This window comes from Cyprinus carpio, chromosome B1 (genome assembly GCF_018340385.1).
Source record: "Cyprinus carpio isolate SPL01 chromosome B1, ASM1834038v1, whole genome shotgun sequence".
Classification (NCBI taxonomy): domain Eukaryota; kingdom Metazoa; phylum Chordata; class Actinopteri; order Cypriniformes; family Cyprinidae; genus Cyprinus; species Cyprinus carpio.
Window position 1 is genome coordinate 36,432,512 of NC_056597.1, and position 72,089 is coordinate 36,504,600.

The following is a 72,089-nucleotide window of genomic DNA, read 5'->3' on the forward strand; positions in this document are numbered from 1 at the left end:
TGGAAGTTGGAATTAATTGGATTCTTGCTACCCATTTCATCCTCTCTTTGCGTCATCAGATTGCGGGTAGGATCCTCGTTTTCTTCTGTCTCCAACCACCTCTTCCTCCGACGTGATCACTGAGCCGTATGAGAGACACACAGAAAACAGTTACATTGAGGCATTTCAAAGTGAAGGGCCATTCAGAGAGAGGACCGATGGTACCCAAACCCCAAGCCTCTGTTCTGCATCCTCTGGTTGAGATCCTTCCTGTGATGCTGCGGGTGGAGGTGGGTGGTGTTGTGTCGGATGGGTGCGTGGCCAAGAGGTGGTCCATGGGGGACCCATTCTAGGACCCTCACAGACTGGCCCCAAAGAATGGCCTGAAACCCCCGACACCTCCCTGTACTAATGGGGGAGCTGGACCACGTGGGAACTGACCAATCTGAAGAGCGTAGCACAAGATAGTAGAAAAAAAAAAATTTTTTTTTTGATTTTTATTAGGACATGATGGAAGCTCTAGATCCACTCTATTAAAATTGTGTATACTAATACTACTATATCATTTTAACTCAACTGAGAGTTGAGCAGTTGGGGCTCTCTGTATCTGAGACAGAACAGGACCAACACCAGCAGGGAACTGGAGGATGAGACAACGGTGAGTTCTGAGAGAGCAAAAAAAGGGTTTATCATAATTTGACATTTCAATACTGTTCAAAACCTTCAAAATAAATATGATACCAGATAGTTTTCCTCACCAAAAGCCATTTAGACATTAGATGTCCCCTAAAGAGAGCCTCCTCAGCACGAGCAAACAGGCATCGAAGCGTGGAAAATTGTTTGTCTTTTTTTCACTGTATTATAGCGCCACTGTCAGGCTGTTGGAGGTTGAGTGATTCTGAACTGATCTGGGACTAAATACAGCGATGCTGAGGAGGTTGTTGGGGACAGACGCTCAGGGAAGGGAGGTGGGTAGCGCAGTGGGCACAGAGGCCTCTCACGTGAATGGCTGCAGAAGGGTGATTAGTTCTGAAGAAAAAAGAAAACATACAGTCAATGAACTACTTTTAGCTGATCTAAATCAATGCATCATCCAGAAATATTACAATGCAAACATATCAACACCCTTGGGTTAATTTAGAAAAAATACTATGTTTTAATTACACCTTACTTCACGCATTAAATAAAAAGGTTGGCTAAGGAGACTTGTCATAGCACTTTCTATATTATTGCTCTTTGTTGGTTCTGATTGCTTCTGTTGTTCCTCATTTGTAAGTCGCCTTGGATAAAAGCTTTCTGCTAAAGACTTAATGTAAATATTTGAGTACATAAAGACTGACATCTCACCTGGTGATTGTGGACTTGACTCCATGGGCTGTTTTGGAGGTGTTCCAATAGGTACAGCCCTTACAGGTGGACTCTCCATCACCAGTAGGCACGCAGCACGCGAGGAGGTAGGCGTGCAACACCTTGTCGGCCAAATCTCCGCCTTCTTCTCTGCTGAGTTCAGTGAGGCCGATTCGGAAAGCCCACCTCTTTGATAATCGATCATAAGCGTTGTTGGTCCTGAGCAGTTCATGCGAGAAGTTTAGCAGAACAGCACAGAAAGAAAATCAAGCAAGGATGGAGAAAGCTTTTTAATATACACAAATGTGTTTACCTCTTTTTGAGTGACTAGTCCCGAACACAAAAAACACACAGAAAAAAAAAAAAAAAAAAAAAAAAAAAAAAAAAAAAAAAAAAAAAAAACAAAAAAAAAAACAGGAATGATAGCCATACCTGTTGCCGAAAAATACTGTGAGAGGATTATCGATGGCAGGCGAAAAGAAAAAGGGAAACAGTGGTTCATTTATTCTGAATAGTTCGAGCAGTAAGGTAAATCACACAGAGACAAATCCCATAGTGGGTTTTGTTGACGTATCATAAAATAAAGCCAAGCATGCTTTGTTTAGCATGTTTAAACGCTATTTTATCCATTTTAGTTTATGATTCTATGCACACATAGTAAATGTACTATGCTTCTACAATTTAAATAAGACATTCCTTTCATTTTAATTAAAAATAATTAATAATTATAAATATTTTATATTGATACTAAAAAATTGTTATTAAAACTAAAAAAAAAATTCAATTAAAATTATTATTACTAAACTTACTACTGTCATTTTTAATGTAAAAAAAGTATCTAAGGCCTGCAATTTACATCTGCAGGTCTTGATGACCAAATCCGATGTTTTGACAATCACGATTTGTTTTTTTTTGACGAACCTGCTTACATCTCTTTAAAAGTGAACCGGCCCCCCCCGTTATCCGATTTTTTTGCATTTTACACGATACACTGCTTGAAACCTTCACAAACGTAGACGGTCTGACCCGGAAAAAGGAAGTAAAACATCACGAAAGAAATGGATGTGGCTGCAGATGCAAATAAAATTAGTACAGTGTTTTTGCTGGACACAATATGTTGAAAAGTCAACAAAAAATCAGCAAAACAAATTGGTCTCGTACGGCGGAGAAAAAAGCGCCTTAAACCGTGGCCCTCCCATATCTCGTCGAAATGTTTTTCATAACCCGGATTTATTTCTGTAACAACCCTTGCATCACTGGCTCCTTCGCCCCAAAGACTAAAAGACATGAAACCTCCCGCATTGCTCCACTGTAGTGGTATCCTTACGTCCTCACATAGCTCCTATAATAAAGTCCATGTGATCCTCAGTTCCACCTGAGTTTGAATGTCACTTTTTAAGACGTGCGACCTCGCATTTTATGGGGAATATCCGATTTGTCTGCTTACATGTTGTCACACGCAAAAAGCACGTATCCGAGTCAGATCCGATCTTATTAACCCATATGAAATGAGGCCTGCAATCCGATCTGAGGAAACTCGGAATCCAGGCGGTTTTTTCCTGCGTTACCCGCTTCACGGGTCATATCCGATCTGTGCCACATGAGAGGAAAAATGGGAATCGTGTTAGTACCTTCACGATTGGGTCACTTGAACCATGCAGTGTAAATGGGGCCTAAGTAAACCATTTCATATCATGAGCTACTTATGTAAAACAGTACTGTACAAACATACTTCACTTTGAAATAGAGAATATATTTAATTAAATCACAGTCTTTGCAATTCAATAATTAGACTCTTTTTGCTTTATTTTAATTAATTGTGCTGCCATATTTTACATGTGGCAAAGACGTAACATATTGCAACACCCTTAAATACCTTGTTTGTGTAAAGATACCGCCTGACAGGTCCAACAAGCTTGACGATGGCATTTGCTCAGTTTTACAAATAGAGTTTACAACTCTAATCATTCATAGATGGTTATCATATGATGTAGAGACAACTCACACAAACCGTGCCGAGGGATCCGGTCCCTCTGCGGCATGAGCTGCTGCTGATTGTTGGTACTTTTGCATCAGAGAAGGACTGTCCAGCTAACGCCGAGGGCTGAGGGAGCCTGATCCGGACAGCATCGGAGGAAAGGTGAGATCTGTCAGACATGGCAGTGCCCACTCCAGCAAGTTAGCAGGCTCACGAACCCAAGAGTGAGCGAGACCGTCAGTGATTCCGCCAGTTCACCCCCACCCCACGTTAATTTGTTGTCAGGGTCAAGCCGTGGAGGCAAGAGGAGGGTTTAGGGATGGCTGAAAGGAGTGGGGCATGCCGGACCAGCGCAGAAGGCCGAGGTCACACGGAGGAGGCGTCGCCCTTCTCCATGCACTCCGTCTTCGTACCTGCTCATCAAGCTCTGCGAGGGGATGCTTCCTACTGACAATCATCATCTAGAGAGGAAAAAAACATTAGGAGCTTATGTTAACAATCTGATTATGACCAAAGTAACTCAGATGTTTAGTACCATGTATGAGACATGAAATAATAGTCAGAAAGCTTTTTTTTTTGTTTTTTTTTTTTTTTTTATGAGACATTACGCTTTGGACAAAATATATGCACCTTTTTAACTGTTCATTGCTCATCTAATATGACTAGTTATGCACCGTGGCAGATATTTTAGCGGACGGCCAGATTATTTTTAAGTTTTTTTTTAAAGACTCGGCATAGCGGGAAAGAGCAGTGAACAGTAGGGCTTGCACGATTAGGACAAAATAATTTTCGATTACTATTCCCTTGAAATTGCGAGTATTCAATTACGAACTATCACAATTTTACATTGGAGATTTTTAGACTATTGTGTGTATTATAATTGTTCTACTAACACTAAAGGTAAAAACAATGGAAAACAAAAACCTGACGATAATCGTAGAAGGAAAGACAAAAACACAATCGTAATCACTAAGAAATAACAATAGTGGACTTTCGAACGATTACTGCCGCTTTGAACGATTACGTTATTGTGGAATCTCTAATTTGTAATCGCGCTTAGAAATTCGATGTAATTGTGCAGCCCTACTGAAAAGGGCAGATACCGATGGTTTATAAATAACTGCTTGGTAACCACAATGAGTTTGCACGATCCAACATTTTTCTCTGGACAAAAAATAAGTAACTTAGTTATGAATGTACTAATAAAGATGCGTACGTACAGCCTACTAATTTAGGCTGTTTCTTCCCTCTCAAAACATTTAAAGAGTAGTGGTATTTTTTTTCTTCTTCTTATCCATTCCTGGCAGACATTTTGGTGTTAAATGTAAACTTGGTCAAAATCTAGCGAAAGATGATGCTGTATTGGCTGTTGGGGACTAAGTTGCAAGACAGTGCCTACCAGATCAAGACCCTAGTTGTTTTTATTCTCTTTTTTACAGAAAAACGGCTGTACTTTATTATTATATTATGAAACATAAAAGTTAAAACAAAGTAATTAACCAGTATTTTTTTTCTACTCAAAACAGTTTTCAAGAACATTCATAGTTGTAAAAGCTTAATACAGAGGTGCAATACACCATAAACGTTCAAAGACCCAATTTTGAAAAAGGTAGAAAATGTTATAACAGCTTAAAAAAATTCAGATCCAGGGTGTTAAGGATTGCCAAAAAAAAATAAATAATAAAAGCTACCGAGGGCCCCTGCACGAAAGAAAGTTGGGCATCATTTGAAATGGCCAATTCTGTCATCTTCTTTCTCTATCCACCCCTTTCCCTCCTCCAGGGTGCTGCAGTCCTACTCAAAGACTGCAATAATAAACCCCGAAGCAATAAAGTATAAAATATATACAGTTTCAACATGGACTAAAGTAGGGGGTATCTAACTTTAAGGACGGTCTTATGGAAATATGATGCTGTAGCCCCATCCAAAAGAGGTAAAAGTACTGTCCTTGTGCTCAACAAAAACCTAACATGATCAGTGGTCGAGAGACACTATAATCTTAGATTTATTTTAGGTCTTTTAACTAAACAGATGCATTACTCCGAGAAGCAGTTTATACCTGTTCCCAATACGGATGTTGTGCAAAACTGTTTACGTGCAGAATCCCTTTATGTTCCAGAAAACTGCAGTTAAAAAAAAACAAAAAAAAAAAACATTAAAATCGTACGAACACCTTCGCTCCTGAAGACCTAATTCTCAGAGTGACGAAATAAATGAAAAAAAAGCTTTGAAATTAAAATGATCCCAGACTTTGTTACATTGCTCCTAGTTAATTGACGAACTAGCACGGGCCTCGCTAACATGCTAACACAAGCCCCAAGTTTCAATAAAACACACACTTGGACCACACTAAACTCAACAAACAGCGGTGTATCGCTAGAGGCCATTTAGCTGTTATGAACATTTCATGACGCTGTCACATTCTTGTTCTTATCTGCACCAGAAGGGAAACCGACGGTTAGGCTCACAAACAACTGTAAGCTCGCTAACTGTAGTGTCGAAAAAAAACAAAAGCCGCAAGTTTTCCACCAAAGGGTTAATCTTCTAAACAGCGCTTGTTCAGATTAAATCTCTTCAATGAGAGCGTTTTTTCGACTTAACAATTGGGAAAAGAAGAGACAACATTTACCTGGAAATTAGGACACAGGTGTCTGGTTTAAAAAACGGTCTCGCTTGATTCTGCTGCGCGAGGAGCGCCCTGCAGACAGCCACGCGGTGCCTGTAAACAACACTACACCTGCTGTACCATCATTTATGTGTTGTAACATATCCCGGTTCCGTTTGTGTGTATTTGCGAATCCTGGTAAACATGCCTAAAAGAAAACAATAAAAAAAATTATATGGATATAGGAAATTGATTGTGTTGAATTATGAGATTAACTCCCGTAGGAAAAGACGTCCTGTTCACATGCACTGTGTTTAGTGACTCAGTAAATACACCATTGTGGGTATGTTGCGAAGAGAAACTGGGAAAAATAATTAAGAAAATAAAAAAGCGTAAATGGTATAGAACAGGTCATTCTTCCACAGTACTTTACACGGTCATGTGGATATTATGGGATATTAATACTGCAATTTCTTCCTCAGCACACTGGTAACTGAGAGCTCAGGGGGAAAGTTGTCACAAGCCTTTATGTTAGTTACTACAAAGATTTGTGTCAAACGTGCTGGTTTCTTTGGAATGGTTTTGAACACAAAAACGATAAATTTTTGTGAAGTGTGGTTTGATCTAAAAACATATTTGTATGTATTTTATTATTTTATATTTTTTTGTAGTAGCTAGGAAAACAAGTGACCACACATATAATGCATTCAACAAGGAATCGCACCTATTGGGACAGTTTAACTATATAATACTAATGCACATTAGAAACAAATGTAAAAACATGTAAATTTTTTCATCAGAAACACTATTTAAAATAATTAATAATCCCAATCAAAAAACAGTTTAAAAAACTGTTTAATTTGTATTATATAATTTACAATGCAGTTTGATTTATTTTAAAAAAAAAAAATTGTTGTTTTTTGTTTAAAAAATTGGGTTTCATAAAATAATTTTGTCAACAGAAAAAGGGGGATATTTCTAAAAAAAAATTCCCTCCCCAAGATTTTTTTTTGTTTTTAAAAAAAAAAAAAAAAAAAAAAAAAAAAAAATTATATATATATCATAAAATTATAGAAGCCCAAAAAAATTTTGGGGCAATATTGATTTTTCTTTTTAAATTTCCCAAAAAAATTAACGAAAAAAACCCTTTAAAATAAAAAAAATTTTTTTTTAAAAAATAAAATTAAAAAGGGGGGCCTTTAGGCTACCTAATAAAATTTTTATTTAAAATTTTTTTTTTTTTGTAAAAATTAATTTTTTTAATTAAAATCAAAAACCCAGTTTAAATCAAACAATGCTATTGGGGCAATTTTTAATTTTTTAAAAAATTTTCACATAAAAAAAGGGGGCCAAACGGGGAACAGATTTTCTTTTCAGCACACACAAAAAAAATTTGAAAACCATTACATTTTAAAACTGTATTCTTTTAAATTTAGTTATTAGAATTTTTGGAAAATATTTTTTTAAAAACAAAAAAAGGGTTTTTTTTTTTTTTACGGAATAAGTTCAGTCCTTTAATTTTGGGCAACGTAAAAAAATTTTCTCTTCCCAAAAATGAAACGGAATTCCCCAAAAATTTTTTTTAAATAAATAGATTTAAAAACCTTTTTTGGTTTTTGGTTGTGTTTTTGTAAATGCATGGCCCCAAAAAAAAATTTTTGGGCACGCTTGTTTTTTCTTTTTCTTTTTGGCAGAAAAAAAAAAATTTAAAAAAAAAAATGACCAGCAAAGACAACATTTACATAAAATAAAGACAAAAAAAAATTTTTTTAAAACAATATAATTATACAATAAATTTTGTTTAAAGAAAAAAAACTTTATTACCTTTTGGGTTTCTTACAAGAAAGGGTAAATTTTAGATTTTTCAAGTTCTACCCAACACTTTATGAAAAAAAAAAATAAAATATTTTATTTAAAAAAATTAGGAATGAAAAACTGAAGTATAAAAAATAAAGGGCCCCATACTGATTTCCCTTTCCCACTTTTGTAAGTAAGAATGACACCCACCCCGCTGAAATCTCGCGATATTTTTTGGGGCCGGGCCCCCGTTTGCGGGAACAGTGTAAACAAAAACCGGGGGCCCGTGAATGAGGGCTGGTGAGTTTGGGCTCAAAGGGGGGCAATTTTTTGGGAAATTTCCCCCAATCAAACCTATATCCCTTTTTTGGGCTTTCCGGGCCTGTTTTAAACGGTTTTTATTGGTACAAAAGAGAAAAAACGGTTTAGCCCCCACATAATGCCCCCAAACAGAAAGCAGCAGGGGGCCGAGCAGCAGGGGGAAGACCCGAGCCAACCCCCCCCCGGCCGGTCCGGCTGATGGGGATGCCTCTTTCCCATTTTTCCCACTTATAATCACTCCCCATTTCACCGGCATTTTTAAAAACAGACGGTGGAGCGGGAAAACCAGGGGACCCCAACCATCCATCTTGGTCTAAAGGCCCGCTGAAAGTTTTTGTTACATGTTTTTTTGGGCCCTCCAAAATAGATTACCCGACGGCAAACCTTTTTCACACCTAAAAACCATCTGACCTTTTTACTCGGGGAGGGAGTTGGGACAGAGGGGCGGTTTAATGTGTTGTTACCGTCAAAAAAAAACATCAATGGTGTTTTTTTGGTTATTCTGTAACGTTACTTTTAAAAAAGCGCTATTTTAAATTAATTAACCATCTTCGCTTTAGAGTCAGGCAGGTACATTTTTAGGGCCCTTGCTGCAGTTATCCAGGGGGCACTCCCCCCCTTCTTATTGGAACTTGTTAAAAATAAAATTTCCCTTTTCGTGTGTAGTGTACCCCTAAAGGGGGAAAATTCCCCCCAAACGGTCGACGAGATGCCCCCAAAAGTCACCGCACAATGAAAATTTTATTAGACGTAGTATTTTTAATGCTTATTTACTTTTTCGTTTAGGGGTTTTTTAAAAAACCCTTTTTCCCCCCCCCAAAAAACCCGGGGTTTTAAACTTTTTTTACCTAAGGGGTTCGAAAGTTTGAGGTCTTTGTATACCCTTAAAAAGAATCGCCTTTTTAAAAGTATGTTTATCTTATACGGTGACGAAATTGGGCCCTCGGGGGCGACCCCAGTATTGCCCAATCAAAGGGTTTTATGAGGGGAAATACCCCTAATGTTTAAAAAAAAAAAAAAAAAAAAAAATATATATAATATATAAATTTTTTTTTTTTTTTTTTTTTTTTTTATGGAGAATATGTACATTTTGGGAGACCCTTATTGTGAATGGTTAAAATGCATATATTTTTTTTTTTTTAAAAATGTGCCCTTTTTTTTTTTTTCCTTTTAAATCATAAATGTTTGTAAATTTGGGAAATTGAAAATATCAAAATATGTACAAAAGACTTTTCTTTGGGAAATCAAATGTAAAAAGTGTTCTTGCTTTTCAGCTTAAATTCCATTATTGATTTCTTTAAAGGGAAAAGGAATGCTTCAAAAAGCGGTAAAAAGATGAAGCATGGTAAAAGAAATGGTAGTGAACGCCCCCCCGTAAATCCCCCTCCCTCGAAAAAGGGAAAAGGACCAGCCGGGTGGATATGAAAAAAAAAGTGGAAAGGGCATTTACCCCTTTCCGAAAAAAAAAAAAAGTTTTTGGGGTAAAAAATCCCTATGAGGGTTTATACAAAAAATTCGATCCTTTTTTTAGATTTACGTTGTGTGTATTTTTGGGACTTCTACGCTTTGTTTCAACGGGAAAAAAAAAACCGGACCAAAAGTTTTTAGTACCTCCTGAAGCAACGAAGTGTTTGCTCATTTCCCCCAAACCCACTCCCAAAGCCCCCAAAACTTACCCTAAAGATAAGCCTGGCCGCCATCGCAAAAAAAAAGATGAAAACCCGAACCTCTCTCTGCGGGGGATGAGTTTGCCCCCGGGTCCAGCAGAAGCAAAATTTTCCCATCTTTTTCCCCTCCATAAAGTCATGTGCCATTGAAAACAGATTTTTAAACAACTTCATAGTTTTTAAAGTCAATTTTTCCTGGAGCAAAAAAAGGGGGTTTTCAATTTGGGGGAAACCCTTTTTTAAAATTAAATTTTTAATGCGGGTTTCAGCAAAAATATTATGCTGTTTTTCTTATACTCAGTTTTGTATTTTAAGATTTTTTTATGTAATTTTTCTTTGTAAATTTTTTTGTATAATATTTTTTTGAATTAGTTTGTAAAAAAAGTCCATTAATAATTAAAGGGAAATTTTTTTTCCAATTTGTTTCATCCCTGCAAATGACCAAACAAAACGGGGGTTTTTTTTTTTTTAAAAGCAGTATAAATTGGGAAAAAGCAAAATTTGATTTTTTCCCCATAAATCAGGGAGCCCTAAGTACTGCCTTTTTATCTGTTTAAAATTTTGTTCTTTTTTATAAAAACCCCCACCCTTTGGACTGAGCGGAGGGGACGGGGGAGCTGCTGAATGAGAACCCCAAGGGCCCCCAGCCTTTTTCCACGTTTGGGGGATTCGCCTTCCCGTGAGTTAAACGCACATTTAAAAACCCCTCTCTTTTATAAAAACTTAGAACGGTGTTTTTAAAAAATGAGGGAAAAGGCCTTTTGGGAGGTTTAAGGAAAAACTTATTTGGGCCAAGACCCTTTTTTTTAACAGATGTAAAAAAAGGCAACCCGGGGACTACCCAAATCCTGGACCGGAACCCGGCTCTTTCTCTTTTTTAGAACGAATCAACGGGATCCCTTTCTGATGAAAGGTTTACTCCACCCATCGTTTTACGTCCTTTTTTAGTTTTAAAAAGAAAAAGTTTAAAACGGTTGCATGTTTAAATGGTGGGTTTTGCACGTTTAAATGGTTTTATTTTCCCAAGGGGGTGGAAACCCTTTTGGAAAATCCCTATCCATTTTTTTTTTTCTTTTTTTTTTTTAAATTAAAATTTTTTTCAGGGCCCCCAAAATTTTTTTTAACTGTCCCCTTACAAAGGCTCCAAATTCTTTCGTCTTTTTGGCCCAAACAGGGGCTTTGGAAAAAACTCAAACCATTCTCTGCTGGGTACTGAAGCATTTTAGAAAACATTCCTGGACCCAATGGTTTTGGTGCCCAAATCCACCCTGTTTTAACTGGGGTGAAAAGAGGTTTTAAGCGTTTTGGGGTTTTCCCCCCTAAAGAGCGGGCTGCCTCATCGGGGCCGGGATTTAAAGAGTAAACAGGGAGGGGTTTTCCCCGTGATCGTATTGTTTTTTAGAGTTTTAAAAAATTTATAAAAGTCCCATCTAAAAAATTCTGGTTTTCAGACGGCTTTTGTCCGTGGGCCCGCTTTCTGGCCCGGCGGGGTTGGGGTGGGTGCGTTTTTCCCCATGAGGGTTACATCGAAGGCCGGGGGTTTTAAAAAAACAATGGGGAAAATTTGGTTTTTGATGAGGCTCAAAAGGTCAAAAAGGGGAAAAACAAAGGTTTTTTCAGTTGCTCCCTCTTCCCTCCCAGCAAGTTTGATTGATTTTCGAGTCCCTGGTTTTTCCCTTTTGTCTAAAAGTAAACTGGTAAAGTTTTTTCTCTCAAATTTTAGAGATTGTGAGAGTTTTAAAACCACAAATCGATTGCTGCTGGCTGGAACCCCATACTAAACAAATTTTTACGACTTTTTCCTGCTTAACTTCCCCGCTGCCTGACGTTTCAATTTCCCCAGAGGGGCCAATTCTTTCTTGCATATTTCCACAAGAAACCCGGCAAAAAACAGTTGTGAAGGGTGTAATCTTTTTTTAAAATTTCCTGTAATGAATGCCTTTTTTTGTTCCCCTTTTTTGCAGGATTTTTATTCCGGGGTTTGGGCACCAAACCCGTTTTGGGGGACACAAAACGGGTTTGGGAAAAACTGCAAATTTTGAGGAAAATTGTCCTTGGAAATACTATGTAAACATTCAAAATTTTAATCAAGTGGGGTCATGAAAACCTTTGGTTTAAAAAGTTAAATTGGGTTTAAAAAAATTATATATTTTGGAAATGTACGTATATTTTTGGTTTGGGAAAAAAAAGCCCTATGGGCTAATTTTTCTTAATTTGAATGCAATATTAAAGCAAAAATTTTTAAATTTTTTTTTTTAAGGGATTTAAAATTTTAAAGGGAATTTTTTTTATTTTTGCTTAAAACTGGTATTTTAAAAAAATGAGAATTTTAAAAAATTTTAAAATGGAAAAGATTTTTGCAAAAGGTATTTTTTAAAAAAAGGGTTTTTTAAAAATTTTAGAAAATTTAAAAAAAATTTTTAAAAAGAGAAAATTTAAAAGCAAAACCCTTTTATTTTTTTTTTTTTAAAAATAAAATTTATTTTAAAATTGGGAATGTTAATAAAAACATTAAAGTGAGAAAACTTTAAGGGAAAACGTGATTTAAATAGAATTTAAAAAAAAAATTTTTTAAAAAAATTTTAAAAATTTTTTAAAAAAAAATATAAGGATGGAGGGAAAAGATTTAAATTTGGCAAAGGGGAGTTTTCTAACCTTTTTTTTTTTTTTTTTAAATTTTTAAAAAAACATTTTTTTTCATTGTGCATTCCAATTTAAATTTAACATACTGCCCGGGCAGGGGATTTTGTTAGGTAAAAAAAAACTAAAAAAACAGGGTAAATAAAAACAATAAAAAAAAAATAAAAAAATAACAATTTTAAAAAAAAAAATTTTTAAAAAAAAAAGGAAACATCTATCTACAGATATATAAAATTGAAAATAAAAATCTCTTAATGTTACGGTTTCTCCGTCCATTTCCCGCTGAGGCGTATCAAAGCCGGATGTGGAGAAAACTTCCTTTCCCCAAAAAAAGGGAAAACAAGATGTATATTGGGCTCGCAAGATGCGAGAGAAGGGAAAAATTATTAATACCCCTGTATTTGAAAGGGTTTCTAGGTTTGGGTTTTCCAGGATTTTTTTTGAAAATTCCCCAAAGTATCCGGGATCTAAAGACCAAAAAATGAGCTTTATAATTTTTCTTTAGGGACACCAAGATTTGATTTAAGGGCTTGGGCATTTTTTTAAAAAATTTCTGGGAAATGGGTTTAAAAGGGGTCTGTTGAACGGGCTAGGGGCCCCGGAAGGGCTGGGAACCACCCGTACTTGTTGATGGAGCGGAGCCTGGCCCGCCCTACACCACTGACCTCCACCTGGTGGTCAACAGCGGAAAGATGGCGGTACTGGACAAGCTGCTGCCAAAGCTCAAAGAGCAAGGTGACCGCTTTACTGTCCGACATGCTTCACAGGGGATAACGGTAAATTGTCTTGACATGTTGGTTTTAACATGCCTCGTTTTTTTTTTTTTCTGCCTGCAGGTTCCCGTGTGCTGATCTTCAGTCAGATGACCAGGGTGCTGGACATTCTGGAGGATTTTGTATGTGGCGCAACTATGGTTACTGCCGTCTAGATGGACAGACTCCTCATGAGGAGCGACAGGTGAGACAGTGATTTGGTCTAGCTATGAATGATTTTCTTTCATAACTGAAGAGCTCAATGATAAATAAACACAAACGAATGTTTCTGTAACCTTCTTCAGATCTCCATCAACGCCTTCAACGAGCCCAACAGCTCGAAGTTTCTGTTCATGTTGAGCACCAGAGCAGGAGGTCTCGGGATCAATCTGGCCACTGCTGACGTCGTCATCATCTACGACTCGGACTGGAATCCTCAAGTGGATCTTCAGGCTATGGTCACTATGCACACTGATTTAGTTTTTTCTATCTAGTCTGTTCTATGATGTTTGGACTCGTGTAGCATATTGCTTTTCCTCCTCTGCCAGAACTCTTCTCCACAGCAGCATCAGACCTCTTGTGGAATGGAGTGTTGATTTATTTTCAATGGATTTTCTTTGTTCAGGATCGTGCCCACAGGATTGGTCAAAAGAAACAGGTGCGCGTGTTCCGTTTCATCACGGAAAATACAGTGGAGGAAAGAATTGTGGAACGTGCAGAAATGAAGCTCCGCTTAGACTCTATTGTCATTCAACAAGGTAAGATATGAAACAAATGAAAGCTACTTAAATAATATTTGTCAAAAATAAATAAATATAGTGTTTATAAAATGATTAGTCTCTATCTATATAATATTTTATAAAATAATTATAATAAATAAATATAGTGTTTATAAAATGATTAGTCTCTATCTATATATGTGTGTGTGTGATATATATATATATATATATATATATATATTATATATATATATGTATGTATATGTGTATAATTAAAATAATTATTATTATTATTTTATAAAATTGTTATTATTTAAAAAATAAAATTTATGTCTCAATTTTTTTTTTAAATAATTTTCACATTTTTTTTAATTACTGGGTTGTTGTTGTGTGTTGGTTGTTGTTGTGTGTTTTTATTATATTATTATTATTATTATTATTACCATCATCATCATCATCATCATCTTGTTTATTTTTTTAGTATAGTTAACACTGTTGCTTCCCAACAGGCAGGCTGGTCGATCCAAACACGAGCAAACTGGGCAAAGATGAGATGCTGTCCATCATTCGCATGGTGCCACTCATGTGTTCGCCTCTAAGGAGAGCGAGATCACCGATGAAGACATTGATGCCATCTTGGAGAGAGGAGAGAAGAAGGTAGGACCTGATCCAGGGAAATGACTTCACAAAGCTGAACTGAAATCTAAAAAGAATGTATCAGTTAATTTCGAGAAATGCTCTTTATGACTTTACTAATGGTTACTTTAGACGATGGAGATGAAGGAGAAGTTGGCCAATCTTGGAGAAAGCTCGCTGAGGAACTTACACCATGGACACAGAGAACAGTGTGTACAAATTTTAGGGTGAAGATTACAGAGAAAAGAAAAAGGTAGTGTATTACGAATCAAATCGCAACGAGTACTTTCATTATAGTGTTGGGTTGAAAACGATAGACTGATCTGAACTCCTCCTCCTCAGGTCATCACTAACTGGATTGAGCCACCCAAGAGAGAGCGCAAGGCCAACTACGCTGTGGATGCTTACTTCAGAGAGGCCCTGCGTGTCAGCGAGCCCAAAGCACCAAAGGTATTATTAACCCTCACGCTCAAATTGTAAACCCTAGAGCTGTTTTAATGGATTTCTCATGTTCCCTCAGGCTCCCCGTCCTCCCAAACAACCCAATGTCAGATTTCCAGTTCTTATCCCCCCTCGTCTTTTTGAGCTGCTGGAGAAAGAGATCCTGTATTACAGAGACTATTGGCTACAAGTGTGTCTATATTTTAGCTTCATGTTGGGGTCCACACAACTTTACACTTTTTACACTATTGTTTCAAAAATTGATCTTGTGGTTTTGTCTCATAATGCTCACCAATGGCTAACATTTCTGATCAAACCTACAATAATACTGGTGAATTGAATGCAGTTAAAATCACGTTTTATATTTACAATGTTTTATTCCATGTGAGTTGTTCCAGTCCTTCATTGTCTCATTCGCCCCTAAATTCCTATATGACTGAAATCTGTGATGAATAGGACATTCAAAAGAACAGCTTTTATTTGAAACAGAAATCTTTTGTAACATTATAAACGTCTTTACTGACACCTTTGATCAATTTATTACACCCTTGCTGAGTAAAAGTATTAATTTCTTGCACCCCAAACTTTTTAATGTTAGTGTACTTAGTACACGCTCTGTGTGGTCCTTCTTATTTCAAAATCAAATTAGAAATATGAACCATTACACCAGTAGAAAGGATTGCAAATTAAGTTTCTGGTGATTTGTAACTTTCAGTATGTTTCATATCTTAAAACATGCAAGTTCAATGAAGCGGTGAAATAACAGTGCTTAAAACTCATCAGAAGCACTTATCCCTACTAAATTTTTCCATTGCCTGATTGTCACTGCACTAACAGGTGCCAAGAAGACACCCCGATTCGTCCCAACTCGGCCCAAATGCAGAAAGAGTGAACAAGCCCAAGATCGATGAAGCTGAACCACTTAATGAGGAAGCGCTGGATGCGATGGAGAGAAACCTCCTCATCACAGCTAAACTCATTCATGTGTGACGGCTACACTGCGAGTTTCTGCCTATTTACGGTCCCTTTTTGTAAGTGTAGATTAATCCCCGTGTTGTTTAATCACATTAAACTCCGTGTTCCTAGTCTGGAAGTGGCCACTGATCGTCAAATATTGTCTTCGGTATCTCAGTGCTTTACTATCGGACACAAGCGTGACTTTAATCAGGTCATCAATGCCAATGAGAAGTGGGTAAGAGACGACTCCGAGAACATCGCCCGTGAGGTCGAGGGCAAAAAACCACCGGAGGAGGTCATGGCATAGTCTGGTAATGTCAATATAACAGCTCCATCAGCGCACAGCCTCAACCTTAGACAGGACGTGTATGATTAAGATGTGTTTTGCTTGTGTGGCAGCTGTGTGCTGGAGCGATGTCCCTGAGCTGGCAGGACATTGATAAGATCCTGGCTCAGATCGAAGGAGAGTATAGGCCCCCGATCCAGAGGAGACTCAGCATCAGAAAGCACCTGGACTCTAAAGTGAAGAGTACACTCGGCTTTAATTTTCTTTTATTTATTTTATTTTATTTTATTTTTACAGTGAGTTATACATGTACATACTGAGAAATTGACTTCAGTATTAGGATTTTGTTTAGTGTTAGTTGCAAGCCTTCTATCATAATTTACGTAAAATAAAGTGTTCCCAGGAATTTATAGTTCAGCAGAGTATTTTTCTGCAGTTAACTAAAACCACACCTTTTTCTGTTATGGTAAACTAACCTTAAAAAAAAGGGTTAAACTGATTTCAGGTAGTATCTTTTTTTTTTTTCATTTAGTTTAAGTACTAAAATTAGGGTACACTAAGAATATACAATAATACTAGAGACATTTAAAAATTTTTTTTACATAATGAGGAAAGCATCAACAACAATTAAGGTGAAACTTAATTTAAAGTGAAAATATAAAAGTGATCTAATCAAAAATATTAACAAAAACTAATTTTTGTATATCAATCAAGTACTGACATAATTAAGATTCTAAAGGATCAAAAATGATTCTAATCATGCTGCTTTGCATTTCTTCTCATTATGAATTTTTGTTTTTTTATAATCCAATTGTTAAAAACACTTTTTGGCTGCGTAATATTTTTGAAAATATACCTTTCAGTTTTGCCCCTTAAAATAGGAAGAAGTTCAAAAGGAACAGCATTTATTAAAACGCGAGTGTTACCGGCAGAGTTTGTGTAGTAGAACTTCAGAAGGAGGGGAGCGATGTTAAAGAACTAAAACCATAACCATTATTGTTACTTGAAATAAAAATAGGATTGTTGGAATAACACCTCTATGGTAAGCATTATGTTTCTAACAATGAAATATTTTTTTTAAATACGTGTGTCATTACATGAAATAGCTTCCATTATACAAATCCAAAATAAAAAAATGTAAAAAAAATTTTTTTGGGGGGGTAATTTTAGGAAAAGCGGTTGACGACCACGACCGAGGGCCTTACGAAGGGATCGGGCAACAGTGTACCACAATGGAAAATGACCTAAAACACAGTAGATGTCTGGTTCTGAGTATTATAGAGAACAGAGCGCATATCTTTCCCCCAACCCCCCCCCCACCTTCTATTTAAATTGACATTTCTTTTAATATTGATAGATTTTAATACTTTTGAACTCATGCAAACCAAAAGTAAGTAGGGTTCCTATCATTTAACCTTCACAATGGTACTTTAAAAGTTAGTATAATAATAGCTTGCAAACGGACAAAAAAAAATTCGCTTTTGTTTACCATATATGCTAACCCAATTCATCAACTTTTTATATGTGTTTACAATCACAAAGATTCCAAAAACCAGTCTTTCTGTAAGTATTTATATACATGTTAAGTCAAATGTATTGGTACGCATGGAAAACATGCACATAATACCATGTAAGAACATGAAAACATAAAATTCAGGTATTACGACTAGGGGGACTCCTGGACGTTAAGTGAAAAAGTGACAGGCGTGACATTTGTCAAGTAAATGGTAACCCATACTCGGAATTGGTGATCGGCATTTAAAACCCATCCACTTGCAACACCACAGCAGTGGAGAGTGGGAAACACACCGTGACACACATGTCACCCGGAGCAAGCAGTGCGGGCGGGGGGGCAGCGATAGATCCAGCAGAGTCCCGGGCGAAGCAACTGTGGGTTCAGTGCCTTGATCAAAGGGGCAACTTCAGCTACGGGGCTATGAGAGGTTGAAGGGAGCGCATGTTCATTCACTCTCCATCCCACCGACCAAACTCCTACCAGCACCGAGACTCAAACCGGTGCCCTTTGGGTAACTAGTCCAACGACTCTTGACTTTTAGGCCACAGACTGCCCCTCAGTGTGGGTTTTCCCCTAGTCCATCACTGTGCCACATCGTCCCTCAGTCCAACTCAAGTCACAACTTCCATGGACATATCTCCATGACAACTGCCAAAAAGCGAGTTCCTTTCAGCTGTGATGCCAAAGGTGCAAGTTCCCTTTGCTGCAACCTTCATCGGCGCAAGCGAGCAGATCCCCCTTCCGCCAGGGTATTTGCACTTCCCTTATTCTCCATGACAGGCCGAACTCTGCCACTCTTCCTATTGCCCTTTCCATAAAATATAGCTGTATTCATTTTCTGACAATGAAGACATAATTTGTGTTATTTAATACATAAATACAAATATACTACAATAAACACTTCAACTCATTAAATAACTGTGATAATTTTTATTGATGTACTATCTATAAAAAATCCCAATGGGGGAAATACTTACTGCAATTCCACTCTGGTACAGTGTGCCATATGGCACAACACCCCTATTTTTCCATAGTGGTACAGAGTTGCCATATGGCAACCTTGATATGTTCTTAAATTACAGTAAAAAACTATGTTAGACAAAATTATTTATGATTGAAAATATCTAATTTGCTTACCCAAGATGTTGCAAAAAAATCCCCCCTTGACGAAAAGATGTTTAGAAATTAGGTTAATAGAGCAATTTCTGGAGCACTTCAAACAGGTGTCTTCTGTGTGAGGGTGACAGTGGGAAAAGGAGTTTTGGGAGGACATTCAGTTGTCATGTGACTTAAAAACAGCACGTCATTGGCTACCTTAAGGCCTAGCCTTTTTAAGGCCCATAATGTGATATATCGTAGATTTTTTTCAGAAACTAACAGGAAATGAGTATAAATTAATTGTTGCCATATGGCAACTCCGTCCCATAGAGGGTTAACTGATTGTCAAGCGCAATAAAATGATTGTTAACTGATTGGCAAGGCCATTTCTATTTCTGTTTAGTTTAAGTTGAACTACTAAAATACCTATAAATAAATAAACGAAGAATAATAAATACATATGACAGAAAAAAAGGCAAAAAAATATATATATATATATATTTATATTATTATTATTATTATTATTATTATTATTATTATTAATAATAATAATAATAATATAATAATAATAATATAATAATAATAATAATAAAAATAATAAAGCACCCCTCCAAAATGACTAAAATTGAAGTAAAGAAAAAGAAAATCTAATGCAAAATATTTACAAACTATTTTAGTATACGATGCTAAAGGCATGATGTTTTGTTTTCCTCTTCAGATTGGCCGTTATAAGGCACCGTTCCATCAGCTCAGGATCTCGTACGGCACCAACAAAGGCAAGAACTACACCGAGGAGGAGGATCGATTTCTCATCTGCATGCTGCACAAACTGGGCTTTGACAAGGAGAGCGTTTATGATGAGCTGCGCCAGTGCATACGCAACTCACCCCAGTTCCGCTTTGACTGGTTCCTCAAGTCCCGCACCGCAATGGTGAGATATATGTGCCGTATCACGAGCAATCATATAATATTCATCCATTCAAAATGTCCTAACACTGTTATGTAACCGCAGGAGCTTCAGAGGAGTAACACACTGATCACGCTCATCGAGCGTGAGAACATGGAGCTGGAAGAGCGAGAGAAAGCGGAGAAGAAGAAGAGGGGCCCTCGCACATCTTCGGTGAGCTTGTGCCAGTCGTATTCTTCATCACAACAACCGCTGGCAGACTGCAGATTGAGCTGGAGAGGAATTTTTAATGACTTGTCTCTCTTTCCTCCTAGGCCCAGAAACGCAAGCAGGATGGGACCTCAGAAGGACGCGGCCGCAAGAAGAAGCTCAAATTGTGATCAGCGTCACACCTCACTTGGCGAGGACCTTCAGTACAGCGATTCTTGCGTTTGTTGTTACGGGTCCCACTCATGTACTGTATGGATTTGCAGCACTGAACCTTGCCTCCAAGTAGCTTGACCTTTTTAACAAGGTGTAGAGTTGTAAATTAGATCTTTCTTTTAGCTAAAGTGCTACGGCTGTGCTGTCAGTTTTGTATTTATGCCAATTTCTTTTTTTTTTTTACCACATTCCATTTGCTTGTATCAGTTGGATTTGCCGTCTTTATTAGTGTCTTCAGTATTGTCTCTGTATCCTCAGTTGAATAGTCAATTGGAACGTGACTAATAAATGTTGTTTTTATAAACACTGCTCAGTATGATTCCTCCAAATAAATGTAATCTCTTCCGCTTGTATGTTAATGTAGCATTGATGTACATAATTCAGCATCTGCACAGAGAGCTTTGGTATTAAAGCCTGGAATAATGTTTGAGGAATGCTTAAGAAAAATTCTCAGGGAAAAGAAAAAGATGAAAACAAATGAGGGCTTCTAAGGTGGAATTAAATGAGATTTTTGTACTGAAGGTTGTGCTTAAAGGGTAGGGTTGGAAATAGAAAAGAGGCTCTTTTGTGTTCTTGGAAACTTAATGATCCACCTCAAGGTGTGTCTATAAAAAGCTGAATCTATTTCTCCACTAATACAAAAGAACACGCATGCGCGGTGAACTCAGACTTACCTGCGCGAGGAAACGACTACAGGTACAGGTGATTTCTGAGGTGATTTTGAATGTTAAGAAGAACACTATCATAATAATATTAAAACCTGTAAAGTTATTTAAAATTGGTTGTGGATTTAACGGTTTTACTGTCAGTTTTAGAATTAAGATAACTTTTGGACATTTTCACTTGGTGAGTTTGTAGGTTTGCTGGTCTAACTGTTACCCATCGGATTAAACACGCGCACACACACACACACACACACACACGTCAATATTGTTTGATTATTGGATTGTATTATGCTTTTATTTTTATTTTTTGCTTTTTGTGATTTTTTTTGCATTGCATTTAATATTTTAAATTTTTATTTTGTACTGTATGATTTTTTTTGGATTGAGAATTTATCTGTCACCTGCCTTTGGCTATAGCATAACTAAAGCCTAATTGACTATGGGGCTGTTGAACTTTTATAGAAGTCCTCCTAAATGTATTACCTATTCCTCAAAAATGTCATCAAGTAATTTGCAATAGCCTATCTATTGTCTAAAAATATAATAAATCTCTAATCTCTTTTTGCCAGGTGCCAGCAGTAGTGTGATCCTCGGGAGTCTCAGGATAGTTTATAGGCGCTTTCTGAACAGACCACAACACCTGTGAGTGCACATATGTATACATATTTATTTAATTAATTTTTAATTTAAATAGTCAGAGCACATATGTATACTGCCATGAATAATTTTGGTAGTTGCAGTTTTTTTCATGTGTATTCATTATTTAAAAAATGTCATTACATTGCATATGATCTACTCTGATATTGAAAATGTGGTTGATGCACAAGGTGGTGCTATCGCTCTGTTTTTATGGAAAGTCTGCAGCAGTACATAATGTTGTTTAACTACTGAATATGGCCTACTCCTGAGTAAAAGCATGGTAACATTATGCATAAATTATAACCTCATAAACGTCTCCATCCATGAATGATCTTGTAGCGAAAACTAATCTTATTGGAGTAATAGGGCTTTTATTGTGTTTGTTTGCTGAATCAATACGAATGTCTGTGCGCTCTTGGCAATAAAAAACTCTTTTTAAGTAACAATTAAAATACCCTAACATGATTGATTTTAAAATAAGCTCTTAAAATAAGCAGAATAGTTTCCCGTCTCGTCCCTTTTATGTAAGTTTTGAGGTTTTCATCACTTATGTTTTCACCCAGTCCTGCTGTTTGTTGCAGCAGAAGTATTTCTGTAAATGTCTGTTTTCTGAATAATCCTATCAGCTTTTTTCACCCAGTCCTGCTGTTTGTTGCAGCAGAAGTATTTCTGTAAATGTCTGTTTTCTGAATAATCCTATCAACGAAGTGCAAAGGACACTGAATCCTATCAGCTTTCATCAAGTTTTTTTTGATCTGTGGTATTTAGTTGTGCATGGATTGTATTTGAGTGGATTAATAAAGCCAGCAGCAGCTCTTCAGTCGTTCCTCATTGAGGATGTGAATGAGATTAAAGATGCTGCACAGAACTCCTGGTGAATGGTAAAAAGAGGACGTATTGATCAAACACACCCCTGCAATGTATCACTGACCGCTGGTCTGTTTCTCTCAGTGCAATAACTGAGGCTGGAGAAGAAACCAGCGGGAGACACAATTTCGGAATAGACACCAGCGGTAATAACAATCAGTTTTGTTCTGCTGTCTGTTATATTGTTGTTGTTGTTGGGATATCAGAGTGTAAAGGCTGATGCCAGGAACTCCAAGGACAGATTTGGGTGTTTAAAATCCCTAACTTTGAGAGCTAAGGACAGATTTGGGTGTTTAAAATCCCTTTGTTTGATAGCTGTTTTTTTATTTGTTTTTTTGTAGTTAACTGGCTTTACCAAAAAGCTACCATGATATAGAAAATAAAATTGACACAGAAATAAAACTAGACACAAATTCCTCATTCCACGACATACAGATAATATGTAAAGACAAAGAATTCTCATTCAGAAGCACACACACAAGTATTTGACTATTAACCTTTTTGCTAATATTTAAACGTGTGGGGGTGGACATTTAAATAAGTAAATACATAAAATATATATATTTTTTTATTTAATAAAAACATTATTAAAAAGGAATATTTTTATTAAAAAGCAATATTTATTAAATATAGATTTATTAATTTATCAAAAAGCAAATGCACTTATTTAAACATTTATATTTTATGTCTTAATTATGGATAATTAATACATATTGATTTAATTGATCAAATATGAGTTTTTTATTGCACATCAACTTTGCAAGTAACTGTCTCTGGTTTTGTTTTATCTTATTTTTATTTATTTAAAATGGAACTTTATTAAATATGAATATGTGTCAAATAAGTTATTAATGTAAATATTTATCAAATACGGGTTTATTCATGTATAAAATTAAAATATTTTATTTATTAATTATTGATAATTATATATATATATATATACATATTATAAACAATATATATATGATGTACTATCTATGTAGATATATATATATATATATATATATAATATATATATATATATATTAGATTATATATATATATATATATATATATATATATATATATATATGAAAAACAGTAAAATTTGATCACACACAAAATTTGCAAGTAACTTTCTCTCAGATGCTTCTCCCAAAATAAAAAAACAACAACAATTGTCAATTATTGACACTCGGATAATATAAAAATGTAGCTAGCTAGAAGAACTTAAGAAATGTTTGAATTTACTGTATATTATTCTGATTTTTAATTGTATATTTAGGTGTGTCAGCACAGTCTGAGCACAGTCTGAGATATTATTGAGATCACTGATAAGACACGTGAGATGTCTTTCTCAGGAGAAACATCTGGCATGCATGAGAAAACCAGTACTAGTGTCCACTTGCTCTCCATTGTTGTTTTCTAGGTGGATGAGCTTTGAACCAGATTGGAAAATTAAGCTGGTCTTTTTAGCAAATGGCATTAATTTTCTTTTTCAGAATTATTTTCATCGTCTTCAGTAATGGGGTCAGGGGGGTACAGTCAGGCCGCTTTTAGTGAACTCTGTTAATGTGCATGCTGTAAAAAAGACCTCTGTCCTGCAGCATCTTCTCGATGGTTTTCCCCTCTTTCTCCTAGTTGGCTAGGACATTTCTTCCTCTTCTCTTCGCTGTCTTGTTTACAGTCACCTGTGCTTGTGAATAATGCAGCGTCTCCGTTGCGTGCATCGCTTTGAAAGCTTATTTGCTAACCACATCCATGAATCTTTTGTGGAGCACATGGTCGATTTAGTTGTGCCTTTTAAAAACAAACTGTAAAAAGCCTTTTGACTCCCCAGTTGGACCCTCTGGCATACTCTCTGGCCACTTTCTATTTTTAATCCCAGTCTGGCTGGAGGCGAGGAGCTGAAGCCCCGAGGTGTTTGCAAGTTCAAACCATTGAGCTTTAATGGCAGCAGTTTTGGGCTGAGCTTTTGGTGTTGGGTGTTTGCCGACCGATCGTGTGTGATCTCTGCCTTCAGATTATGTGATTTTAAAGTCATCTTAGTGCATGTAACCACTTTACATAAGACAAAAACAGCAAACATTAATTTCACTATTAAACCGTGTAATGCATTAATGTAATATGAATATTGATCTATTTAGTGTGCAAATGTATTTATTTGATATGAATGTATTTAATATAAATTTTTTTAAACAAGAATTTATATAATTAATATGACTATGCTATATGAATATTTATGTAATACAACTGTATTTAATACAAAATATATGTAATATGAATTATGTAATATTAATATTTTTATTAAATACGATTTTATTTTATTTTATTTTATTTTCCCTAAAATGAATTTTGTATTTGCCACAGTTTAGACAAAATGTGCAGTACAGATTTTTTAAAAATGTTTATTTATTTATTTATTTTTTTCCTGGAAGAGAAAGTCTATACTTTTTAAAATCGTAGATCTGCTATCCACAAAAATTTTTAACATTTAGGCATATTAGCATTAATTATTTTGGTTGTTTCAATAAACAAACCAATTCTGTTGTAATTTGCATTTGCTAAAATTAGATCATAAATGGCTGTATAGTGATTGTTGGCATGATTTATTGTAAGTCCTGATCAAGCTGGCTGGGTATTAACAGTTGTGCAGAACACATTGATTTATTCAGTCTTTTCAATACTCTCAAATCTCCGGGGCCCAGGCATTTGTGAGGTTCTTAACATTACCGCTGCTTTTACAAGTGCTTTTGATGATAACAGATGTTCAAAGGATGCGTTCAGGATTCCTTTCGCCTTTCTGCAAACCAGCCTAATGTAATGGCGTTCATTATAAAACCAACAGCGTATATCTCGGCAGCATGAAATCGAATGCAACACATTCATATCCTGCATTTATCAAGTGACCGCAGGGTCCTGAAGGTAAAGAGACTGTGTGCCGAATAGCAAAATGATCTTTAATAGCCTGCGACGTGAGATTACATGAGAAAAATCTGACAGATATAACTTGCAGTGGAAATTTTTTTGAAAAGATGAAATTTAATGCATGACTAGGGAGAGTTTCTGGACTTTATCCAACCATTACTCCTTAAGCTGAAAGCGGTATAGAATAAAACATACATAAGCAGTAAAAAAGTAAAAGTAATTGCGTTTTAATGTTCTAAAAGTCAATATGTGAGATGTCAGATTATGCATTTAACATAGTGAATTTTAATGTAAATCATATTTTTTTTTAAATAAATCTAATAGCTTTAACACTCTTCAGGCTTGGAAGAAAAGGAAAAGTTCCCATCAGCAAAAAAATGACTCTGTACCGGTATTCAAACACTCGGATGAGTTTGACTACGTGATAAAATCTAGACTATGGCAGGCAAAAAATAACATAAAGAATATGTGTAGAATACATAATTTCCCACTCTATTCTTCACTTCATCCCATGGGAATTATAATGAGTTTTACGCATGGACATACATTACTGATGTTCCCCGTGCAGACTAAAAGCAATTAGTATTTACAATTGAAACAGTCCATTTTATGATTCCTTTATTTGTAAATCGGAAGGATGATGTGAGTTTTAAGTCATAGTGATGGTGATCATTTTGAATGATACAGGCGAATGGCGTTTATGAATACTGTTGGTGTGTGATGTTATTCCTCAGTGAATGACTGGCGTGTCTCCTGGCTAATGGGCTGGAAGTTTCGTGAGATTTACCACACATCCGTTAAAGGCTGAGATCATCTAAATGACTGTCTCTGGAGATGGACTGCTCTACAGACATCAGATAAACCCCAATTAGTTCCCCAGCCAAGATAAATGGCCATATTTGCATGCCACCTCATTAATATTCCTTTACATTTTTCCCCTGCGTACTACTTACACTTTCCATGTCTCCTGTTTTTATTAATTTATTACATCCTCATCGCTTAATCTTAAAACTGCACTCAGTGGTATTTGGGATTGCTTATATTATTCTGGATGATGTGGCAGATGTATAAATACACCAAAGTTTTCACTTATGACATCTTTTGTTAACTAATGTGCTATAGTTCATTTATTTCAGTAGGGAAATTGCTGAATAGCTTGTTTTAGAAAAAACAATGTTAGTTATGCAATGTGAAGTAATGCAATCCTAGAACATATTACAAGTTAGCAGCATACAACTAGAAACTATTCAATGCTTACTTTATTAAATATTCATGTGCTTTGTATCATAAACAGGTGCTTTAATGTGCTTTTATGTATTTTGTTTCAGAATGAAGTTTTTATTAGACAAATATAAACATTAATTTTGACAAATTGTTCATGCAATTAAAACAGCATTAGAAAAATACTTTTATTTTATGGACAATATCCTTCAAAATCTTTTTGTGTGTTTTACACAGAAGAAATTCATACAGGTTTTAAACTTATTTATTTTTAGTGTACTATATAAATATGAATATTTATTTAATATTTAATATGGATATGTTTGTATTTAATATGAATTGATCAATTAATGTATTTTACAAAATACATATATTTTTATTATTTACTTAGTAAGAATACATTTGATATGAATATTTATTAATTAATATGAGTTTAATATGTATTTATTGCAAATATTTGTCATACAAATATGTATTTGTTAAGTATTTTTTATTAAATAAGATATTTATTAAATACAAATATTTTCTTTATTAAAGATGAATATTTATTGATTCATACTTAGTAAATAACTGTTTTGTATTTGTATCTGCTATCTAAAAAAGAATATTAAAAGTTTAGACAATCTAATCATCTTTATTAATTTCATAAATATGGCAAACTGGAACATAAAACCAGAGTTTTACAGATATGAAAGTGTTTAATGTTGAAAAAGTGTGTGCTGACAAAAACTAAAAAAAAAAAAATACTGGCTGTAGAAAAACTTTCACTCAGAAATTGATTGTTCACAAAAAAGTTACAAAGAAATGGCAAGTTACACATATAGAAAAGTACAGAATAACTTGAAAGTATTGCTTGGGAGAAACATACTCCAAAAACTCTTATTTTTGTTTTACTTACCAGCAAAAAATCTTTTTTACAGTGTGTAGTAAAGATTTAGTTCAAAACCGCCCAAACTTTCAGAGTTCCTCGAGTTAATTACGATATCCAGTCGCGCAGAGGCGTAATTGGTAAGAAAAATTTACCAATTTGGAATAAAACACATGCAGGGTGAACGGCCAGAATTTCTGAGAAAACCAATGACAAGATTGTAATTGGGGCCTACAAATGCACAAAGCGCAATAGCGCACCAGTGACAGTGATGGGACGGGCCGGTATGTGCACTCTCTGCTGGTGAACCCCTGACATGACTCCTGCGGATGTGACAGTATTTCACAGCTCACTGATGTGACTATAATTAAATGCCCTGTTAAGCAGCACTCCAGCACTGCAACAGTCAAAGAGTGAATATAGTCCACTAAATGAATAAACTTTTTAATGAGCTCTCGGCTTTCTCATATAGCCATTGACTGATAAACGATGCGCTTTGTGTTCTTGTTTCGTGTCTTAATTTTAAGCGGCCCGCAATTTGTTCAGTGATTAATTGAAACGCTCTGCAAATGTGTGTGTGAAATTACATCTATTTATAGAGTCCGAGAGTGTCATACAGATACCAAAATGATTCTCTTTTGCATTCTTTTCTAATGTAATGCAACATTTCTCATTTGCAACCTAAAATTTTACAATTGCTCATCAAGTGCAGTAATAGACCCTTATTCCTTTGTGATCCTTAACCTTCCTTCTCCTGAAGAAATTAAAGAATCCTTGGCTTTCTTTTGCATTGTAACCCTCATCCTTATGTGATCACTTGACCTGAAGCCTGCTCGCTTTAGCCTGTTTATTTCAACACCATTGTTAAAAGTTAATTGTTAAAGTTAACTTGCACATTCTGTTGCCATTATGTATTGACACGTATGTATCATTCATTTTCTTATTCATGGATTAGAAGCATCATTTAGACAAATGACCATGGTATAAGCAGGATGAGCAGGAATCTATTTATTTAACCTCGTAAATATGCAAATTGAAATGTGAAACCAGAGTTAGCAGATGTAAAAGTGCAGGGTGTGAAAGCTCAAATCTCGTAAAGTATCACCCATGTGAAACAAGGGCCTTGTTTACACCTTGTATTTAAGACGCATTTTGGTCTAATATTTCATCTTTCGATCTAATATTACAAAATAATATTTTACCTATGAATGGCAAAAGGAGACATAGGAGAATAGCTGCAAAACTACACCAAACGCTGTGTGGGTTTGTGTTAGAATCAGGACTGGTATGAAAACATTATGTACTGGTTTCACAATATTATTTTCTCACTTTTTTATTGGATTAAGGACAAATTCTAAATGGAAAAAAGTGTCCTTTAAAAATTCTCAGACAAAATTTTCTCACTTTTTTTTTTTTTAAGTAAATTTGATTTAGGACAAATTCTAAATGGAAAAAGTGTCTTTTTATTATTTCTCAGACAAAATTGTCTCACTTTTTTTTTTTAATAAAATGATATTTAGGACAAATTCTAAATGGAAAAAGTGTCCGTTTAAATGCTGCACATTTCTTTGTGAAATTGAAATATCTATCAAACAACAAAAATAAATTGAAAATTTAAAACAAATCCCCAAATCAGATATAAAAAAATGAATGAATGAATGAATGAATAATAAAAGAATTTTTTTTTCTTTTTAAAGGAATATTAGCATGTCAACATTCTCCAGCCGAAAATACATTTGAACCAAAAACAGAATTGTTTTAAACAGGCTAAAACAGAATTTAGCTTCGTGAAATTATGCTACATAAAACTACATAAAAGCAGATTGGCTGAATGAGAATGCAGATTCACTCGCTGACAGTAGGTGGCGCTTATGAGACAGCAGTTGTAACGCTGTAAACAAAGAAGCGCTGCCTTTTATCCACCTTTTTTCTTTTCTTTTTTTCTTTTTTGTGAGAGCAGCCAAAGCTATCTGTAAATTCTCTATTCTGGTCTCATCCATGTCTAGCTATTTTCAGCTGTACAAAACTGCTCATTTTGCTGCTTGATATCGAAAATTATATTATTCTGATATAATATCTTAATGTGAACACGCTGGTTTGTAGTGCAAACAGTTTTACCGTTTACTGCATGTTGCGCTGGTTTGTAGTGCAAACAGTTTTACCGTTTACTGCATGTTGATTCGCCATAGGCTTCCTGAAGAATAAGGTGGATAAATACTTAATCCTTGGTTACCATTGTGGGTAAGGTGGTTATAAATTATATTTTTAATTTTTATTATGACAGTGGGTTGATGTAAGAAAATACCATCAAACTTTTCTGGAGATAGTCAGGTAGCTCAGTTCGTTTAAAATGTCAGTCTACTTGAGTCATCACATATTTTTATCGATTTTTAAACTGGCTCAGGGTGCATTGCTACATCCTTATGACAAAGTTTACATTTTCTTCAACAGCATAATGTTTAAGAATGAGGTCATTAGGCAGAGAGGAGGTGGTCTTTAGTGGCTGTTCAAACGCATTTGACCACAAGAGCGTCTAATAAAAAAATAATCCAGTCGAATGCATTTTTTGACTACGTCTGGAAGTGGTCAAACACAGAAAAGCTCAAGACCTTTCAGACCACGTTTACACCTGTGTTTAGCATTGTCTACTGTAAGAAATGCATCTTAATACCAGGTGTAAACAAGGGTTATCAAGTTAGTGTAGTATTAACAGTTTCCAGTGTGAAAAGCCCAGTAGCCTCCCACTTTGCTGTGTTTGAACTGAAATTGCTGGCTTCTCAATAGAAATGTCTTTTGTTTGACTGTTTCTTCAGCTGAGCTCAGGGGGAATAACAGAGCAGATGTTGGAGCCTCCAAACACCAAATGCACCATTGAATCCTCTGAAGGCGCTGTGTAAGTACTCTGTGTGATTTTTAGCTCCTGCAGGAACTTATTCGGGGAACACGTGTCCTCTGAGAAGAGAGATTAAACACTGTATTGAGACAACTTGGAAGGGTTTTTCTCATTACTCTTTATCCTGTCATTTGTCATCCCGCTAGTGTTACTGCAGATTGGGCTGTCCTGCCTTGAGCTCCTTCCTTCTCCTTCTCTGTCGTTTGTCTCCATGGCTCATTTTGGATGATTAGAGGACAGAAGGATAAACCGTATGGTGCTATCTGTGTCCTGGGCCCATTTAAAAACCCATACTCTTGTATTGCCTTGTAATTCCTCAGACTAAGACAAAATCTGCACTTTTTTATATACTTTTTTTCTGTATTGTTAAAGACTTGTGAGCTATATTTCAAGTCTTCTGAAGTCATTTGATGGCTTTAAGTGACGAACCCAAGACATTTTGCACTTGTGTTTTTGAGGTCAAACACCTTTTTGGTGAAGTATTCCTTTAGAGGATCACATATGGAGTTATTTTTTTATTTATATACTTTATTTTAAAGGATTTTTCAAGTAAAAACACAGAACAAACAACACTGGCTCGGATTACACTGGTAAAAAAAAAAAAAAAAAAAAAAAACACACACAACAAAAAAAAAAAAAAAAAAAAAAACGTATGTAAAAGTACATTAATAGAATGCTGCACAACAGGCTAGGTGACCAGATAGGATATGCAGCCTAGATCTTAGAGAAGCCTTTGGGGGCTGACTGAGCTGTTAACTTGTCCAAATACCCGAGAAATGAACCCCAAACAGCGGAAAACTTTTCAATAGATTCAGTCCTCAAAAGTCGAAGTCTTTCCATCTGTATGACGGAGATCATATCCTTAATCCACATCTGGAAGGAAGGGGGCGAGGGTGAGGATCACATATGGAGTTGATTGCTGATTTTAGAACAGTATATTCAGAAAATTAACTGATCAGGTTGTTGCAGTAGCTACAGCCTAAAGTCTTCTTTCATGAGCATGTTCGTCTTTTAGGAATAGGAAATTGATATAATGCTGATTTATATCTTGTTCCATCTTTTTTACCAGCTCTGTGGAAATGGTTTCTCAGAATAGTTGTTAACACCCTATGCCTTCCATCAAAAATATGCTGAGGCTGAACTTGCTATTCACGAAATGATGTAATGGGGTGCCATCATAAATACATTTAATTAAATGATTTATTAAGAATTTTTGGAAATGTATGCAAATTGGTCAATATTTTATCAAATGTATCATTTGCACAATTAAACAACATTTTTGGACAAAAACATGTAATGCAAAAAAATCTAATCAGCATTCTTAAGATTAAAGACTAAAGATTAAGTTCTGTAATAAATATACTGTTCATTGTTAATGAATTAGCTAATGCTAACCAATAGGGCCTTTTTGTAAAGTCTAACAGTTTTTTATTTTACATTGCTGAATGTAATATTTTACATGAAGTGAGATCTCCGAAGACATTTCTGTTGCTCAAAATTTTGCTTGAGTTGAAATATCTTTGTCTGAAAATTAAAAACATGAGACAATTATTGACATAATGCAATGAGTACAGCGCTTTGAAATTACACCATATTTCATAATTTTCAAAGTTATAAATCAAACAAATGGAGTATGTTTTAGAAAATCATATTTTCAGTCTTTAAACTTAAAAAAAAAATTCAATTCAATGTGTTCTTCCCATTTCTTTGTATTTATTTGTGAAATTTATTCAATTTCTGATTTGGGTTTGAATTCTTTCAAAAGGGATTTTTTTTTTTCTCAGTGTACTGTCTATATCTTAGATAATTTCGTTCCTGACGGGTTTGATGAGAAATGTTGGAGTATATATACAGTAGCATTGGGAGGATTTACTCTCCACAAAGATTAATCTTCAGTGTCTACCCTCACATTTGCCAAGATATTGCTTAATGCCTTGAACAATGTGCCTGTGAGAACAACGTTCCCGAACACCATAAATATAGCCATTTTTTTGTTCTTTCTCCTGTGCGAAGCCAAAGCACTGGGGCTCTGCTGACTTAAATTCAATGAAGGGAGGAAAAACGAGCCAGTGGTCGGTGGGTGCCATTTGTAAAAATTCCCTCAATTTGGAATGAATTCACATGAAATAAATGTTAGCGGTCGTGACAGGTCATTAATACAGCACTGTGTTGTGATTTAATGAGGGAGCGTTGAAATGCCACGGGAGACGGCAGTGCTTCGAGAGAAATTTTTATTTCTGGTTAAGCGCTGTGTGCTTCCCATTGTGCTTCTCTGTCTCTCTCACCATTATAACAAACCCAAATCTGCAGGATTAACCAACAAGGACAATGTTTATGATGCATTGTTATGGAAAGTAGCCCACAAGGCCAGAAAACAAGTACAGTTTTATTAAACAGTTGCACCACTTTAGCATGCAAACCCATTTTATATATATATATATATATATATATATATTTATATATATATATATATATATATTTGAAGCATCCAAGCATTTATAAACCAACATATGGAAATGCATGTTAAAGTTTAAGAGCATCTTACATTCATGTGAAAGAACACAAGGTGTTTCAATGCTCAGAAATGTCTGTTTAGTGGGCATGGTACATATGAGGAGTGCAAACTAGTTTTCTGTGCCAATAATAGCACTGCATGTTATTTGTATGACGTGAAAGATGGGAAATGGAAATGCAATGTGTGAGCTTTATGATCCATTCACACTGACAGTAATTTTCAGTGTTTTATGTTTTTAAAACAAATCTCTTCTGCTCACCATAGTTGCAAAAAGTAAAAACAATAACATTGTGAAATAATATAATAAGCATTTAAAATTACTTTACTATTTGAATATATGCATTTATTTGCATATGCAGTAAAAAATGCTAACATTGTGCAATATTTTTATTAATTTAAAATAACTTTTAAATTAATATAAAAAATAACAATTTCTATTTGAATATATGTTAAAATATAATTTTTTCCTGTGATGCAAAGCTGAATTTTCAGCATCATTACTGCAGTCTTCAGTGTCACGTGATCCTTTAGAAATCATTCTAATATGCTGATTTGCTGCTCAAGAAACAATTATTATCACTGTTAAAAAAAAGCTGTTGTGCTGACTAAATTTTTTTGTGAAAACTGTGATGGTTTTTTTCAGAATTCTTTAATTAAAAGTAAAAATATTTGATTCATATATTGATAATCATGTTTATGCATGACTAGAATGTGCATTTTTAGCTTCTTATAATAGAATGAAAATTTGTTTTGAATGCAATACATCTTGTTTGTGATGTTGATGTTTTCAAAGTAATGGCTAGCTTTTGAGTCTCTTTAATAGAACTGATGTCTAGGTCACTTCTGGTTCCTGGAAAAAATCCACTGCTCTTTGACTTAAAGCATGAAACTAATTATCCGCATCCCAAACTGTTAGTTATTTCAAAATAAATGATTCTCTTTGAGTCTATTCCTTCCTTTTTTTGGTGGGTGGACCACTCATCCTTTTAAGTGGTCCTGTAAACATGGGCCAAATTAACTGTTTTTAAGGAATATTTCTAAATCATTTAAGTGTGCGGAGCATGAAAGCTTTGCTCTTTGTCTGATTGCATCGAAGACACCTACATATAACGTCAGATGTTTTCCACATGGAATTCAATCTCTTTTGCTCTCGTTGTCATCCTTCATTGTCACTTCCCCTCTGAATGAAGAAGGAGCACTCAAATAGTCTTATAATGCAGAATTGTATATAAAAACAAGTGTATTTCTAATTATATACATAGTTGCACAGTATTTAAGCGTGTTCTCATAAATATATGTATGCATGGTAATATAGTGTGACGTTGAGTCTATATAATATATTATGCTACATTACAAAGCTCTGTGTCTCCCCAGTAATTCATAGCTATACACAAACTGGCTTGATTTGTGGCATCAAGAGATGGGCTGCTCTTGGGCTTCAGGCATGGGATTTCTTAAATCAAAGCTCAAACTCTTGATTCATGGTTTGCGGTCCAGCCTGCCTGGTGTTTCTATTACATTTTTTTGGTCCCCAGTTCAAACATAATGCATAACCAATGGGCATCTTGACAGGCCATAAAGAAATCAGGCAGTATAACATAGTGTGGTTCCTTTAACTTTCTTCCAGTTTCTGTTTATCTCTATATGTTTTCCTCTTTCTTGAGGTTGGGAATCTTGTTTAGGTCAATGGAACTGAATGGCATGACAATCATTCTTTAATAGTTTTTGGTTGTCTGCATACTTGTAATAGTCTTTACAAGTGTTGCTTCCAAATAGACAGAACCAAGGAAAGAAAATGCTTTTTTTTAAAGTATATTTATTTTATCTAGCTGTGTCTGCCACCTGAATTTAATGCAAATTCATCTTGACAATGACAATAAACATACAGCACAACTAGTGTAGTGTTTTTTCTTCCCAATGATTGAATGGCTTTTTTATGCAATTCTTCTAGTAAGCTGGTTATGATTCAATATGTCTAACCACTCAGAAACTATTAGTATTACTATGTGTACTAGTATGTGTATAATTACTGATGCCAAATGCAGTTAAAATCCAGTGTTGTAGCTAAGATACACATTCAATAACAGAAATTGTAATGAACTTGGAAAATAATTCAAATTTTTTCAAAGTAATTGTCAAATATTTAATCTTTTTTAATTATAAATATAACAATATTATAAATTTTAATATTAATTATATATTATTTTTATTTGTTATAAATATTTGTAGCAATTTTAAATATTATAAAATATAAATATATTATCAATTTAAAGTATGTTTTTTAGGAAAGAATAAAAGATAAACAAATACACAAATTGGAATTAATATATTACAAAATTCTAAATGTACATTTAGAAAATAATAAAATAAATATTATGTAATTTTAAATATATAGATAAATATATAATATAATATATACATTTATGTATGTACTGTATATGTGTGTGTATGTGTGTATGTATATGTTTATGTATATATATATATATAATTAATTTATTATAATTAATTTATATATATACACACATACATATTTAACATTTTAACTTTTATACATTATAAAAATGTTTTTGCCATTGTAGATGTTAGAATATAAAGTTAATATAACAGAGATGGCAAAGTCATAATGAAATTAGGGCTGGAGGGTTTAATCAGACAGTAATGCTCTCTCACCTGTAATGAAGAAAAATTGCAGATGAACATTAATCTGGGCTGGCAATGATGCATGTTTTCCCACATGACAGTCAAGGTCATGTAGTATATGTAGATCATTTCTGGATCACATCACTTTTCCGTATTTTCAGGCCCTTTGTAAACATAAGAGATGAAGAGACACACATTCAGAGTTTGTCCTTTTGTACGTTTTTAACAGTTTTTGTGTAGTATTGTTTAGTAAGAATAAATCCCTTAAAACTACTTCCTCAATATACTCTTCCTCAATAATATTTCCAATAATTGGAAGCAGATTGATTGAACTCTATGCACTCTCATCTTTGGTTTACGTCATCGATCCTCTCCTCCATGCCTGCAGTTCTTTGGAAATATATTTTCCTTCTCCATGTTACTCTCTTGACAGAAACTCCAGCCCTGCTCCTAATCGTTACAGCAGCAGCAGCAGCCGGGGGGAGGCACGTACCCATCCCAACACTGGTGTGTCACACCTCCTCTAAATAAATCTGACGGCTTTTACTCAGGAGCAGTGCTTCGTAGCGCAGCACACCATCTCCTTCCAGTGAGCTTTCTTTGCTGTGCCATGATTTTTTTGTTTGTTTGTTTTTCTTTGAAACATTTTTATATAAAATTAAAATAAAATTTAAATAAAATTGTTAATATTAGAGGTATAATATTATAGTATTTTTTTTTTTTACATTTTAACAATTATTTTTAACAATTAATGTTATAAAGCAATTCTGTTAATTAATATAAACTTAATTCAACTTTTATTAAACTTATTTATAACATGAAATGATATTTACATTTAGTCATGTAGCAGAGGCTTTTATCCAAAGTGACTTACAAATGAGGACAATGGAAGCAATCAAAATCAACAAAAGAGCAATGATATGCAAGTGCTATAACAAGTCACAGTTAGCTTAACGCAGTACACGTAGCGTTTTTTTTATTATATAATAAATAAAAAGAAAACAGATAGAATAGAAAAAGAATAGAGCACGCTATAGTGTTAGAGGCCTTTATGCTTTTGTTAATTGTATAATAAATAAAAAGAAAACAGATAGAATGCAAAAAAGATTAGAGAAGCTAGTGTTAGTTTTTTAATATAGAATAAATATTTTGATATATAAACATTTATGAATATTATAAGCATAATATTGTATTTTTACTGTATTGTTACATTATTTTAATATTATATAATATATTTTATAATTTATAATTTAAAAATTAAAATTTACTATAAAATAAAATATTAAATTGTAGTGTGATATGTTTTTTTTTACAAGTATGATATTGTATTATTTTTTATCAGAATTTAAATATTCTATAATATACTTGTAATAGATTATTAATAGTATAAACAAATAAAAATAATTATGCCATTATGTAATAAAATATAAAAAATATTTTATAAATATTATTGTTTATATAATGTAATTTTATTTAGAAATATTAAATATATAATGTTGTTATTTTATAAACTGTTAGGCCTATTATATGTTATATAAACTATTTTTATTTTATTTGTTTATTGATATAATTAATAATACAAAATTAAGGAAATTATATAACATTTTTTAAATACAATTATAAGATGTTTGTGCTGTTTTGTTTTGTTTTATGTGTTTGTAATAAGTTCTGCTCTGCATTTAACCCATTCAAAGTGCACACACACAGAGCAGTGACACACAACACACTGTGAAACACACACCCGGAGCAGTGTAATTAATAATACAAAATTAAGGAAATTATATAACATTTTTTAAATACAATTATAATGAACTGTATTTCCTGATTTGGGCAGTATGGACATTTGTATTTCCGATATAAAGAAGATATAGTTGTTGCAGTTTTCACAATTGTACAATTTCTCATGCTTGGTTCACCGATTTGAAAGGATGTTTTTTTTTTTTTTTTTAATAACTCACCATAGTGCATTGTGGGATTGCTTTCTCCTGATGCTACCAAATTAGTTTCTTAAAGGCAGCAAGCTCTCCTTTTTGGAGCAGCTTTTGTGTCCGAAACAGCCTGTGATGCCATTAAATGAAAGGGTTATGAAATTGTGTGTGTGTGTGTGTGTGTGTGTGTGTGTGTGTGTGTGTGTGTCAGGTAAGACAGCTCAGACACATTTATCTGGCCCTTTGCAGCCCCAGTGATGGGCAATTCATTACTGTGCTGCGTTTGAATATTAAACATGAGAGATTCAGTGAATCTCTGGCTGTTTACTCAGCTAATACAGTTTCTTCATTAGCGCTGCTGCGGCGGCAGCTTGACTTTCTTCAGTGTGAAAGAGTGTCTGTCTGCTGGGTAATTGTTTAACCTCATGAATAAGTAAAGCCCTGCTATTGATGGTGATGAAAATGTCATGCGGCAGACTCATTGTTTCGAGAGCTCTGCTACATATCGTATATTTGAGTCTTTAATGAGCAGCGTTCTCCATTTGTGTAATATATTAGTGCGTGGTCAATAACTGCATCAGCCCTGTAATGAATGGTGCTGTTATCATGCGGTGGGGAACACGATTGATCATCTTGTTTTGCACGCCCTATAAGGTGTTATTGATTAACCATAGCTCCTGTAGTTTTCATTCTTCCCGCGGTGTTGTGTGTGTTAAGCTCATCAGATAATAATTAGCCTCTTTTAGATGCCTGTTTAATCGCTGAAAGTTGGAGATGAGAGAGTTGTATTGCTGTGCGAATATACTGATTGCTTGCTAAAATGTAATTAGTAACTTTCTGTCATCATACATTCATCGTTGTGTCATTTGAAACCTGCGTATGTCTGTCTTTGTCGAACACTCAAGGTGATTTTTTTTAAGAATATCTTGGTTATCTCTCTATTCCTGATGAGTTCTTGACTTTGATTGAAAATGAATCGTTTTTGCAGTCTGATCTTTTTTAGTGAATCAGTTGATTCATCTTATTTTTTTCTCTATTCCTGATGAGTTCTTACATGGTTCTCATACTTTGATTGAAAATGAATCGTTTTTGCAGTCTGATCTTTTTTAGTGAATCAGTTGATTCAAGATTCAATTCCAGAATCTGTCGAATGAATTCAGAAGACTTTTAAGATGGCACAGGATTCATATAAACCACTTTTATGGTAATTTTATGCTGCTTTTGAATAATTTGTGATGCTTGACTGCCCCAGTGTTCATGCAGTTTCATTGTTTTATCTAAGAAAATACAACGAAAACACTTCTTAACATATTTCAAAATCATCTTAAATAATTAAAAAAATAAATAAAAAATATATATTTTGAAGTTGTGTATTTAAAACAAATATTAAGTGTGTTTTACAAAAAAAGTACTGTTTCTATTATTATACTTTAAAATTGTAAACTTCTGTATTGTTCTTTGTAATAATGAGTATAATTTTCTATCAATTTCTGAGTGAAAATTGTCTCTACACCATTTTTTTCAGCTTGCTTTATATTTTACGTTTCATGCAAAGACTGCTTTTCACAAACCAATAAAATTCTGAATATATTCCAGTTCTTTTCTTTTTCTTGTCATACTGTTTCACAATGAGATGTGACATTATGTAAGTAAAATGGACTCTTGTTGACTTCAATTTACAGTCAGCAGCAGGTCAGAAAACGTCTTATTTTCAGTGAGAGAAATGTTATTTTTTTTTTTCTTAAAATTGTGTTGAACTTTTCCAATGGTGGACCAAACGTTCCCTCACCTCTCAGCACAATCATACCAATTCATCGTTAAATAAGAGGGTTTTGCCAGCGGACCTGTTGAGCAGCATGAACACTCGGATGCGTGCGTCTGTTGCAGAGGAGCGTGAGATAATTGGCAGAGACAGAGTACCATTTGGTGCCTCTGGGGCTGTTTGAAAAGTAATTGGATTTTCGCTCAGACCATGGGGAATTGAGGAGTGCTTGGAGAGGAAAGGAGCGTGGACAACAGTGTACTCGACAATCACCTTCCCTCCCGGAAGAGCTTTCTCTCATGGATTTGGTGGCTCTCTTCTCTCCTTGTATTGTTGTCTTCTGTTGCTGCAGCTGCTGTTATTATGAGCAGATCAAATGGTGTCCTCACACGTAGCAGGGTGAAGCAACAACCAAGTAATTGTGAGGCTGACTAGTTTATTTTAACCCCAACCAGAAGTTATTTATGTGTGTAATTATTCATTTAATTATTAAAAAAAAAAAAAAAAAATCTACTTATTAAAGTAACTTTTAATGACAGTGTTGTGTTTATTTTAATTGTTTTAATTAAAATTTTATTTAATTCCATTAAATGTTCTATGAATATTATTTTACAAATTTTTAATTAAAATATTTACTTTTACATTTAATTCCATTTATTTTAAACATTTTATTTAAAATGTATTTATTTAAATTGTATTAAATATAATTAATTTTATTAAAATTTTAAATTAATTTGCCTTCATTTTACTTTGTTACATCTCATTTTTATATTTATTTAATTGTTTTAATGTTTATATTTATATACTTATAAAAAATCACTACATTAAATTTATGTATATTTTATTAAATTATTAATTGTAATTTTTAAGTTTTTATTTTAGTTTAATTTATTTTTATTTTTTATTTTTATTTAAAATATATGTTATATTGTCAATGTGTCATTTTCCACAATACATTTCAAGATTCAATTATCGTCAGAACTGGCAAATAAATATTGTCATTGTGTGATATTTGTGATTTTGTAATTTGTGCAAGAAAATGTTTCAGATATTTAGCTTATATATTTACTGAATATCTACAACTTAAGGAAATGAATGAATTAATTATCTACATATATATGCTAATTGCTCATTTGGACCATTAAAATTCAACAACTTAATTTGCTTAACTTGTATTCAACACTCAACTGAATCAAATACATTTGTATAAGAGCTTTATGAATAGCAGGCATCGAAATGGATTTACCCAGGTTAATATCTCCAGCTATTGAGTCTCTGTTGTAGTTCAGTGATTCAGCGCGAGTCATTGTTGTTCTGTTATATTTCTCTGAAAGTACAAACTCAATATCCAGTCAATAGCTTTTGTATGATCTGATATAACACTCAAGTGTGTCCTTATTTTGTATAATTGTATTGAAAAGGAAGACTTTCTTTAAATAATCTCAACTTTCAAAAAGTGGATATTATCCCACTTAGGATTTTCTAAATATAGATTTTAAATAGCACTTATTACTTTTTTTCAACTTTCATTCTTTAAAGGGTCCATTCCTACAAAAACAAACATTTACTCAAATTTTATTTCCTTTATTCCTTGAAATGCTACATGAGAGTTTATCTTAAACACCCTCCTTCCCTATATATGTGTGTGTCTGTGTGTATGTGTGTGTATATGTGTGTGTGTATATATATGTATATATATATATTGTTGTGTGTGTTGTATGTGTATATGTGTATGTATGTGTATATATATATATATATATATATATACATACAGTACAGGTCAAAAGTTTGGAAACATTACTATAATTAACTAATTATTACTATAACTAAGTTGTAATAATATTTCACAATATTACTGTTTTTTTCTGTATTTTTGATCAGAAGAGACTTCTTTCAAAAACATTAAAAATAGTAATGTTTCCAAACTTTTGACCTGTACTATATATATATATATATATATATATATATATATATATAATATATATATATAGTATAGTACAGGTCAAAAGTTTGGAAACATTACTATTTTTAATGTTATATATATATATATATATATATATATATATATATATATATATATATTATATATATATATATATATATATATATATATGTGAGTGTGTGTATGTTTTTTTATATGTATTTTTTCAAAAATTGTGTAATTATTAAATTTGTATTTATTGTATTTGTATTTTGCATTTATTTATTTATTATTATTATTATTATTATTTATTTTTGGCAACTTTGGATTATAAATCACTATCTGCTTTTGTTTGATGAGAAACAACAGCTTGATCGTCTCCTTTACTCTTGACTCTTTTTTCCCCCTCTTTTCACCGAAGCACAGCAGCTCTATATAAAACACCATCATATTTCATGTGCAAACACCCTGCGGCTCAAGTTTCTTCCCCCTCACTGCTTTCTCTTTTGATCCTGAACCAGCAGCAGCCGTCATGTTTTGCTCTGTCCCTCTAGATCGCCCTCTAGTGGTTATTTGTCCGTGACTCTGTTCAGCCCCCTCTCGTTCTTAAAAACGCTGTTTTTCTCCAAGGCAAGGGGATGCAGAGGTACTTGAGTTCACGTGTCCTGAGCGACATATGAGACATCTTCAAATAACAGGGCTCTGTAAAATTCCCCCAAAACTCTCACTGGTCACCTTTGACCTCACACATTGTAAGTTCCCTCTCTCTCTTTGCGGTGGATTGACAGGTGGGTGTGTGTTTATTGACCGTGGGGTGTTGAGTTGCTGTTGGGAAGGTCATCTCTAGTGCTCCAGTGGTGTATATTACCTGCAGTGTTTTGTTTCCTCCATTCTGACCTCTGAACCCATAAATCTCTGTGAGCTGGGATACCTATGGTCACGCTGGCTAAGTGATTGATTGTTGGCTTGAAAGCCCATCCTTTATTCAGACCTTCTGAGCTGTTTGTTATTCAGCTTGTCTCTCTGAAGGGGAGCAGTGGTATCATATCATCCTCGAGGGTCGGTGCAGAGAACACAGCACACACAGAATTACAGTGTCTGTGATTTTCTTCAATTATGGGTGTGTGTGTGTTTTTTTTTTTTTTTTTTTTTTTTGCTTGTGCACTGCTAAATGAATTTTAAAATACTTTTCACACTTACACACACACAAACATACACACACACATTTTCACTATTTAGTTTGTCAACGTTCTTTCTTTCTAAATACAGTTAAATGATATTTCACACTTTGGGCTGAATTTGACACAATGACAGCTTGATTTGGAAATCACGCTTGATGAAAATATTGTTTACCTGTAATATTTTTCTTGATTTTCTTTTTTCTCCCCACAAATCACATCTTATATCAAGCTCCTCAGTGGAAGCACACACAAATAAATAAATAAAACTTTTTTTATTATTATTAATTTTCCATTAAAATCTGTTTCTTTATTTTTTTTTTTTTTCACATTTTTTTTTTTTTTACAAAAATAAAATAAAATAAATAATTGATATTTTGCTCTGTTTTTTTTTTTTTTTACATATATAGTAATTATATTATCTGGGTCTAGAAAAGGGCAACAATATAAGAATAAAAATAATAATACTATGATAAATCATATTTTTATATATATAGTAATTATATTATCGATGAAAAATCTGGATCTTGAACTAGAAAAGGGCAACAATATAATATTATTAATAATAATAATATTTTTGATAATTTTTTTGTATGTGTTTTGTGTGTAAATTAATATTAATAATTTTTTTGTGTTTGAAAAAGGGCAGTTGGACATAAAAGTGTTTAAAGTTGAAGAAATATCCAATTCAAGGACTGGTTCAGTGTGACCTTCATATAACAAAGAATAAAGTGGCAATCTGTTGAAATGGATTTATGAATGAATTAGCATCAATTGGTTTTGTTTAGTGATTTTGTAAAAAGGACCATCTCAAAACAATGATGTTTTTTCATTATTACATCCAATCATTGCTTGAAGGTGTGGAGTCAAACCGATATAATGCCCTTTAACCCACATTTTCACCTTGGCCTTGCTCTAACATCTCTACTTTTCACAGATTTACTCTGCAGGAGAGCAGAGCTGTTATCCGTATCAGCCGCCATCTGGATATCGATCCCTTGACAGCATCTCCACTTGATGACAGGCTGTCACAGCTCTCACTTTATGAACTAATCATTTCATATATGCTTATTGTACACTCAGAAAAAACAGCTGTGTGTCACTATATGCTGACGTCCACAGGATTCAGTGCTGCCGTATATCATCAAGTGCCTCAATTTCCTAACTTTTTAAAATGCTCCTTTTAAGGTGAAAGTCTCTGAATGTTTGGAGTGCACTGCATACGTTTTCACCCATCATGTGTTTGTGTGCCAGCAGATGATACACTGGATTTCTCAAAGCCCTCAGGAGCAACTAGACAGCATGGTGCTGGTGTTTGTAAGGCAATTACAGATGACTGGGAAGAACGTGCTGACTCTGGTGTCTGCACTTTATCTGTGAAATTTCTCCTTCCTCTCCGGTAATCATCTGTTGTTTGCTTTGGTTGGAGGCAACACAGTTATCTCAGGTGACAGCACACACACACACACACACACACACACACACACACACACACACACACACACACACACACACACACACACACATACACGTATATAAAAACAGGTAATATGCTTGCACAATATTGCCAATCTTGCTAATTTAATAAAACCCGCCCTCCCATGACATGTCAGCCAATCAGAATGACTTAAATTATTGATATGCAGAGTTAAAACAGTTGCTAATTTGCTGAATCAGCGACAGTCAAGTAATTTCTTGCTTAAACATGAACAAACTAAAAATAAATAACAATTAAAAAATATGCAAGCACCCTAAGAGATATATAATCTGTGTTTACTTTGAGTAGAATTAATAAAATAATGATTTTTTTTTGTTTTTCAAATCGAACTTTAATGAATTTTTTTCATTAATGTGGAAACTATCAATACTTTAAATCTAGATGATTCACCTTGTCTAAAGTTAATGGTAAAACACCAGTATGATGGTGCCGTCAAAAGCATGCAAAATTAATAATTTTCTCCGTTTATCTCTGATTTCAATGGTGCAATGGTATTTTTGTAGAACAGCATTTTAAAAATAATGTCAAATCCAGTGACAGTGTTCCAGAGTGGCTAACATTGCATAAACTACCTTTTAAATGGCTTTTAAAGATATTTTAACATGCCAAAAATATTTGTATATGGCCTAAAATCTGCCTTTTTTATGTACATTATTTGTTTTTTAATCAAAGCAAAATTCTTCTACCTGATTTTACATACTCTCTTTCTCTATAATTATTTAAAAATTAAATACACACACACACAGACACACACACACACACACACACACACACACACACACACACACACACACACACACACACATCAGGACCCCAAAATATATCCCTTTTATTATACACCTGTTCCATGTTAACAATACTCTCAAAATAGTGAGATATCTACTCCACTTTCTGTAACTTTGAATTCTGTTTTTTTTTTTCTTCTTCTATTGAGTAAAGAGGTCAGTCTGTGACATTTAGATCCTCTTTTGCTCAAACGTCTTTGTGCTCTGTGAATGCGCAGGTCAGAGTTCATTAGATGTGTATCTGCTTGTGTTCGCTCTCTGACTCTCATTGTTATCGTATGTCGCAGACGTATGTGGATCAGTGTGATGTATTTACGGATTTGCTCGTTCATCTCTCTACATAGGCTCATAAAGCACAAACAGATGGTCCCCATCATAAGATGGAGATGAAAAATTAATTCACTGAAGGCTTTCCAAAAAGGAGAGGATAATAAGAGGGAGAGGTGTCTTTAAAACAAAGATGTCCATAGAAAGTCACTGAATGATTCAGGATTTTAAAGGCGTTAAGAGCATTTAATGCAACACGATATGTCACAAATATGCCTTAAATTTTTATGTACACAGTCTCAGATGGCAGAAAGCAAGTGAATTCATAAGATGGCCAATTAAAGGCAGTCAAATAAATAAACATTTAAGTATTTGTAACAGCAAAGAAGAAAATGGATCTCAAACATCTTTCTATAGCAAAGATAGATCATATCTAAGTTGACAGGACACATGTGAAGCATTGCTTGGCTTTAACCTCATGTTGTGAACACGGCTTATGGGCCGTTGAAATGTTCCCATTTAAAATGAATGCTGAGAGTAATGGAGGCTTCGGCACTGCATGGATTTGAGGGATGTATTGTTGTAATGCAACTCCTCCAAACATTGTGCAGTAGTTCCTCTATGTCAGTGTTGCACAAACAAGATCACATCAAAATCCACCCTGTGTATTTTATGAATGCATGTTCTTGCTCTTTTTGTGCATGATTTATTACTGGATGTCCTTGAAAACTTCCATATTTATGTCAAACTAATTAATTAATCACTGACTGGATATGTTTGAATGACCTTTGACATTTTGCACTCAGGATTATTGTTACATAGGGATTATTCATCCATTAAAAGATGGATTAGTAATAGAATATCTATATTCTTTTCTAAGTAACTTGTATGACAACCTTTACTATTTTTTTCCCAGTAATCAGACTTTTCTTAGATGTGCAGTAAGACAGCGGTTTCGTACCTTCCTTTTCAATGTCTGCGGGATGGATTTTGATGTATCTGCAGCCTGCACATGTGATTAGACTTTTTATTCTAGAGCATCTGCAATTAATATATTCATGGATTATTTTCAGAAAACACTCATTCTAGGTTATATATCCTTACAGTTTCACTGCAACAGTGAATTTCTGAACTTGTGCAACAGTAGTCAGGTTCCCATCCACTTATTTATTTTTCTGCATTAAATAAATAAATTAGTATAGAAATAAAAATAAATAAAAGCTCCATTTGAATGTAGATCTGTATCTAGATGTGAATAATATTTCCAAAATGTGCATATAAAAACTTACATTTGATTCAATAAAGAAATGACAGTAATTTATTTGCATCCCACATGTAACAGTATACACAGTGTCTTATTGAAGCCTTCATAATTCATAAACTCAGTCTTGATGCCTGCCTGTGTTATGATGTTGCGTTCATAGCTGTAATATTGAGCTCCTCTCAGGAGGCATCACCACAGGCTTTATGGATTGACCCAATCTGCACAGGAACATTCAGTCAGTTTGCACCATATCATGCCTCATATCAGTGGTTTGATATAAAGCAGCACTCTGTCGCAGTGCATGGTGTGCTTCACCATGCTAATGTCTGAATGTGAAAGTCCTGCACTGCAGCAGATGGAGGGAGCGTCTCTGAATGATGTGGATTCAGTGATGTGGGTTTCTCTTCAGAGAGCAACACATTTCACACATACTCTGCACTCAAATGTAATTATGCTTTGGCAGCTTTAAAAGTTATTTTTGTCTGTCTTATTCTGTTGCGTCTCCTTAAAGTAATCGTTATGCCAAGAATGTTGAGGATGCTATGGAATCCATGATATTTAGTTTTTTTTTAATTCATTGGTTTCGGTTGATTTCATGTTTAACTGTGCATGCTTGTTAACATTTCTATCTTACTTTTAAATTTTTTATAGTTGATATTTTTAAACATGAATAATTTTACTGTAATCTTTAGTAAATCAGCAGCAAACTTGCCATACTACTGAATATTTGTAACACTGTGGTGCCTACATTTACTTGTAACATTTTATAGTGTTTTATTAAATTATTATTTTTTATTTATTTTGACAATGGCTTATAGAATTTTTATATTGTCCATTTATCAGTAATATGCCATAACATGAGAATAAATATTGCTTATTGGTATTGGCCAGAAGTGTAATATTGATTGCATCCCTATTCAACACCAAACCACATAAAAGTGGCCTATATATAAAATGTCACACTATGTAGCCTATTGTATCATATTTAATATGCAATTTTAATGCATCTAAATTATCAACATTAAAACTTTTTTAATATAACTTTTTAGTGTACTTTAAAAACATTTATTTGTTTGTCTTTCAGTAATCATTGTATTGGAGTTATATGTTTTGCCCTAACAATAAAAAATACATTTTTTTTTTTAAATCATAAAACTAAGCACTTAATTATCACCATATAAGACATATTATTGAAAGATATAGATAGACGACTGATATTTATTTGCATTTTATGTAAGATAAAACAACATATTGTTGCTCAGTTTATGCTTCTGAATAAAAAAGTGTTTTTCCTCTTCGAGTATGAGCTCCATATTCTCACTATATCATAGTATATAGGCAATAAAAGCCTGAAGTATCTAAAGCTCCAGTAAAATTCGCCATTTCAAATAACTAGATTATTTAATAAGTCAGGCTTTTAGAATGTCATTAAGAATGTTCTTGTTCGATGAGATTTTGGGAGAATTTCTGCACTCCATATTCTTGTACCCCTACAGACATTTCATTAGTGAAAATGGCATGAGAGGAACATCTCTGCAGGTCGGTCATCCCTCAGCGCTCTGCGGGCCACCCGTGTTCCTGGTGCTGCGGTGGACCGGCTGATCCTCCATCACACATGATCGTGAGGAAATCTGGAGCAGCAGCTCTTCTTGATCAAAGCCCAGGCAGAATGAAATATGACGTTAGGTGAGCTGTTTTCTTGAGTCGAGCACAGCACGAGTACAGAAGCTCACTGTGAGCCAGCGATTAGATCAGTTTTTGTTGGCGATTAGAGGTTATGTATTTTTATGGTACGGTGGTTTTTTTTTTAGATGTGTGGTGTGTTTTTTAAAAGTTCTCGGTTTTTGGATGTGCTAAAACAAGAATGTCAAGTTGACATTATTAAACTCTTTTTGTGCTTTTGTAGCTCCTTTATTGAGCTTATTGATTTTTTTTTACAACCGATGGAATGATGGACAGGCATCGTACATGTTTCATTGCGTGTTCACTCGGTATCAGCTTTTCAACTTTTCAAATGCATTTCAGGTAACAGGCTGGAAAGTATGGAAGCTTGTTTCTGCAACTGGATAATTGCGACTTTTTCTCTCACAATTTGGTTTGTAGTTTAGCTCACAATTCTGATTTTTATTTTATAAACTCAGAATTGCGAGATATAAAGTCAAAATTGTGAGATAACTTGCAGTTCTGAAAAGAAAAGTCAGAGCTGTGAGTTTAAAAAGTCAGTTATCTTTGTAATTTTTTATTCTGGCTGTTCTGAGTGTATAACACCATTAAAAAAAAATTGCATGATGTAAAGTCCGAATTTCAAGATGTTAATTCATAATTGCAAGGCAAGGCAAGGCAAGTTTATTTACATAGCACATTTCGTACACAATGGTAATTCAAAGTGCTTTACATAAAAGAAAGTAAAATAATCATGAAGAAAAATAATAACAAAAATAAAACAAGCAATTTTAAAACTTTGGAAATGATTTAAAAATGGACTTATTTAAAATGAATTTAAAACAGTTAAAAAATAGAAAAATGATTTTACATAAAATACAGTGTATACGTAAAATACAGTGCAATCAGTTTAGACATCGCACAGTGCTCATTCAATAAATGAACAGTTAAACAGACGAGTTTTGAGTCTAGATTTAAATGTGGCTAATGTTTTAGCACATCTGATCTCTTCTGGAAGCTGATTCCAACTGCGGGCGGCATAGTAACTAAAGGCAGACACCCCTTGTTTTGTGTGAACCCTTGGTATTTCTAACTGACTCGATCTGCTGATATGAGTGGTCTGTTAGGTTTATATTCAGTGAGCATATCTGCAATATATTTTGGTCCTAGGTCATTGAGTGATTTATAAACGAGTAAAAGTACTTTAAAATCAATCCTAAATGTAACTGGAAGCCAGTGTAAGGACCTGAGGACTGGTGTGATATGCTCAGATTTTCTGGTTCTAGTCAGAATTCTAGCAGCAGTGTTCTGGATGAGTTGCAACTGTCTAATGGTCTTTTTGGGAAGGCTGGTGAGGAGACCATTAAAATAGTCCACCCTGCTGGTGATAAAGGCATGAACAAGTCTTCACGTCTTGACTGGAAACAAAACATCTAATTCTTGCAATTTTTTTTAGATAATAGTATGCTGATTTAGTTACTGCTTTGACATGACTACTGAAACTAAGGTCTGTCTCCAGAATCACACCAAGATGCCTGACTTAATTTTTAGTTGTTTGTCCCCTAGAGTCAAGGTATGCATTCATCTTGAAAACTTCATTTTTGTTTCCAAATGCAATAACAAGTTTTTTCCTTGTTTAACTGAAGAAAGTTCTGGCACATCCAACTATTAATTTCATCAATACATTGGCAGAGGGAGTCAATGGGGCTGTATTCATTTGGCGATGAGGCTAGGTAAATCTGTGTATCATCAGCATAGCTGTGATAGGCAATTTGGTTCTTTCTCATTATTTGACTTAGTGGGAGCATATACAGGCTAAACAAGAGCGGTGCAAGAATTGAGCCTTGTGGGACTCCTCATGTCATGCACGTCCACTTAGTCTTATGCTCTCCTAGACTCACATAATAACCTATCCCTTCTATGATCTGAACCATTTGAGTACCATCCCAGAAAGCCCGACCCAGTTTTCCAGTCTCTCTAGTAGTATGTATGATCGACTGTCAGACGCAGCAGGGGATGATCTTTGAGCACCATGCCAGAGTCAGAATGGAGTGCTGTCTCCTGGTGATGAGTCGGAAACCATATTGTATTTCCAGTCTCTCATTTGAGTAGTATTTGTTATGTTAAAAAGATCGCTATTTTTCAGGAGGGGTCTTAACAATGGTGCAAGAGCTCTTTTTCAGGGAGGTTAACAATGGGCAGTTTTCAGGGGAGAAATGGACAATGTCCCAGAAAGAAGTGAGGCATTCACCACTTCTAAGAGATCTGCTTCTAAACAGTTAAGCACACTTTTGAAAAAAGATGTGGGAAGTGTTTCAAGATAGCAGGTTGACGATTTTAGGTGCTGCACTATTTCTTCCAAAATTTTGCTATCAGTTGCTTCAAAAATAGACATAGTATCTTTTTGATATTTATGATCTTCTCAGAAAAGAAGGAAGCAAACTCATTGCATTTGCTGTCTGAGAGCATTTCACTGGGAATCTGACTTGGGGGGGGTTTGTCAGTCTCTCAACAATGGCAGAAAGAGTAAGAGTGTTGTTTAAGTTACTGTTTATAAGGTTTGAGAAGAAATTCTGTGTAGCTGTGGCTAGTTTCACATTAAAAGCATGAAGGCTGTCTTTATAGATGCTATAGTGAATTTCAAGTTTTCATCTTCCGCCACATCCGCTCGGGTTTTCTGCATTGTCTTTTCAAGGTCTGAACTGCTGTTGATCTTCTCCAAACTGATTTCTGTCTGTTTGTTTTCTTACTGACTATTATTGGAGCAATATCATCAATAACATTCTTAACTTTTGAGTTAAAGGAATCAAGGAGAATATCAACAGAGTCTGCAGAAATGGCTTGGTGTTAAAGATATAGCCTCTTCCATAAACAGCACACTAGTGTTCTCTTTAATGCATCTCCTTCTGACAGAGACAGGTCTAGATTCAGTGGAAGCAGAGATCAATATATCAAAGAAAATACAGAAGTGATCAGATAGTGGCTACGTCCATAATAACAATGGATGAAATGTTTAGACCTCTACTGATGATTAAATCTAGAGTGTGTCCACCTTTGTGTGTGGGTCCATGCACATGCTGAATCAGGTCAAAAGTGTTTAGAACCGTTATCATCCAATTTCTTTTGTAGTTTTGTTTTCTGCATTATCTATGTGAATATTAAAATCCCTGCAATAGCAAAAACAGTCAAACTCTGAGGAAATCATTGATAACATTTCTTTGACCTCTTCAACAAAGGCTGGAGAGTATTTTGGAGGCCTGTAAATAATGATAAACAGAATGCATGGAGCACCTTTCAGCACAATCCCTAGATATTCAAAAGACTAGTACTGACCAAATGACCAAATTGCGAGAAAAAGTCAGAATTGTGACTATACCTTTTTAAATTCTTTTTAATATTCTTATAGTTATGAATTTATATCTTTCAATTCTTTCAAAAAATCACAATTGCGACAAAAAGTTGCATTTTTTTTTTTTTTTTTTTTTTTTGTATTCTGAAATCAGAAAGTCTGATTCATTCTAAGGAACATAAATCTTAATTTGTTTTATAGCAGAATTGCAGATATAGCAGATGATACAAATTTTTTTCTATAAATAGAGTTTGTTTTCTTTAGTGCAAAAAAATATATTTAGTGTAAAATAATATCTTCATAATACCATCACCATTATTACTCAAAGTATAAGAGTAATAGCACTATTTGGGGAATCTCTACTTTACTTGCGTTCTATTAAAACTGAATATTTGTACTTTTTTTCTCAGTTACATTTATAAGGTAAAAATAATACTTTTCACTTTATTATAACTTCATGTAGACTTCATGTAGATTTGAAATTAATATGTAAAAACTCCATTCATTCGTAACTGTATCTGTGTGTCCGCATAATGCACTGCACATGCTGTTCCTGATCTCATTAATTTCATGGACTGAAGTGGAGAGAGATTTCCACTCCAGTAAAAACAAGCTTTGCAATCTTTTGTTCCTCTTCTCACTAAGAGCACTTTAACACGTTGGCTCATCCAGTAATAGCTTCTTTCCTTGTAGTGGCAAAAATCATTCCCTATAATCTTCAAAGGCGTTTTGATGTTCATGTTGCTTTGGTATTAATAGTGTTCAGAAGACAATTAGTGGCCTGAGGTCCTGAAGATGATGAGTTTGTTGAAGACGCACTGCTCAGAACTGAGCCGTCGACTACACTTTCTCCTCTTCTTACACTGGACCATTTCACACTATTAAGAGCCTTTTAAAAAAATGACTATATTTATTGCATTTTGACAATGGAAAAAGATGCTCTTTGCTGCTGGTTGGTGTAGTTATGATATCTAGCAGCATGGGCTAATCCGCTGGATATTGACGCTAAGGCACTATTTTGAGCCACCGGTACTAATCTTGAAGGACTGGTTCTTATTTTGAGTTTATATGTTTTCTTTTTTATTTTCATTTTTTATTTTTTTTTTTAAGTGTGAAATTGAGTTCTCAAGGCATCAAATTCTCATTCGGGTGTCTTTTTGTTTTTTCCCGAAACATGGCATCTTGGCATTGAAAACTTTCTGAAATTTTATGGCTGAATTACCTGAGCATTAAAAATAAAAAATGAAAGCGCTTCAATCCTTGCTCCAGTTAAAACGGTTGAATGCACCTTCCCTGTTAAAGCGGCCGTTTGCTTATCAAGTGGATTTTCATACTGAATCGCGGTCTAAGCTCAGAAATGCTCTTGTCAGAATCACGGGAATGTCTCCAATTAAAACATTACTCAGTAATTACATACTGGCGGGGCACAGCAGGCGCACTGAAGGCTAATTAAATACAAATGCTGCTCTGTGTTCTTGATTTACACTCAAAGAACGCTATATTCTCCATGTGACTACTTTCTAGATGATTTTATGCTCAAGTTTGCTGTGCATTGGTGCAGCGTGTCCTAATTAGTATTGACAGGTATTTAGATGTAAAGTTTACACTTTTATGTTTAGAAAGACTCAATGACTGATTGACAGGTAGAAAACCTTTCTGGTAGGCTAAAAGAGACCTTATGTTCCAGTGGTGTCACGCAGATGAGTGGTGATTTTTTTTTTAGGGCCGGTTTCAGTGATATCTTGCAAATTGAAGGGTAGGGGTAGGGTAAAAATCATTTGAAATAAATATAACATTGATTATATTTATATGTTACTTGGGCTAATAAATATAAATGCATTTACTTTATGTCATTTATTGATGCAAAAATCACTATTTAAATATTATTTGAACTTATAAGTATTAAGAAATTGAATCAATTGGTGTTAAGTATCAATATTATTTATACTAGTATAAAATTCTATATGCATAGTATATAATATTATAATGTATTATGTATCATGCACTAACAACGAACTGCCAATTTTAGTGTTTACAAATATATTGTTCTTTTATTAATGTTAATTCCTACCATGTTAATATAAATAAATATAATTATATTTACGTAATGTAGATTTTGATGCAAACATTCACTCTTAAATATTATTTAAACCTAAACAAAGTATTAAGAAATTGTTAACATGTTAAAGTTAATTTAGTATTATGTATTAATACTAGTATAAAATGCTATATGTAATATATTATACAGCATATAGTATATATTACTATCATGCATTATGTACTAACAATGAACAGCATTTTTACAGTGCTTATAAGAATGAAAATTAAATAAATATTAAATAATAAAATTATTGTTAATAATGTTTACAAATATATTGTTCTTTTATTAATGTTTTTATAAATATGTTTCTTTATTAATTTAATTAATTATAAAAAAAATCTTTTATTAATGTTTTTATAAATATGTTTCTTTATTAATTTAATTTGTTATAAAAAAATATTTAATTATTTGAAAATATATCAAAGTATTAAGTAAATGATAACGTGTTTAAGTTCAATTATTATGTATTAATACTAGTATAAAATGGTATATTTACTATTAGAATATTATGCATTATGTATCATGAACTAACAACGAAAAGCCAGTTTACAGTGTTTATTATTCTAAGTTAATGATAATATTGTTTAGTTCTTTTATTAATGTTTGTCCATAATATATTAATGTATAGTGTTAAACATGCATTAGTACTATATGTAAAAATGAACATTAATGACGATGAATATAAAAGTGTTAACTGCTATTTATTATACTTAACTGATTTACATGAATGCTTTAAACTTTATTGCAAATTGTTAACAAAATACTACAATTTGGATGTCTGAAGTTGTTCATGCTGTGTGTTTGATAGAACCACTTAACATGAATACTATGAATACTAATGAGATCAGTTTGTGTCCCAATCAATTTGTTATTATAAATCTTTCATTTGTCAATTTTTTATTTGTCATTTCTGTAGAGGATTTTCTTTGATTTTGATTTGAATTGGTTTTATTATTATTTGGAGTGGTGTTTTTTTTTGTTGTTATTTTGTTTATTGGGTTGATCTTTAGCATCACAGGCCCTTGATTCCGAGAGCGATATTTCACACAGGTTTGGCATAATTGAATTCATTAGGAACTTCATCAAGTGTATTCCCCAGTGAAGATGAGTGAGCCCTTCTGCTTTATTATCTGGAAGATCCATCTTTAATTGTATTACCATTCACGACTCCATTTTTCTGCTCTTTGATGTTCTGCAGACAAAAAAAACACAATGATGAGGACTTCCTATTTACTACTGCACCTTCCGTCAGATTGAGAGATACCCTGAAGAACGGAAGAGACATCCTGTGAAATGTGTGGAGCGCTGTATGGGAAAGATGCATGTCTTTGAGTATGAATCATAAGAAAACATGAGATCTCTGCATGTACTGTATGAGAGGAATTTTGCCATATATATAACAATAGTTATTTTTGTTTGATATTTAATGAGGGAATGTTTATATATAATCAAATACAATATAGAGATGTCTGGTTTTGGATAATGCATTGAATGAAATACTTAAAAAGCATGGCATCCATTTGATAATTTTTTCACTTCATTTGGAACATGATTGACATGAATTAAAGATCAGTTTATTCCTAAGTGAGAAAAAGTTGACGTTATTAAAACTTTTGGCTTCACAGATTCTATAAGTGTTTCTGTATGTGTGTTGTCATTTTGACGAGCTTCTCGTTTAAAGGAATCTGGTTTTTGTGCTCTTAGGTCTGGTGGGGTAACGCCTGTGGCCTCGTGTGGCCAAAAAACTGCTTAGAGAGACTTATTAGTGGAGAAATATGAGTGGGAAAGGTGTGGGTTTGGAGTGATGGGTTTGGGGTGTTTAAAAAAAGTGGTTTAATGGACCGTCCGAGGGGAACTAAGATACTAGAGTGGAAATTATTTCTGATCCAGCTTTGGAATGATTCGCTCATCCCTTGTGGCTTTGGGTTTTTTTTGTGTGTGTGCATATTTGAGCACATTGTACAATTAATGCCACCTTAAACAAAGTACTGCAGTTAGATTAATTCACATCAAGAAATGGAAGAAATTCATTCATTCATTCATTCATTCATTCATTCATTCATTCATTCATTCATTTGTTTGATTAACCATTCATTCATTCATTCATTCATTCATGCATGCATTCATTCATTCATTCATTCATTTAATCATTAATTCATTCATTAATTCATTCAATCATTCAGTCAGTCATTCATTCAAGTAATCATTCATTCATTTATTCGTTCAGTCATTTAATCATTCATTTGTTCATAATCATTCATTCCATTCATTGTTCATTTTAATCATTCATTTGTTTAATCATTACTTTTTGTTCATTCAGTCATTCATTCATTCATCATTCATTCAATCTGTCGTTTGTTTAATCATTCTTCAGTATGTTCCTTCATTCATTAAACCATTCATTTGTTTAATGGTTAATTTGTTCATTCATTCATTAATTCATTTGTTTAATCATTAGTTCTTTAATTAATTCGTTCAAACATTCATTCAAGTAATCGTTCATTAATTTATTCATTCATTCATTCATTTTAATAAAAAATTAATATATGTATACTATTTAAAATAATATTTAGCAAATATTTAATATTTTTCAAAAGTGTTCTTATGTGTATATATATATTTTTTTTAATATTTAATATTCACGATTAATCACATCCAAAATAAAAGTTTTGTTTACATAATACACTCTAAAAACTAATTCAGAGGACCTTTAGTCATTACTTAAAATATATATATTGTTGTGAAATAAAAAATCAAGTTCTGAGATACTATTAGACTCTTTTTAATTGTAATTGTTATTTTATTGAGTTGATGATACACAAATTATGCCTATTGATGAAATATACTCATCATGACTTGTCAGTTTTTAACATTTTCAGTTAATCAAAAAACAATTTAATTTTTAAGTTCTGTTAATGTAAAAATACATTTGATGATCGCCAGAAAACGGGCGCTAGTGCATGTTCAAGGCCAGACGACTCATCGAGAGACGAGTGAAGCATGTGGTGAATGGTAATTTTATGCTTAATTACAAACATTCGCATTCGCTCAGGATTCAGTTGGTGATAGCCTACTATAACCCGAATACGGAAATCTGCAAGTCCTTACTCTGAAATTTGAGCAGTGTTGATAATGCGTTATAGTCTGTGTGCGGAAAGTTAGCTATAGCTGTAGCTTGTCACTGATTGAGTAGCTAACACTATTTGTTCAGATAAAACGTTTGATATATATGTTTTTCTTCGGAAGAAACCAGAGGTTGCGAAGCAAGTTAGAGAGAGAGAGAGAGAGAGACAGACAGACAGACAGACAGAGAGAGAGAGAGAGAGAGAGAGAGACCCTCCTCCGGCAGCTGCGCTCCTCTCTGATCTTTCAAACTGTCTTGCTCTCCCTCCCCTCAAGATATTAATCAAAAGTGAATATTATTTAAAAAAAAAAAAAAAGCCTGATCATTAATGTTGTCTGTTTATATTTAAAAAATTGCCTCCTGGAAAACACAGGAAAATGTCTTTATTATAGGACAGGGCTCAAGCTTAATTAGTAAGTTCATGTTACTTAGAAATGTAGTTTTATTGTGGCCAAAAACTACTTTCCACCTAACTTAAAAACATTATGTTGGATCAACTTAATTACTTGCACTCATGTTGAAAATTATTAAGTCTATGTTACTTAGAAATGCGTTTTATTGTATCTAAAAGGTAAATTCCACCATACTCAAAAGAAACATTGCTTTGAATTAATGTAATTCTGCCAGTAGTCTTAACATAAAAATCTCTAGTGGAAAACGCGAACATATTTTTTTTGTTAACCCAATGTTTTATTTTTGATGTATATATGTGTATAGCATTGTGTATATTTATTATGTATATATAAATACACACACATGCATGTATTAATTTAAAAGAAAAGGAATATGTTATGTTTATATATTAAATATATTTATATATATAATATAAAAATATAAGAATATAACAAATATATAAAATGTATATACATGTAAATATTTTCTAAATATATAATTTATGTGTGTGTATTTAAGTATATACATAATAAAATACCCTGTACACATACATATATTATATAAACAAAACTTTGATTTGTGATGTGATTAATCATGATTAATCATTTGACAGCCCTAATATAATATATATATATATATATATATATATATATATATATATATGTATGTATATATATATATGATGCAGCACAACTGATTTCAACAATGATAATCAGAAATGATTCTTGAGCAGTAAAACAGCATATTAGACTGATTTCTGAAGGATCATGCGACACTGAAGACTGGAGTAATGATGCTGATCAGCATCATTACTGATCATTATGATTTTGTTTTTGTAATAGAAATTATATTTTATTTTATATTATATTAGAATAGAATTTTTTTTTGTTATGATATTTCACAATATTACTATTTTCACTGTATTTCTGATCAAATAAATGCAGCCTTGGTTAGCAGAAGGGACTTTTTAAAAACCTGAACCAGTCTCAATCTTTTGAAGGGTAGTGTATATGTTTAATCGTGAGGTTTGGTGATGTTGGCAGGTATGTTTTCACTTCTAATCAATAAGGTTTGGCAGGTTTGCAGTGTCACTTATAAGCACTACTGCAGGAAGTGTGTGTTTATGTGTGTGAGTGTTATCCTCCCAAATGAGCAGCAGCACTCACAGCGGTGCAGTCATGTCAGTAAAGCTGAATTGGATGTAACATGAGTCATTAATCAAAGTGAGCGAGGCAAATAGAGGAGGGATGTGAAGCTGAAATGATTAAATGGCTCTCCATAAGGTAAGCGTCTCAGCAGAAAGACTGTGCTGTGGCACATTCCTCACGGCCTGCCCAAAACCACAGTAATCAAACCCACATCAAGCTCTTCATCAGTGTCAGTCGAAGCCTCCTTCCCATCTTTCCCGCTTTTCTGTCTTTTCTAATTGGATTACTTTTCCGCTACAACCTCCAAAACATTTTTTTTTTCATCTGATTTGCTGAGTTGTGGAAAGTGTTTGTTTGAATCATGGGTGTGGGCCCTTTTTCATGTTCTTCTGATCCATTATTTACTTTTTCCTGTGAAATACTGTTTTCAAGTGTTTTCTTGTCCAATTCCCATTGTGAGCAAACAGCTCAAAGCACCAGAACAGCTCTCAGATGGGTTTGTGTGTGTAGGTGTGTGTATATGCAACTTAGGCAGTAAATAATGTTTTTTCTAAGCACACAAGACATTTTTATTTGTATGTTTTATATAATATCAAATATAATTTGGCTTAATATCTTGTGAATATAATGATGATGATAATAATAAATAATATTAATATACTGATAGTCATACTAATATCAACAATCCTATTTTTATAATAATAGCATTCATGTTTTATATAATAAAAGTATATTTATCTTAATATCTTGTGAATAATATAAATAATAAATATATTAATATTTTGATATGATATAATAATCATACAAAGCATATTGATAATAATCTTTTTTTATAATAGCATTTGTTTTTATATAATAGTAATATTCACATTTTATATGACAAAAGTATTAATATCTTGTCAATCACATAATTTGTTATGTGTTTTATATCATATCAAATATGATTTGGCTTAATATCTTGTGAATATAATGAAAGTAATATTAATGTTTTGTAAGTCATACTAATACATATTGATATCATATTGATTATCATATTGTATAATATTGATTATAATATTGTATAATAGTAATGTTTTGATATGGTATATTAATACAAATCATATTGATAATAATATAATTTTTCTACTAGTAGTATTCTGTTTTTAGATAGTAGTAATATTCACATTTATTAACAGAATAATAATTGTAAATATTGTGACAATAATAATACTAATTAAGTTTTGTGTATATTATTATTATTATTAATATTGTTATTGTTTTATTATAATGTGTATATTTTAATTTTTATAGAATTTTTACAAAAACACACACACTTGGGCAGTAGACAAAATTTGTTATTATCTCTATTAGTTTTTAGACATGCTCCTTTATTCTGTCAGCCATAAAAAAACAACCACCAATAAATAAAACAATCACAGCCTACCTCTGGAGTAGGGTCTCATGCATTTTTCATCATCAGTGTTTAGAGACAAACTTTTCCGGCCCCTCATGACCTCACTGCTTCACACCTACAGGCAAGTCTTTACACCAAAATCAACCGTATTGAATGCACAACGTGTTTAATGGATGTCTCTCGGCTTGGAACATGGTTCATGTTAAATCTATGTACCTAGAAGAGCTAACGAGGGATAGAGAGACTGGGTAAGTGAGGATGTGCATGTGTAACAGTGCGTAGCTCGAAAGATTTCCACGAGATTGTGGAATGTTACCAACGTAGAGAACACCATCCAACACTACATAAACAGAGCTGTTTACTGAACTGATTTGATTTACCACACACACACTAAACAAAAAGACAAAGATTCCTGTTTGAACAACTATCTAAACATTTTTTGCCTTTGGCTCTGAATTAGGTTATACGCATGTAAAACACCAACTTGAAGTTGTTGTTTGTCCAAAAGGTGGCGCTATAATGGTGACAAACATCTACAATGCATGTCAAGTACAAGTTGTACTGTAAATGATTTGCATGAGTTGCATGGCTTGTTTGGTTATTATCAGGTTAAAACAGAGTTTTTTGGAAAATGAATGAAAAATGTAGTTGCTAAATTGTTGCTTGCAGCAATATGTATTTCTCCAGATCTATTAGATGACTTAAAACTGCCCACTCCTCCGCTTTTAAGAGTTGAGCAAGTTCTCCAAAGCAAAACTATTTCAATGATTTCATAACGTGATTTTTTTTTTCTTCCTCAGCTGTGGTCTAAAGTGTAAGCCTTTTTTTATAGCTCCTCTTAACGCTATCATTTTTATGAAATATGAGCTTCTCTCTAGTGTAGATTCCTGTGCGGTCATGTAACGCAAATCTTAGCAGCATTCAATGAGAAATCCTCTCGGCCCGTAAACTCTTGACAGACAGAAAAAATCTTTTTGGCAGCACCTTAATTAAAAGTGTTAAAGGTGGATCACTTTTTTTTTTTTTTTTTTTTTTGTCTGCTACAAATGTCCCCATCCAAATATGATTAATCATGGCTCTTCCAAATGCAGTGGAAGCTATTATGTTTAGCCATTGCGGGGCATTTGCCAGCAGAGGTGCGCTGAATTCTGAGCAGATCTGTGTGCTGTGTTTTGAATAATGCAGTGGAGAGCCACATTACATTCCTGCTGCAATGAACACAACCTCCACCAGAAGTCACACATCCTCTAATATTACTGACATCTGCTGCATGCCATCACACCAAATTTGACTTTTTTGTGTCATTTTTTTATGTGCCATGTAGGGTGGGATCTCTTCAGGAATTCACTATTTCAACATTGATTTGGATAAAATTAATTAGACTGGATTGTGAAAAGTGGGAAAAACTAAAGCCAGTCTAACTTTGGTTAAAATTTAGTAAATAGCTTTGATGGTCTATCATTCATCCATCCATTACTATATGCCATCCGTCCGGTCCAACCATCCTTAACTGTCATTCATCCATCCATCCATCCATCCATCCATCACTATATTCCATCCGTCCATCCATCCTTAACTGTCATCCATCCATCCTTCCATCCATCACTATATGCCATCCGTCCATCCATTCTTAAAGTGTCATCCATCTATCCATTCATCACTATATTCCAACCATGCATCCATCCATCAGTGTCATCCATCACTATATTCCATCCATCAATCAGTCCATGCATCCATCCATCTCTATATTCCATCTGTCCATCTATCCTTAACTGTCATCCATCCATCCATGCATCCATCCATCACTATATTCCAACCATGCATGCATCCATCCATCATTGTCATCCATCCATCACTATATTCCATCCATCAATCAATCCATGCATCCATCCATCCATCACTATATGCCATCCGTCCATCCATTCTTAAAGTGTCATCCATCTATCCATTCATCACTATATTCCAACCATGCATCCATCCATCAATCCATGCATCCATCCATCAGTGTCATCTATGCATCCATCCATCCCTATATTCCAGCCATCAGTCCATCCATCACAATATTATATGCATCCATCCATCACTATATTACATCCATCCATCCATCAGTTCCATCCATCCTTCACTGTATTCCATCCATCCATCCGTCCATCACAATATTACATCCATCCATCATCACTATATTCCATCCATCCATCCATTACTATATTCCATTCATTCATTCATCCATCCATCCATCCATCCATCCATCCATCACTATATTACATCCATCATCACTATATTCCATCCATCCATCACTATATTTCATCCATCCATCACTATATTCCATCAATCACTATATTCCATTCATCCGTCCATCACTATATTATATCCATCACTATATTCCATCAATCACTATATTCCATTCATCCGTCCATCACTATATTATATCCATCCATCACTATATTACATCCATCCATCCATCCATCCATCCATTACTATATTCCATCCATCCATCCATCACTATATTCCATCCATCCATCCATCCATCACTATATTCCATCCATCCATCCATCCATCCATCCATCCATCCATCACTATATTCCATCCATCCATCCATCACTATATTCCATCCATCCATTACTATATTCCATCCATCCATCCAATACTATATTCCATCCATCCATCCATCCATCCATCCATCACTATATTCCATCCATCCATCCATCCATCCATCCATCCATCCATCCATCCATCCATCCATCACTATATTCCATTCATCCGTCCATCACTATATTATATCCATCCATCACTATTTTACATCAATCCATTACTATATTCCATCCATCCATCCATTACTATATTCCATCCATCCATCCATCACTATATTCCATCCATCCATCCATCACTATATTCCATCCATCCATCCATCACTATATTCCATCCATCCATCCATCACTATATTCCATCCATCCATCCATCACTATATTCCATCCATCCATCCATCACTATATTCCATCCATCCATCCATCCATCACTATATTCCATCCATCCATCCATCCATCCATCCATCCATCCATCCATCCATCCGTCCATCACTATATTATATCCATCCATCACTATTTTACATCAATCCATTACTATATTCCATCCATCCATCCATCCACTCATTATTATATTCCATCCATCCATCCATCCATCCATCCATCACTATATTCCATCCATCCATCCATCCATCACTATATTCCATCCATCCATCCATCACTATATTCCATCCATCCATCATCACTATATTCCATCCATCCATCCATCCATCCATCCATCCATCCATCCATCACTATAATCCATCCATCTGTCTCTCACTGTCATCCATCTATCCATATCTTGATTTATCTAAGGCCTTTTCTGTGTGCTGTCTCTATCAGGTTCCCAAAAAGCATTATTTAAAATGTCTATCTGAGGGAGCAATTAACAGAAGCAGGAGCAAAGCCAAATGGACTGTGAGGCCAAGAGTTGAAGCAGCAGTGAGAGCACGGACTGAGCTGCAAACACGTGAGTTACTCTGTTAGCTTGTGCACTAATATGACCTTATGACCTCATGCGCACCTACTGCTGAGTTCATCGGGGACATTACCTGCCATCTTCAAACATCTGACTTCACATTTTGTGCTCAGTGAATAGTCCAAACCCAGGAGGAAGTCCACGAAATCTTCAGGATTCAGGTCACAGCTGACCTTTGCTATCCCTTCAGCATGTTACAGGACACGTTTAGCATAGCTCTGTTCACTTTGTGTATTGAAGTAGAAATGGTGCACTGTGCTTAAGCTAATGCATGCAGAACCCGGTTTGGCCATTGCTGATTACAGTGTGCCAGCGCTGTAGTTAGCCGAGAGCGCTTGCGGTTTGTTGTGCTCTCAAATCGCCTGTCCTTTGTTTTAAAGGTCTCTGCGGTGCGCGTGTGCTTGTTAACATGCTTTCCAAACATTCTGCCAAATTCCCATCAACCATCCCTAATATCAGGCGACAGTTTAATGCCTGGCAGGTTTTCCAGAAAAAAGTTGTGCCATGCTTTGCATACAAAGTTCTTCTCTGCACCTCTGAACTCTCTCCTCAGAGATTATTGATTAAAACTAAGACTGAAAGTATTGATTTACAAACGTTTTTGTAAATTAATTCAGGGAAGGTAAATTTTGAAAAAATAAAAACATTGGTTAAAAGCACACTTAAATTAAGACATTTGTCCCATTTGATTAACCAACGGATTCCTTTACTATAATTATAAAAGAAAAATGTAGCTTTTAGTGTGCACATCTATTATTATTATCATTATTATCATTGTATTACAAATGTGTGTGTGTGTTTGTGTGTATATGTATATTGTATACACACACACACACACACACACACACACACACACACACACACACACACACACACACACACACACACATATATATATATATATAGATATATATTTGGAGAACGAACAAAGTTTAGTGTGGTTTTTGTACATAAATATATGTATATATCATCTTTTTCCTCCTCATTCTGTTCCTTCATCCCTCTTCCTGACCTCGCTCATGAAAATTCATTTTCCTGCAGCTCCTGTAGGCATCCAGACCTCCCTGAAGCAGAACACACACCACCGGGGCTCATGGGAACTGTAGGCATATGACACATCAAAACCTGAGGCTTTTTCACGGATGGATGATGCACTTTTTCATTTCTCCCACTGTCTGTGTGATCTGGGGATGAGAGGCTGTGTGGAAGGGCAGGCAGAGGTCATGGACGGCTGTCAGGTGATGCTGTACTGAACCAGCACCAGAGCTCTGTCACTCTACACCACGAGGAACAAGGAGCTATTTGTGCTTGACTGAGTGTGATTCATTTTGCGTACAGCTATAAAGTCACAGGCTGTGTTGAAACATGAATTAATCAGTTGGAATGCTGTTTTGAGTGGATGAGTCTTGATTTTAATTTAAGCAATGGCAAGTACCTGCGTAAAAAACGAAAGCAATCATACTTATGACAAGCTAATTAGATGAGTTGAAACAGAATATTTTGTGCCAAGTGTCATTTTTCAAACATAAAATGCTTGACTATTGAAGGATATGAATGCGCTTAGTTGAATTAAATCCAAATAACAATCTTACAAGAGCACAAAGACAATCAAAGCCAAACAAATCGAAATAGGAGTGTAAAATAACACATTCGCATGTGTAACTATTTTACATTTTAGCGTATCATACAATCTCATCCGTGCAACTTTGTCACACTGAAGGTTAGGTCTAGGGGTGGACTATCATGCTTATATATAATATATATAAATTGTGCGCACAATTTACTTATCCATTCCCTCAATTTGCTAAATCGTTTGCACAATTTACTAATTCGTTTTCTTGATTTATAAATCGTGTGCACGATTTAGCAAATTGAGGGAACGAATTAGTAAATCGTGCGCACAGTTTATAAATCAAGGGAAACTAAATATTAAATTGTTCACACGATTAAGCCTACATTTTTTTTTCCTGCATGCCATGTGCGGGACTTTGTACTTCATAAATATATTATATCCTCATATATAGAATATATATATATATATATAATATATATATATATATATATATATATATATATATATATATATATATATATATATATATTCTCGTAGCATCATAAACTTACATTTGAACCCCTGATGTCACATGGACTATTTTACCGATGTCCTTGCTGTCCTTTGCTGGGAACATTGTTGTCAATGGAGGGTCTTCTTTTCCTCTACACAAGAGCAAATTCCTGATCATAAAATATATGAAAAATCTTTTAAAATTGTAATTATATAGAATCTGTGTAATTTAATTTTTATTAAAAGTTATTTATAAAAGTTATTTAATTTTGTTAATTTTGGCCAACTCTGATTTAATATGTATAAAGTTTATTTTTTGTTTATTAGTTTTTTTTGTTGTTGTTTATTATTTTATTAAAAGTAAAAAATATAACATTTTATTTAAATAATATTATAATTATTAGCATATGTAAGTATATTATATATATATATATATATATATATATATATATATATATATATATATATAAGAATAATATAATACTTTTTATTAGTTTTTATTAGTTTTATTTATTTTCCTTTTATTTATGTATTTATTTATTATTTCAGAGTTGTATTTATTTCTATAACTTTTTCAGCCTTTGAAAACACATTTTAAAGTTGAACTTTTTCCATTATTGTGGCAGCGTTGAAAAAGCTCATATCACACTCAAAATGTGCCCAGTGGCGTTTGGGATCTCTTTTCATGGAATAAACTGGCATGATTTTGAGTCAAACAGCAGCCAGATGTTTTCTTGCTGTGGTCGCATACAGAGCAACAGTTTTCTCTAGCACCCTTCACCAGATCCAAGTGTTCAGAAACCAGAGCCCTATGTAGGGACCATGATGTCACATAGACTTGAGGGGTGTGACTCTTTATTTGGGCAATCACCTTAGAAGTCTGGCATGGACAAGCGGCGCTCACATTTTCTTCAGTGAATGTTAATATAGTTTGTGTTTTGATCCGCTCTATCTTGGTCATAAACAGGGATGTGCTCTTGTTCTCCTCTTCATTACGGCGGCGCTTTGATGTCAGAAGGTTTGGCATCCGAAAGCCAGAGGACTCGTATTATTTCTAGTTATTTCAGCTGGCGCTTACAACTCGAGGAACCAAAAGGGCTTCGGCACAATTCCGCAGGATGAAATGTTTTTATTGATCTCGGCAGGAGAAACACTCCAAATGGTTTCTTCTGTTCTTTTCATTATTTGCTGCCGTGACAGACACATTGAACAAAGCCAAACAAACCCAGTGAGGGAATACGATTTCACTCTCAGTACATCAAACAGGAGACGTGCGAATGTGTACGCTTTGAGTTTTTTGTGTTTGAGGCCTATAACAGCAAATCTGCTATAACGTAATGAAATATTAGCAGTTTCTTGCACAGCTGCTTTTGCCCCCAGATCATGTAGATACAGCATGTCAAGGATAAACGACTAAACGAAAAAAACAAACTAAACCCCGACCTCTTGAGCTAGACCAGCATGAACCAGCCTGGACCAGCATGGCACTCATTTCTCTTCAGCAGGGTTGAGAAAGTGCATCTCTCAGGATCATGAAAATCCCATTCGCGCTTCTTGCAGCAATAATGACTCATGCAGTAAAAACATATGGAGCTCTCGATAGCTGAGAGAGATGATTTTTAATGCGCTTGATATGTTTGCACTGCGTGATTGGAAGGTTTCAGGAACCGGAGAGTTTTGAACAGATGTAAAAACCACCGAGGCCAGCTAAAGCCGGCGGTCTTAAGAGCGAATCCTCTAGTAGGTGGATTTTCACCATGTGTTCAGATCAATTAATTGATTTTATGAATTCACGGATATTGTGTTGTGCTCACATCATGTCAGAATTACCATTAAAATGAGTTTCTGACTAAAACGGTTCACGTCCTCACTGAACTCAGAATTACAAGATGGACGATCAGACGTCTTTCATGTGAATTGGAGTAGCCTCAGTAGTTAAAGATCGCTTTATTATAGACAGTGTATACCAGGTGCGCTTGCTTTGTTTGTTTGTTTTGGTATTTTACTACAACATACAGAGTAAATTAATGTAGTTGTTCTCCTTAATGAGTATTTTTGTACTTCACTAATTTTGCAAATTAGCATTGTTAAATAATATCATTGTAAACTTTCAAAATTGGTCAGTATTGTTGCCTTGTTTTTATTAAAAATATCAAAATATGCTTAAAATGAGATGTATGTTTTTAAGCTAAAGTAAGCTACATTATTTTTTTTTTACTCTTTTAAACAAAAATCTAACAACATTTATTGACGTCAGTGCTTAAAACATGCTTATCTTACACATTTTTTTTGCTCAAATTTCTAATTTTAATAATATTTTAAATTTTTTTCATTGTTTTTGCCATGTACACTACTGTTAAACAGTTTAAAGTCAGTACTTTTTTTGAGCGATACAGTAAAAATACAGTAAAAACCGTTATATTTGAATATATTGTTACAATTTAAAATAACTGTTTCTATGTGAATATATTTTAAAATGTAATTTATTCCTGTGATGGAAAGTGGAATTTTCAGCATCATTACTCCAGTCTTCAGTGTCACATGATCCTTCAGAAATCATTCTAATATGATGATTTGATGCTCAAGAAACATTTATTATTATTACCGTTGTTGATAATATTTGTGCAGCTTCATAGTTTTATGGAAACTGTGATAATTTTTTTTCAGGATTCTTTGATGAATAAAAAGTAAAAATAAATTAAACAGTAAAGTAAATTACATTATAAATGTCTGACACTTTTTTATCAGTTTAATGGATCCTTGCTGAATAAAAGTATTAATGTCTTTCATTAGAAAAATCTTACTGACCTCAAACTTTTGAATGTCGATGTACAATAGTATTTTGCTAGTGCAAATTTTCTACATTTTGAGAAATATTTTGCCGTCATCAGTATAAGAATCACTGGAATTCATTACATAATGTTGCCAGTCATTCTGAAATTACGTGAATATAGCTCTACACTGTGATTTTGTTTTTCCAGGATCTAAAATATAATGGCAGATGACATTATTATACAGCCAATTCTGAATAGCAGAAGAGGTTGAACAGAAATGACATGTCAGATATTGCACTTGTTGTAGCTTCATTCATGGAGCCTCGGGTGATGTTTATCGCAAGCGCCAGTTTCCATATATACAGCGGTTTTTTTCTGTTTCTGTAGGGAAGGAAACCCTTATTCAGGGAGCTTTTAAAGCCTGTCATAACTGCCTCTCTTCCACCTCACAGGGTGGAGAGAAAGAGAGGAGGCTGTTTTCCAGGAGCGGCGTCGATACAGCGGAAGTGAAAGAGAATGGCTAATACGTCTGACGCAATGATGAATCGATTACTGTCCTTCCCAGTGTCGTTTTTGAAAAGGCTCCAGAGCCCATAGACCATAAGTTTGGTTTTTAAAGTTCAGCTTCTGTCTGTTGTCCACAGTGTCAGCAAGAGCTCCAATGCACACGTTGTCAATAAGCATTAAAATGAGTGAAGAAAAGTGTGGTGTATTGAGTGTGAGGGCGGCCTGACTCAAACAGAAGGAGCTCTTAATGTCAGTCCTGTCTGCTGTAGGAAACTCTGAGTTTAACAGTAGCAATGCTTCAAATCCAGCTGAACAGCTTCTTTAACCGCTACTCATTTAGGCGGTTTAGGAAGTGACTGGCTTATTCAACCATAATACGTTTTCTGTATGGCAGCACAAGAAAACCGCACGCCATATGTGCATCCTTGCTTATCCTTTGCTTTTCATTATGCTGCACTAAAAGCTTCCTGTAAAGTGACAGAGACAGAAAGGAAAATTCACATTTGCGCAATGTGTCCAATTTCATTCCAACCAAAAAATCACTAGAAAGCCATAATTATGATTTCCGAACTTGGAAAATATGAAACTTTCCTGGAAGACTTGAATGTAGCATTACATCAAGCTGAACAGTTGATCCTCTATAAACATCAGAAATGTGTAGGACACACAAATATATGGTGAAAAGGAAGCTATTGCTGGATTTGCTGATTTCAGGGTTAGTGGCGTCAACTCCTTGAATGGGAATTTTGTTTGAGCTGTTTAGACATCCAGTAGTAGTATATCGTTATTTTCTGGAATGTAATTCCCACGTCGTTTTATTTGATTTTATTTTATTTTATTTTATTTTTTTTTTTTTTTAATGAATGCCAGTATAATTTGTTTTCTATATACAGTTTTCCATTTCAGGCTGTTAAATTTACATGGGAATTGTTTTTGTTTTATGGGTAGTTTGATACATTTTTTTTTTTTTTTTAATTGTGAGGGTTTGTATAATTGGTTTTTGAATTTTTTATAATTTGTGTTTACTATATTTTTTTTATTGTGTAGACATTTTTTGATTTATAATGCAATTTTGTGGCTTTGTTATGATGATATCTACATACAACTTTTAAACATACCAATCCGAACCTAATGAACAAAATTGTAAGTGTTTTTGAAAGGTGACAATTTCATATAAATTGATACTTGGTTTGTTCAGAAATGTGCCCTTTTTTATAGCAAGCATAATAGTCCAACCCTAAACCTAACCATCAGTGGGGCCTCAGCAGATTGTACACAAGCATACAAATAAGATTGTATGAATTAGCCGCAATTCACCGAAATATTAATAGTTCTAAATTGCCATTAGAATATGTTGAAATGTTTAGTACCTTTGCAGCTATTTTGAGTATTTGAATTTTTCCAGATCTCTCTGTTAGCGTGGTATTTATTTTCAGATAAGCCAGTCTCTAAGGGGGTGTTTACACAAAACCAAAACTAACAAATTCACTTTTTTTATGCATTTTGGTCATTCATTCACATGACAACAGTGTTTTGGGGGCCTGAAAATGCAAAATACAAGTTTCAGTGTACAATCTCAGTGTAAATTAAGATTTAAAATTGTTATGTATTATGTGTTCAGTCTATATGAATGTAGCTATACGTGCGCAGTCGCGTAGTGTTTCTTTACAAAGTGACTTCGGCTTCTAATGGCATAGCATGAATAATACAGCGTTTTTCAACATTTTTTTTTTTTAAATTGGGGATTGTTTGTATGCTAAATTTTTTAAAACACTTTTCTGTTTTTAGTACAATTGTTGATTAAGTACAGTAGCTTTCATATCAGTCAGATGGTCTCAAGAGTCCAGAATATACCAAAATGACACAATATCAATTTATTCCTGACTATTGATCCATTTTCCCATCTCATCTTAAGTGTATAAGGTAGCGTGACCCATAGTGGCGGTCCGTGATGGAGTGGACTGAATGCTCATCTTTCAGCATGTCAATCTCTGCATTACGGCTTTCTGCCATAACACCTGTCAGATTGGGGCCTCCTTTGGGTCATTACCCACAATCCTCTTTATTAAACCCATCTGTCAAATAGCACAGCATAAAGAGCAAAAGCAGAGCCGGATCTCTCCGTCTGTTAGGTAAGCATCGCAAATCATTATCTCGCCATCTCTGCTTGACTTTCTCTGTATGGGAAGTCAATGTTATTGACACACGGGCTTACAGGAGCTTTCTAAAGCATCTCTTCATGGTGTATTATTCCCAGTGAGAGGTGAACGTGTCTTTGCCTAATGGGCTGTTTTTGGAGTTTTGAATGCGTCTTTTTTGTTTCTGAATCTGATGCGGTGTATGAGAGATTTAAAAGGAGGAGGCTGCTTTTGAAGTCTGTTATTTAAAAGAAAAAAACTACATCCAGCGTGTAATTTTTGAGGCATTAGCAGCACTAAAAATCGAAATGTGTTTGTCTGAGCAACTTTGCCTCAAGCGGTGGTGTGAGTTTCGAAGTGAAAGGACACGCTAAATTGATCAAAAGTCACATTAAAGATATTTATGTTACAAAAGCTTTCTGTTTCAAATAAATGCTGTTCTTTTGGATGTCCTATTATCAAAAAAAATTATCAGTTTCCACAAAAAAATGATGCAGCACAACCAATGTAAACTGATATATTTTTCTTGAGCATCAAATCCAAATGCTGAAAATTCAGCTTTGATCACAGGAATGAATTACATTTTACAATATATTTAAACAAGATTGCAATAATATTTCATAATATTACTGTTTTCTGTTTTCAGCCTTGGTGAGCAGATTTTGTGCATTCAGGGCCATGCTTGTGTTGTCAGCCTTGCTCTTCACAAAAATATGGCTTTATTCTGCTGAGGATGCTTTGAATAGATGCTTCAGGTACTCAGCCATGATTTCAACAGTCAACCTGAATCCCTTCAGTGCCAGGATTCTCTCTGCAGGGCGCTGGAGAGGATATGGATGTTTTGTGAGTATCATTTGTAGTGGTGAGAATCTGTCTGTATCCCAATCAGCTGCTTTTTTTGTTATTTTTTTGTTTGTTCTGTTATTTCCTAATTCTAGCTGTCTGGTTCTCAGATTTGTGATTATTTGTACTTTTATTTTGACAATTGAACATCATAAATCAGTGAAAAGCCTGATTTTTAAGCACTTCTGTTTTTTGTGTTTTATTTTGTGTGAAAAACTCTCTGCTATAACCCCAAATCTCCGGATCTTTCTTCATGTTCCGTTGTGTTTTTTATGTTGTTGCTTCAGCCCCAATTTCTTTTAGGCATGCCTCTTTTTCTGTCCACTGTATTTTCCAATCTCTCCTTCAATATTTCTTCTACTGCCTCCTTTACTTTATTTCTCTCCTCTTGCCTTCGGATCCTTTTGTATGGAATTCCACAAATGAATAAAAAATAAAACAATGAAATTGCGGCTATTTATCTCACAATTCAGACTTTTTTCCTCATAATTGTGACTACATATCAATTCTGTATTTTATAACTTGCAATTGTAAGAAAATCCGATTTCTTCCCATTGAAATTGGACTTTAGAATGGAATTGTCAGAATTGCAAGATTGAAATTCTGAGAAAAAATATAAAGATCTCGCAAATACGTTTGTCTCGCGATCATGAGTTTCACACAATTCAGACTTTAAATCTCGCAATTCTAAGAAAAAAAAGTCACATTTGTGAGATTTAAACTTTCAATTACAAGAAAAAAAAGTCAGAATTTAATCAGAAGAAGTCGCAATTAATTTGTTTTATTTTTTTATCCAGTGGCAGAAAAGGGCTTCCCGTACTCTTGGGAAGTTTCAAGAGGTGGATTCAGATTATTATTTATGGGATTTTTTTTAACGTTTCTTTTTTGCTTTCTGACAAAGATAAGAAGATTTTTTAGCTATAGCGCAACAAAACAAAACAAATAATGCACATGTAAAAATACTTTGTCTCAGTGTTTAAGCAATCTGTAACATTCCCATTTATCTCATCACCTCTCAACGTACATGATTCAGCATGGGAAGGAAAACTGTAAATAAAAGTAGAACAATCATTTGCTTCCACCGTGATTCTTTCATTTGAAAATCCCAAGTTTTCCCGCTGGTATTACAACATTGCTGCGGCGCTCATGTGCGCTCATCTCGTAA

General features: G+C 34.1%; 1 pseudogene; it reads left to right on the forward strand.

Moving 5' to 3' along the window:
* Positions 1-10,318: 10,318 nt before the first annotated feature.
* Positions 10,319-20,373, forward strand: LOC122135815 (annotated as a pseudogene).
* Positions 20,374-72,089: the final 51,716 nt, after the last annotated feature.